The sequence below is a fragment of the Microcebus murinus genome, chromosome 22 (assembly GCF_040939455.1).
Source record: "Microcebus murinus isolate Inina chromosome 22, M.murinus_Inina_mat1.0, whole genome shotgun sequence".
Classification (NCBI taxonomy): domain Eukaryota; kingdom Metazoa; phylum Chordata; class Mammalia; order Primates; family Cheirogaleidae; genus Microcebus; species Microcebus murinus.
This window is the reverse complement of record NC_134125.1, coordinates 29,805-101,042: the sequence shown is the minus strand read 5'-3', so window position 1 is coordinate 101,042 and position 71,238 is coordinate 29,805. Positions and strand designations below refer to the sequence as shown.

Here is a 71,238-nt window from a genome sequence, read left to right as displayed (position 1 = left end):
ATTTTTCTGAGGAAGAATGTTTATTAAGGGAAAGTCTTGGTACTAAGTAGATAATATCATATCATATCATATCATTAATATAATATAATATAATAAAGACAGGTTACTTACATTGTTAGTATTTGGATTGGAAAGTGGGGGTAGAGACCTTCATGTGGGATTTTTCTATTTGATACCTTCACCACTGAATACCCTGATCTCATATGTCATGCTCTGTTCTATGCTTCCCCTCACTCTTCTTGCTCCTTTTAAATACTGTAGAGCCCAATGCATTTACTGTTTACTGCTCCAGCCTTTCTTTTCTCATTCTTTGTCAAGGTTATAAAATCATATTTGAAAGTAATCCACACATGTCTCACATACTTTATCTCTTCATACATCCTACCATTCTCACCTTAATGGTTTTCTTTAGTTATACAAAGTTTCATTTCTTTCAGATTTGGAGACTGCAGTTGAAATTAAATCATCAGTTTCCAGTAAGAGCATGGCTAAAGATAAGCAATCCTATGACATTAAAAAGGAAGGAATGGCAAACAGTGATCTCTGGTATTTGTCATTAGAAGAAGTCTGGAAATGTGAAGACCAGTTGGACAAATATCAGGAAAACCAGGAGAGACATTTGAGGCAAGTGGCATTCACCCAAAAGAAATTACTTTCTCAGGAGAGAGTCTGTGAAAGTGGTAAATATGGGGGAAATTGTCTCCTTCCTGCTCAGCTAGTACTGCGAGAGTATTTCCACAAACGGGATTCACATACTAAAAGTTTAAAACATAATTTAGTTATTAGTGGTCATCAGGAAAGCTGTACAAGCAACAGTAATGAACGTGGTCAAACCTTCTGTCAAAACATTCACCTTATTCAATTTGGAAGAACTCACACAGGAAATAAATCCTACCGATGCCCTGATAATGGTAACTCTCTGGCTCATGGTACATCTTTTGGTATATCAAAGGGCATACATAGAGAGAAACCCTATGAATGTAAGGAATGTGGAAAATTCTTCAGCTGGCGCTCTAATCTTACTAGGCATCAGCTTATTCATACTGGGGAGAAACCCTATGAATGTAAAGAATGTGGAAAATCTTTTAGCCGGAGTTCTCACCTCATTGGACATCAGAAGACTCATACTGGTGAGGAACCCTATGAATGTAAAGAATGTGGAAAATCCTTCAGCTGGTTTTCTCACCTCGTTACCCATCAGAGAACTCATACGGGGGACAAACTGTACACATGCAATCAATGTGGGAAATCTTTTGTTCATAGTTCTAGGCTTATTAGGCACCAGAGAACGCACACTGGAGAGAAGCCCTATGGATGTCCTGAATGTGGGAAATCTTTCAGGCAGAGCACACATCTCATTCTGCATCAGAGAACTCATGTTAGAGTAAGGCCCTATGAATGTAACGAATGTGGGAAGTCTTACAGCCAGAGATCTCATCTTGTTGTGCATCATAGAATTCACACTGGACTGAAACCTTTTGAGTGTAAAGATTGTGGAAAATGCTTTAGTCGAAGCTCTCACCTTTACTCACATCAAAGAACCCACACTGGAGAGAAACCATATGAGTGTCGTGATTGTGGAAAATCCTTCAGTCAGAGTTCTGCCCTCATTGTGCATCAGAGAATACATACTGGAGAGAAACCATATGAATGTTGTCAGTGTGGGAAAGCCTTCATCCGTAAGAATGACCTTATTAAGCATCAGAGAATTCATATTGGAGAAGAGACCTATAAATGTAATCAATGTGGCATTATCTTCAACCAGAACTCTCCATTTATAGTCCATCAAATAGCTCACACTGGAGAGCAGTTCTTCACATGTAATCAGTGTGGGGCAGCACTTGTTAATAGCTCTAACCTTATTAGATACCAAACAAATCATATTAGAGAAAACACTTACTAGTATTAATATAATGAGTATGGAAAATTCATCACAAAGAGCAATACATTTATTTTGCTTTAGAGAACTGGGAATAAGCTGTACAAATGGAGTCTATCTGGAAATGCTTTCAATCATTTTTACTATCATACTGCATGCTAGAGAATTCATCCTGGAGGGGTAAAAAAAAAAAAAAACCCACAAATTTTATTTGAACACACAGATGCAACAGATTGTCTTCTCTCCACAAATTCCTACAAAAGTAATTGGCCTATGAGCATTCTTGACCAATTCTTAAATGCTAGAATCTGAGAAGGAAACATTAACTAGGTGAGTTGTTGAGCGATAACCCAGTTTCATTACTTTCTTTTGAAAGGTAAATGAGTATGCCACTATAGGGAGAGTTGTGGAAAATAATATTCCAGTGCATAAGTATGTCATTGTTTACTTGATTGTGCCTCTCTTCTGGGATACTTAGTAGTGTTTAGTATGTTTTATGTGTCTGGTATAAACAACATTTTGGTTAACAGCAAGGAAAATGTAAAGAAATGAAAGAACAATACACTTAGACTACTATTAATACCTATTTTAAAATATATTTGCATGTGGGCAACAATTGAAAGTATTTATAGATAAATGAACAGGATTTATTTGTTAGATAATGGAATTATGAATGAGTTTTATAGTTTATTTAGTGTAGCTGTAATATTTATTTTAAGACATTTCTAGGCCAGGCGCAGTGGCTCACGCCTGTAATCCTCGCACTCTGGGAGGCTGAGGCGGGCAGATTGCTCAAGGTCAGGAGTTCGAAACCAGCCTGAGCAAGAGTGAGACCCGTCTCTACTATAAATAGAAAGAAATCAATTGACCAACTAAAAAAATATATATACAAAAAATTAGCCGAGTATGGTGGTACATGCCTGTAGTCCCAGCTACTCGGGAGGCTGAGGCAGTAGGATTGCTTGAGCCCAGGAGTTTGAGATTGCTGTGAGCTAGGCTGATGCCACAGCACTCACTCTAGCCTGGACAACAAAGTGAGACTCTGTCTCAAAAAAAAAAAAAAAAGGACATTTCTAAATACTAAAAAAGAGTATCTAGTTTTTCTCTTCTACCATCAAGGAAGGTTCAGAACCACTTGCTAGGAAACTTTTCTATTGTTTCTAAGTTGTTTTGAGTCACTGAGTTTCACTTTTTAAGATATGCTGGTAAAGGCTCCTGAGAATTTAAAAAGTAATTCTCTGGATGTTGGGACCTAGGGAAACATTGGGCATTGGACACATTGGCAGGTGGGGGTGGGGCTTTCTATTTTAGTGGGAACAGGTATCCAGGGAATATTTAGACCAAGTGTCCTCATGAGACAAACAGCACTGCTCAAAGATACCCTCTTTCTCAAGGTAGTCTTTTATCTTTATAAAGAAAACTTAGTGGTTAAGAGCATAGACTTGAGCTGGACTACCAGATTGAGATCCTACCAGCTAAGTGATCTTAGGCATGCCACTTAGCTTCTCTGTGCTTCACTTATAGTCTCCTCTGTAAATTAGAAATAATAGTACCTCATAGGATTGTGGTGAGTATTAACTGAGTAAACATAAACAGCTTAGGATAGTGCCTGACATATATTAACTCGTCTGTAATTATTAGCTGTGATCGTTAATGTTATTGCCCACCTAGTGTCTATTATTTAATTTAAATCTGCTCATGTGCATATAAGAACTCATTGAGTTCTCACTTCTCCATTCATACATGTTTTTAACTTTTGCCTAAGTCAGAACTTATCAGCCTGGGAAAATCACTGACAAATAGTGGATATGTGGTTTCATTTCTGAGGGTCAATAAACAACTTTTAATATTGTATGCAAATTTGTTTTGTTTGTACAAAGGTTTTACTTTCTAGGGAGAGGATCCCAATCTTCAGATTCTCTGGTAAGTCCATAACCCTAAAAAGATTCAGGAAGAGAATCTGTTTTAATTTTATGTTTTATTCTATAAGTTGATATCTTGTGTGTACAGACTGAGAATGATTTGCCATTTTCTATCATATACGTTAGATGCTCAATGATTGATAGTTGAATGATAAATGAATATTGTTGACACCAAGCATACAGAGAGATCTTGATATCTCTCTGAGGAAAAGTCTAGAAATGATGATTAGAATCATGAGACTTGAGAACTACAAGGAACATGAGAGCATCTTACTTGTACTCATCCTAGTATAGCTGAGATGAAGTGAGTTGGCTTAGGTGTCATGTTTTCTGTGAAGTCAGACCTATAATGTGGTCCTGGGTTTTTCATTTCCTGTGCTCCTCTTGGTGCTTATACACCATACAAACATCTGAGACACCTACAGAAATGGTTTTCATTATAGTACTGGTTCTTTATGGGAGAATAGTCCTTAATTGGGCCTCTCAAAAATTTCAGATAACCTGTGGCTCAACTTCCTCAATTTTATAATGATGATACTATTAGTTTCTACCTCAGAGGATGGTTGTATGGATCAAGTGACATAATATGTATGAAGTATACACACGTAGTATGTGCTATATATGTGAGTTATTAATAATGTTACTCTTAACACCCTAAGGACCTAACCTGTAATGTTTGGAGACATTTATATCTATGGGTAATCACTGAAACATTGCTTATAATAGTGTGCAATTTGCAAAATACAAAAACACAATAGTATAATAGTTATTTATGGCATAACCCTGTAATGGAATATTATACAGACATTAAAATTAACTGCACAGGCCTGGCACGGTGGCTCACACCTGTCATCTTAGCACTCTGGGAGGCCAAGGTGGGTGGATCGCTCTAGGTCAGGAGTTCGAGATCAGCAAGAGCAAGACCTCATCTGTACTAGAAATAGAAAGAAATTAATTGGCCAACTAAAAATATATCGGAAAAAAACAGCCAGGCATGGTGGCGCGTGCCTTTAGTCCCAGCTACTTGGGAGGCTGAGGCAGGAGGATTGCTCGAGCCCAGGAGTTTGAGGTTGCTGTGAGCTAGGCTGATGCCAGGGCATGGTAGCCCGGGCAACACAGTGAGACTCTGTCTCAAAAAAAAAAAAAAAATTAAGTACACAGAAAGTTTGATAACATAGGAAAAATGTTGATGCTGTTATGTCTTATACAAAAATATAAATATCTATATGAAGCAATCTCAAATATATAGAAATAATTGCATTGTAAAAAGAAGTGAATATTGCTTAAAATTGTAAGGAAATTTGTCAAAGGATTACTAGCAGTTAACCTACATATTGGGAAAATTGGAGTTTGCTTTTCTAGTGTTTTGTACTTAACAATTCTTGACAAAGTCTCATCAAAGAGTATATATTACTTTTAGAATCAGGAAAACAATGTCTTCAGTGGTAGAATTTTTTTTCTACTGAAAAGCTCATATCTACAAAGAATCTACTAGAACCTTAATAAGGGAATTTAGCAAGGTCACAGGATATAAAATTAATATACAAAAATCAATTTCATTTCTATGTACTAGCAGTGAATGATTAGGAACTGAATCTAGAAATACAATTACATTTACAATACTAAATGTACTAAAATTTGAAATACTTAGATAAATTTAATAATGTGCAAAATCTGTACCATGAAAATTGTAGAGCATTGCTGGAAGAAATTAACACATAGGAATACACAATAACCACATAATAAATGGAGAACTGTGCCATGGTCAAGGATGGGAAAACGCACTATTGTTAAGATGGCAGTTCTCCCCAAAGTGATTCTTAGATTCAGAGGCATTTGTGTGGAAATTGACATACTAATCAAAAATTAATACGAATTTTTTGTTTGTTTGTTTTTTGAGACAGAGTCTCGCTTTGTTGCCCGGGCTAGAGTGTTGTGGCATCAGCCTAGCTCACAGCAACCTCAAACTCCTGGGCTCAAGCAATCCTCCTGCCTCAGCCTCCCGGGTAGCTGGGACTACAGGCATGCGCCACCATGCCCGGCTAATTTTTTCTATATATTTTTAGTTGTCCAGGTAAGTTATTTCTATTTTTTTAGTAGACATGGGGTCTCACTCTTGCTCAGGCTGGGTAAAATTTATATGAAACTTGAAAGGACCTAGAATGACTACAGCAAAATGTTTTAAATAACATAGTTGAAGGCCTTATATTACCTAATTTCAACACTTTCTAAATAACTGCACTAATAAAGACTTTGGTATTGGAATGACGATAGATATATATGTAGATACAACATGATAGAGTCCAACAATTGTCTTACACATATGTTATCAATTAAATTTGACAAAAGAGGCCAGGCATGGTGGCTCATGCCTGTAATCCTAGCACTCTGGGAGGCCGAACTGGGAGCATTGCTCAAGGTCAGGAGTTTGAGACTGCCTGAGCAAGAGTGAGACCCTGTCTCTACTAGAAATAGAAAGAAATTAATTGGCCAACTAAAAATATATAGAAAAAATTAGCCAGGCATGGTGGTGCATGCCTGTAGTCCCAGCTACTTGGGAGGATGAGGCAGGAGGATTGCTTGACCCCAGGAGATTGAGGTTGCTGTGAGCTAAGCTGATGCCACGGCACTCTAGCCTGGGCAACAGAAATGAGACTCTTCTCAAAAAAAAAAAAAAAAATTACATTGAATGTGGAAACTGGGTGAAAAAAAAAATTACAAAGTGCTCAAATAATTCAATGTGCAAAAGGTGTTTTCATTGAATGTTGCTGTAGCAGCTAGGTATTTATATGGGGATAAAAGAACTTCCCTTCATGTTACAAACAAAAAGTAACAGAAAATGCATTATAGACCTAAATGCAAAATCTAAAACTTTAAAATATCTAAAAGAAAACAGTAGAAAATGCTTATGACCCTGGGGTAGGAAAATATTTCTTATAGCATAAAAAGCATACGTTATAAAATAAAACTGATAAATTGGACTTCACCAAAATTCAAAACTTGAGCTTAAAAAAAAACACCATTATGAACCACATACTGGGAGCATATAATCATAATACATGTAGCTGACTAGTACTTGTATCCAGAACATAAAGAACCCTTGTAACTTAAGAGTAAGGAGACATCCTAATAAAAATGTGCAAAAGATATTTAGAAGAATTTTTACAGGTGCTTCACAGAAGAATGGGCATTAAACACATGAAAAGATAGTGAAGATCATTAGTCATTAGAGAAATGCAAATCAAAACCATAAGGAAATAGCACTTCATAGTAATGGCTAAGAAAAATAAGACATAACGGGTGTTAGTGAGGATTGGAGAAAATAGAACTTATACATTGCTGGTGGGGTTATAAAATGGTGCAGCCACTTTCAGAAATAGTTTTAATAAGCCCTCAAAATGTTAAACAGAGTTACTAATGACGCATCAGTTCCACTCTTAGGTACGAACTGAAGAGAATTAAACACTTATTTCCATGTAAAAACATATATATGAATGTTCAGCATTATTCTTAGTAACCCAAAGCTGGAACAAACACATATATAATAAACACAATAGATTTGTGAATTGATTAGCAAATTTGTAGTATATTCATATAATGGAATGCTGAGCAATACAATATAACAAATTAATGATATAACCAACAGCATGGATAAATCTCAAAAACAGTCTAAGCAAAAGTCAGACGCAAAAGAATATACCCTATGTGACACCATTTATACAATTCCAGAAAATGTAATCTATAATGACAGGGAGCAGATAAATCAGTAGTTGGCTGGGGGATGTGAGTGTAATTAACTGTAAAGGGACCATCAGGGAACCATTTGGGATGATCTATATCTTGATTGTGGTGTTGGTTCTACAACTACAGTCATTTGTCAAGCTCATCAAACTGTATACTTTTAATGGATCCTATTTGTTGTGTGTAAACTTTTACTTCAATAAAGTTGACTTTTTAAAAGTGTTCAGGTCTAGGTGCAAGTGGCTCACACCTGTAATCCCAGCACTTTGGGAGGCCAAACTAGGAGGATCACTTGAGGCCAGGAGTTGAAGTCTAGCCTGGACAATAGTGAGATCCTGTCTCTATAAAACAAACAAAAAAAATTGGTGGGGCGTGGTGGCATGCACCTGTAGTTCCAGCCACTCAGGAGGCTGAGATGGGAGGATCACTTGAGCTGAGGATTTTGAGGCTGCAGTGAATAATGATGCTACTGTACTATAGCCCTTGCAGCAGAGTGAGATCTTGTGTCAAACAAAAAATCTGTAGAAAACCAGGAATTGCCGGGAAAGAAGAGAAAAATCTACAGCTTCAACTGAATGCTGGTAGTGGTAGTAGTGGTAATTGGTGATTTTCATAACTCATCTCCATAGCCAATGTGCTAAGCCCTTTATTTAGGTAGTTTCATAATTTTATCAACCCTATGAGGAAATTAACATCACCCATTCTATAGTTAAGGGAATTGGGGTTTGGAAATTTTTAAGTTACTTGCCTAAATTCACATAGCTTGTAAGCGGTGCTGCCTCATTGTAAAATAACTAGCAAGTCTGTGGTAGACATCAAAAAAGATAATGCCCAAAGAACTGGTACCTGTCCTGCAGAAATTCCATAACATCGTGAAGGAAGAAATCCTCCCCAACATGTTTTATGAAACCAACATCGTCTTGATACTGAAGCTAGGCAAGGACTCGACAAAAAAAGAAAACTACAGTCCAATATCCCTTATGAATATAGATGAAAAAAAATTAGCTGGGTGTCGTGGTGCATACCTGTAGTCCCAGCTACTCAGGAAACTGAGGCAGAAGGATCACTTGAGCCCAGGCGTTGCTGTGAGCTAGGCTGACGCCACGACACTCTAGCCTGGGCAACAGAGCAAGACTTTGCCTGAAAAAAAAAAGTCCCCAAACAACAAATGTTGGCATGGATGGGGAGACATAGGAACATGCATACACTGCTGGTGGGACTGCAAACTAGTACAACCTCTATGGAAGGTAGTATGGAAATACCTCAAAGAACTAAAAGTAGAACTACCATTTGATTCAGCAATCCCACAACTTGGTATTTACCTAAAGGAAAAATCGACATTCTCTTAAAAAAAGACACCTGCACTCGAATGTTTATAGCAGCACGAATCAGAATTGAAGATGGAAATAACCCACGTGTTTCCACAATGTGGAAACAACTCAAGTGCCTATCAATACATGAGTGGATTAGTAAAATGTGGTGTGTATATATCGTGGAATACTACTCATCCATAAAAAATGGTGAACTAATACTCTTGTATTAAACTGGATGGAACTGGAGACCATTCTTCTAAGTAAAGTATCACAAGAATGGAATAACAAACACCACGTGTACTCACCATTAAATTGGAACTAATCAACGCTTATGTGTACATATGGAAATAACATTCATTGGAAATCAAGCAGGTGGGAGGCGGGAGGAGGGGATGGATTCATACCTAACGAGTACAGTGCACACTATCTGGGGGATGGGCACACTTATAACTTTGATTCAAATGCTACAAACCAATTTATGTAATCTAAATATTTGTACCCCTGTAATATTCTGAAATTAAAAAAAAACTAAAAGCTAAAAATTTTATAAGAAGAAAAAAAAAACCCAAACAAGATACTGCCTGGCACTTAGTGGGCGGTTGGGGGAGGGATGTCTTATAAAATTAGCTATTCTAATATAACTTATGTTTATTATTATCCCAAAATACACATTCACACATTCACTCAGATTTCTCTCAAACAGTGTCCTTAGTCTCCCCACATATGTTGCCATTGTGGTGATTATCTGTCTTTAAAATGACACAGCTCAAGTGGAAATTAAAATCAAAAGTGAAGAAAGTACACTATGGTAAATAAATCACATGTGACATGTGAATTACATGTATAATCTCATTTAAATTTCACAACCTGATTAAGCATATATTGCTTCCTTCAGTTTTATTAGTTCAAAGCGACTTATATAATAAGAAGTGGAGGAGCTGGGATTCAAACCCAGATTACTTTGCTTTCTATGTCTGCACTTTTTCAGCGACTTCTTCCCTCCATATCTAGCTAAAGATCTTGGCATTATCCTGAGAATAATGAGAAAGCATTGAGGAACTTTAGGCCATGGAATCATCAATTACCAATGCTATAGGCACATGCGGAATCAGAAAGTATTTTCTTAACGTTCATCCATGTTCTATGTGCACGTTGATTATCTGCTGAGTATGTGTCTAGCCCTGCTTGGGCATAAGATTACTGTCTCAATGATTTATATATTTGACTTTTATTTTCTGAATACTCTAACATATTTGTTTCTAGAACTCTAGGAATTTAGTTGCTAACTCACTTTGTGTGGGTATTTGCAGATGTTCCTTGTCTATACTCTTGACTCTACTCTCACTGTCAAAGGAATGTTCTGACTTTTATAATCTGATACCTAAATTTATGTGACATAGAATCAGAAAAAAACAAGGACAGACATTGGAGAATAAAGACAAGAGGAAGTTCAAGCCAAGATGGTGAGTGTACTTAATACCACTGAACTGTACACTTAAAATGGTAAGTTCTATTACATGTATTTTATCACAATTAAAAATAACCTAAGGAGACAAATCAAAATCCTGTTTCACTTGCTAGGATGTAATGAAAAGAACTCATTGTTTCATCCCATGGAACCCATGTCTGAAGTTGCCCCGGAAGTAAAGGCAATGGCATTCCCGAGTTGGGGCTGGTAGGGATTCCAAAGAAAGAAGTACTAAACACCAGGGTGATCAGTCCAAAGCATGTATTAGGGAAATTGATGTATAGAGTGCTGCAGCATGTCTTTGTGACAGACAGTGAAAGAAAAAGGGTGTTCTACCTAGGTATGTCTATGATGAGTGTGCCAGAGTATGAAGGGTTTAAGGAATTTGGTTCAGGGCCAGGGCAAGTTTCTTTCAGTGTTTTGGGAAACAATCTAGATAGCTTTGTTAGTGGGTGGAAATGTTCAAGGTCCCGGTTTGTGTTCAAGCCTGCTGGGGAAAACATGCAGCTGGCTGGGTCACAGAGTGGCCAAGGCACTCTGTGGTTTTCAGCCAGAACCCAGAAAGCAGGGGGAACTAGGAAACTCTACATCAATGTAGTTTCTATGACATTCTTGCCAAATGTGCATAGCCTGGATTTAATTGTGAGTAAATGTCAAACAAAAATTGAGGGTATTTCTGCAAATAACTGGCCTGTAATTTTCAAAACTGTCAGTGTGATGAGAGTCAAGAAAAGGCTGAGAAATTCTTCCAATTTGAAGGAGACTATAAAAAACATTACAATTCAATAAAATGGATGCTATTGTTTAACCCCTCCAAATCTCATGTTGAAATTTAATCCCCAATGTTGGTGGTCGGGCTTAACAGGAGGTGTTTTGGTCATGGAACTGGATCCCTCATGGATAGATTAATGCCCTCCCTGGGGAGGGCAGATGAGTGAGTTCTCTATTACTTCTTGTGAGAACTGATTGTTAAAGAGAGTCTGGTACCTCCCCACCCCCTTGTTTCCTTTCACACTGTATGATCTCTGCACACACTGGCCCTCCTTTTCCTTCTGCCATGAGTGGAAGCATCCTGAAGCCCTTACCAGGAAGTGGATGTCTATTCCATGCTCTTTATACAGCCTGTAGAACCATGAGGCAACCAAACCTTTTTTCTTTATAAATTATCCAGCCTCAGGTACTCCTTTATAGCAATAGAAATGGACTAAGACAATGAATCATTCTGGGCTGGGTCCTTTACTATAAAGGACATTATTTGGGGGAACCTTGAATGAAGTTAAAGACTAGATGCTAATAGTGTTTCCATGTTAATTTCTTGATTTGTGACAATACAAGAGTGACCTTGTTTAAAGGGTACATTAAAGTTTGAAAGGGTCTCATCATTGCACTTGAATGCTTCTTAAAAAAAATTCTTTGTATTGTATGTGCAACTGCTCTGGAGGTTTAAGCTTGTTTAAATATGTTTTTGTAAAAGAAATTTTATCTATTTTTCACAAATAAAAATTCAATTTCTGGGGCTGACAAAAAATTGTACTGGTCATATGAAAGGCTATGAATGGTTTAAATCTTGACAAAAATTGCCAATTTGCGCCCCCCCAATAGTACCAATTTACATCATGACTGTAAATTTTATGAGAGTATCTGTTTCAACCCATTTACTAATAGTTAAACATCAGTCCACATTCAAAAATGAATCTGATCTCCGAATCAAAATATGAACACACCCACACCGACACACAATTAGTTCACAAATGATGGTCTTCCTTTACCTTTTATGATTAATGTTGTGAAACTAACCACATGTCCAGTCTAGTATTTGAAATTTATCTTCATATTTAACTTCATATTTATCTTCATATATCAAATATAGAAATCATGTCTCACATCAAAGTGATGAAATGATTTTTAAAATTCTAATGAATTTTGTAATATATTGATTCAATAAGCCAAGGAGGGAGACCTTAGAAGAAACCAACTGTGCTGACATCTTGATCTTGGACTTCTATACTCCAGAACTGTGAGAAAACAAATTTCTGTTGTTTATCACATTAACTCCCGTGTGCATTGTATTTAATGCACGCTCGTGTTGAGCCTGGGGCCTTGTGAAGCATATGTAATTCACATGTCTTCACCTTGAGAGCCGTGAGAACTATTTTTCAAGTTGCATATAACACACACAGGAAACAATAAAAAGTAACAAATTTTTCATTAAATTAGAAAGGATCATTTTGTTTTTGAAATTTTTATTTATTTTCATAATAAAATACTGTGGCCCCAAGGAAAAAAATTTCTTTTTCTAGTGTGGCAGTCAGCATGTTAAGTCACCCAGTCTGTGGTACTTCATTACAGCAGCTCTAGCAAACCAATATGCTGGCTTCTTATGGAAAAATTTTGTTGACCCCATTGTAGACAAATATCATTTGAACAAAACAAAGAGATTAGATTAGGCTGGGTGTGGTGGCTCACACCTATAATCCTAGCACTCTGGGAGGCTTAAGTGAGAGGATCACTTGGGCAGAGCCAGACCCATCTCTACTAAAAATAGAGAAAATAAGCCAGGTACAGTGGTGCAGGGTTATAGTCCCAGCTCCTAGGGAGGCTGAGGCAGGAGGATGACTTTTTTTTTTTTTTTTTTTTTTTTGAGACAGAGTCTCACTTTGTTGCCCAGGCTAGAGTGAGTGCCGTGGCGTCAGCCTAGCTCACAGCAACCTCAAACTCCTGGCTCAAGCAATCCTCCTGCCTCAGCCTCCCGAGTAGCTGGGACTATAGGCATTCACCACCATGCCCGGCTAATTTTTTGTATGTATATTAGTTGGCCAATTAATTTCTTTCTATTTATAGTAGAGACGGGGTCTCGCTCTTGCTCAGGCTGGTTTCGAACTCCTGACCTCGAGCAATCCACCCGCCTCGGCCTCCCAGAGAGCTAGGATTACAGGCGTGAGCCACCGCGCCCGGCCAGGAGGATGACTTGAGTCCTGGAGTTTCATGTTGCTGTGAGATATGATGATGCCACTGCATTCTAGCTGGGGGACAGAGACTCTGTCTCAAAACTAAAATAAAAAATAAAGAGACTAGAAACAAATACACATATACATATGGTAGGCAGAATAATGGATCCTGAAAGATGTTCACATCCTAATCCCTGTAACATGTGGATATATTATCTTACATGGCAAAAGGAAATTAAGTTTTCTAGTCAGCAATACATTTTTCTAAAATAGAAAGACTGTCCTAGATCATCCAAATAAGCCCAATGTAATCACAAATTTCCTTAAAAGTGGAAGAAGTATTTAACTTGATTACCTCTGTAAAAAGAAAAAAAAGTGTAAAATAAAAAAGGCAGAAGAGGAGGCAAGAGTGATACAATTTGAGAAGGACTAAACTCTCTGTTGCTGGTTTTAAAGATGGAGGAAGGGGGCTCTGAGCTAAGAAATGCAGATGACCTCTAGAAGCTGGAAAATGTAAGAAAAAGGCAGGGGCTTCCAGAAAAGAATGCAGCCCTGCCAACACCTTGATTTTAGGCCAGTAAGACCCATGTTGAACTTCTGATATCCAAAACTGTGAGATAATAAATTTGTGTTATTTTAAGCTACTGAATTTGTGGTTATTTGTTATAGCAGCATAGAAAACTAACAAAATGGGAACTTAGAATATAACAGAGATTGTTTAACAAATCAGTAGGAAAAGGATGCTAAGTATATTTTTCAGTCTAAAACTTTTAAAGCCTTCCTTGCCACATTTAGTACTTAATCTACCTGGGACTTATTCTAAATATATTATGATACAGAAATCTTTTTTATATTATTGTATAGCCACATCGTTGTTACTGTGCAATTTATTGAAAACATTATCTTTTCAGCAATGACTTTTCTCGTAACATTTTATTATAAACAATTCAAATTTACAGACGTGTTGAAAGAATTTTACAGTGAAGACTGATATTCCTAATTTAATATGTTATTTGCTGTGTTGATATTTGCACTGCTGATCCAAAAACAATGGTAGGTAAAACTGTTGGCACTTCCGTGTGCTTCAGGGTAATGGAACCCAGCTGTACTTGTTAGTAGCCATTGCTTGTATTCTTCATCACTACATATTTGTAGTTTTTATTTTTTTAAATGAAGCCAATCTACCTTTAGAATGTCTTTGATAAAGCAGCAAAAAATAATTTTATTAAATCTTGACTCTTGAGGACATATCTTTTTAATATGTGTGCAATGAATATTCTATGCTGTATACCGAAGGTCCATAGTTGTCTCAAGAAAAAGTACTTCTGTGATTATTTGAAATAGGAGCTGAACTTTGCATTAAAGAAGGACTGAGAGACTTTGGCAGACAATTTCTCAAAAACCAACCAAATGAGCTTGTCATTTCTAGGGAAAAAAAATGACAGTTATTATTATTATTTTTTGCCAATATAAAAGTAGAATTTTCAAGTGAAAAACAGAACTTTGGAAAACTTGTATCTCCCACTGTGAACTTCACAGCTTCCCAATGATGATATTAATGAATATGATTTTTTGCGTAATGTGTCAACATTTGGAAGATATGCGAAACTCAGTGAACCAATATTTTCCAAATGGCCAATGCATGATGATATGAAATCATGCATGATAAAAGAATCCATTCAACGTGCAAGGTAGACCAGTGGATTGTAATGTAATAGAGAAAGTTCATCTACAGGGATTGTTCCCTGAAAAAAAAACCTACCACTTGGTCAGCTTGCACCATCTTTAAATACTTCCACAAAAACAACATATGGAGGAGATTGAATACGGAAGCAAATATGAGAATCCAGCTATTTCTATTAAACCGGACATTAAAAAGATTTTCATAAACACGTAAGACTCAATAAACTCGCTAAACCTTTATGGTCTCCAGGTGCTGCGCGCGCAGTCCTGGGGGCGTCGGCAGAAGCCCGCTGGGCGCAGGAGAACTCCGCGCAGAGCCTTCTGGGAGTTGTAGTTTTCCGCCCTTGGGCCGCGAAGACGCAATCCCTTCGCGTCGGTAACGGCTGCCATCGCTCGGCGCCAGTGGGCCGAGACTTATTTGGGCGGCGGCGCAGTTCATTACGTTTCGCCATCCCCTGTCACCGAGTCTGCCCCCGTCTGGCCCAAGGGCCGTTGCAAAGCACCTGGGCCGGGCACTGCGTGGTGAGGGCGAGGACGGAGCCGGCCTGGCGCGAGCCCTGCTGGCTGCAGATCGGCAGGTGGAGGCGTCGGGGTCCCCCGCTGCCCGTCAGGGGCTGGAGGAGCCCGAGGCGGCGGGACGGGACCGAACTAGTGTGGCTGCACTCTTTCCTGCTGCAGACCCGGGCGGCCGCCTGACTCGACCCTGTGTGTTGGCGGGGGCCGGAGACGGGACGGTGCGGCCGTGCCAGGGGGTCTCGGCTCCGGGACGGGCAGGCCTCCCGGCCGGCGCGGGCCTCCCTCCGGGGTGGGAGCTGCGGGGAGACCGCGTCCTTCACGGCGCCTTCCCTTCCAGCGTCCCTCGCGTTGCCTCCTCCGGCGAGGCTCGCAGCACTGCCCGCGGGGATGGCCGCCAGGGTGCGGACAGCCTCCGTCTGGGTGAGTAGCTTCCTTTCGTTCCTGAAAAGCCCCCTGAACGCGACGTGTGCGCACGCCGTCCCCTCCGGTGTCTAAGCTTGAGTTCCTCGCCCCGCCGCTCTTCCGAGCGGCTGGACCTCTTGAGAGGGCGCTAGCCTTTCCAGAGACGCTTCCTGTCTCAGCCTCTTCGCTTCCTCCTTGCTTCAGTCTCTTTCCTGCGAACTTTATACCGTGAATTTTGAGTTGACAAGGGTAATCACCTTTCAGTTTCTTTAACCCGTATTTCGTGAGTGTCTTCTATGTCTCACATCTTTTGAGTTTCATTTTGGAAATTACGCTCTTATTTATTCACTTATTCAACAGTTTTGTTTATTGTTTTTTGTTTGCTGGACCCCGGGACAGGTTCTGAGAGTGCAAAGATGGGTTGTTCATTAACCCTTCATTGGAAGAGCAGTGGTCTGACGGGAATGGTGGGTAAGAAAAGCACAGTGGCCAGGTAATAGGTACTCTGGGAGCGGGCCGTGGAAGGACTTGGGAGACAGAGAGTAAGTAGAGCGTGTCCGTTTTAGAAGTCAGGACACCCCAAGGAGTGCTTCAGAGATTTGGAGATTTTTAAACTGAGGTTTGAAAGATGAATGAGGTGAACAAGGGGTTGAAAATCAACCTAGGAAAAAGAAGCAACATGTGCAAATTTGAGAGGCTTGAAATGACCTAGTATGGTGAACTTTGAGTGCTGTAGAGTTGCTAGACTGTAGACTTTTGGAGTTTAATGATGATGGTAGAGGTGTATATTAAGAAATGAGGCCAGAGCCGTAGGCAGATCATCATAGAGGACTTTGAGATTGCCATTAAAAACTTGAATTTTTAATGGGGAGGGAAAATTATTGAAGTGTTTTCACAAAGGATTTTTGGATTGGACAGTCTGCAGCAGACAAGAGAAGATAAGAGTTTAAGTAAGCTGGTGGTTTTCAGAAACTAGAGGTAAAAAGGCAGAAGCAGCCAGATTTGGTAACTAGTTGGGTGCTGGTGGTAAGGAGAGTTGGAAGAGCCAGGGATGAGCGCTGGAGTTCTGCTCTGTGGGCCTGAGTTGAGTGTGACATCATTCCCTGAGCAAGGGAAGACGATCAGAATAGTGATGGGGTGAGGGGTGGGGGATTTCAGTTTCATATGGATTGGACCCTCCAGGTGGAGGTTGCTGGCGGACAGGTGGGTAGGCATGTGTCTCAAGAGAAAGGTCTGGATGGGGTTACACTGATTTAGTGTGGCCAAACGAGAAGAGAACTGAGTATACTGCTCAGGGAAATGACAACAAGGGAAGGCAGGGGAAGAGATGTTGGAAACTGAGATGGAGCCCAAGAGAAATGATAGAAAATAAGGAGAGACTTGTGTTTCAGAGTTAAGGAAACTTAAAAAAATGGTTGTCATGTAAGATATATCAGGGAAATCAATTAATATTAGGTCACTATCTTAGTCCTTTGTGCTGGTATAACAAAATATCACAAATTGGGTCATTTATCAAGAAAAGAAATTTATGTTCCCACCATTCTGGAGGCTGGGGAGTCCAAGATCAAGGTTCTGGCAGATTTGGTGTCTGATGAGAGCTGCTCTCTGCTTCCAAGATAGTGCCTTCTTACTCATCCTCACCTGGCTGAAGGGGACTAAAAGGGAAGAAGGCTGTGTCCTCACATGGCAGAGGAGATGGAAGACCCAGGTAGCTCTCTGAAGCCTCTTTTATAAAGGCATTAATCCTGTTCACAAATGAGAGCCCTCATGACTTAATCACTTCCCCCAAAGCCCCATCTTCTATAGCACCACAGTGGGGATTAAGTTTCAACATAAATTTTGGAGGGAAGCACACATTCAAACCATAGATGTCATAAAAGTCTAAATTGGGTTTAGTGGTGATGGTAGTGGTGGGTGTTGCTGGAAATATTTCCAGAGCAGAGTGTGAGTGTGTACATGTGGTAGATAGTGGGAACAACAATTGGCAACAGAAATGGGAATGAGGCAGTAGAGACAGTGGTCTAGACTTAATCAGGGTGCTCTGTCATGATGGAAAGAGATTGGTAGCTGGAGGAGAATCTATTAAGGTACCCTAGTAGAAAATCAGTCTAAAAATCAATAGGTTTTCTATTTATAAATAGTATCTATCTAGAAAATATAATGAAGGAAATTACTCTGTTTATAATGACAGAATAAAAGATAAAATTACAACCAACCTGAAAAATGTAGATGACTAATACAAAGAGAGCTTTAAAACTTGAATAATACTAGTCAACATTTAGGTGGTGTTTACTGTGTTCCAGCTACAGGTCTAAGCACTTTATGGGTACTAACTGTAATCCTCACAGCAGCCTCATGAGGGAGGTACTAATGTTAGCCCCATTTACAGATGAGGAAATCATGACAAAGAGAGGTAAAGTGATTTCCCAGTATCACACAGCACATAAGTAGCGGAAGACAGAATTAAAACCAAGGCAGTCAGGCTCCAAACTCAGTTCTTTTTTTTTTTTTTTTTGAGACAGAGTCTCACTTTGTTGCCCAGGCTAGAGTGAGTGCCGTGGCGTCAGCCTGGCTCACAGCAACCTCAATCTCCAGGGCTCAGCGATCCTACTGCCTCAGCCTCCCGAGTAGCTGGGACTACAGGCATGCGCCACCATGCCCGGCTAATTTTTTGTATATATATATTTTTAGTTGGTCAATTAATTTATTTCTATTTTTGGTAGAGACGGGGTCTCGCTCAGGCTGGTTTCGAACTCCTGACCTTGAGCAATCCACCCGCCTCGGCCTCCCAAAGTGCTAGGATTACAGGCGTGAGCCACCACGCCCGGCCCCAAACTCAGTTCTTAATACTACAGTATATACCCCTCTCAAGATAAAGAGCGCCCTAATAGATACAAAATGTACCCCTTGGCTTTTGAAATGTCTGTTAAATGTTTATTGAGCACCTACTATGTGTCAGACCTTGCAGGTCCCAGGCTTGTGATGATGAGCAAGACTGATGGAATCCATGCTCTTGGGAGGGAGACAGATAGCAATAAAGACACTGGACAAAGTGGAGAGATGTTTGAAGGTAGAGTCCTCTTTTCTAAGACCTAGCTTATTCTTTTCATCTTGTTGATTGTCATTTTTTAGAAGGTTTGTTTTCTTTACATATTCCTGTTTTTTGCCATTTCAACCAAATATTATGCTCAGTGTCTACTATGTGTGAGGTTCTATACACCTTAAAACCTCACAGTAGCCCCAGGTGGTGACACTATTATTCTCCTTTGATGAGTGAGGATACTGAGACCCAGAGGGGAGTCAGAAGCCCAGTGGCACCCCTGGTCAGTGCAGAGCCAGGACTTGAACCCAGGTGGTCTGACCCTACACCCAGTTCCCTGGCCAGTGCACTCTTATTGCCTCTGCACGTAGTTTGAGAATTTCTCAAGAGACAGAGACTCTAGGATTCTGGGCCCTGATAATAATTACCATTTACCCAAAAAGAGTCTTGTCCTTGGATCCAGGACCAGATGAAAGTGACAAAAGCAGGTCCAGTAAAATACCTCACTGTGCCCGAGGCAAAGTGGGTAGACCTTACCTAGTGTAAACGGAAAAGGCTCCGAGAGGTCAACAGTTGTTTTCCAGGGAATAATCTGAATGTCCATTAACTGGTGAAAGTGTAAACAAAGTGGAATCCTACTCAGCAATAAAAGGAACAAACTATTGATACATGCTGTTAGCAAGAATAACCCCTAGAAGCATTATGCTAAGTGAAAGAAGCCAGACACAAAAGACTAGATATTATATGATCCCATTTCCATGGCAGACACATACATATACACATACAGGTACTTTCCCCTTCTGTTTTTACACAGACACTAGCTTTCTGTATAGACTATTCCTAACCCTGCCATTATATCACCAAGAGTGTATATTGATCATTCAGTATCCGTACATAGAGATTGTTCTCTCTCTCTCTTTCTTTTGTTGGCTGTATGATCTTTCAGTGTGTGGATGGACAGTATTTATTCAACCATTTTTCTAGTCATAGATATTTGGGATGTAAAAAATGCCTCTGTAAACAGCCTTTTCATAAGTAATTTCATTGATTGTTTCTCTTTCTCTCAGATTCTTTCTTTCTTATTATATTTAGGCTTTCTTCACTTTTCACCCATGCTATCCTCTAGGTCCTGTGGTGTTTTTTTTATGTTCCTTCTAATTTAGTTTTCATTTCTAGATTTTTTTTCTAATTCATTTCTTAGTTCTAATATTTCTCACTTCATATTTTCCAGTTTTCTACTCATCTACTTTCTAGGCTGTTTTATTTTTGGTTTATTTGTCCTTTCAAAGTTTTTTTTCCTGATTTCTTTTAGTTCATTTTGAAATATTAGGTTATAGTTTGTGTGTGTGTGTGTGTGTGTGTGTGTGTGTGTGTGTGTGTGTGTATGCGCGTGTGTGGCACCAGATATTTGGGATATGTTTTCATTGTCTGTCAGAGCCTCATTTGGTTCCCTTTCCCTCACAATACTAATGTGGTTTTTTTTGTTTTTGTTTTTATTTGGGGAGGGGATTTCCAGTTTAAGTAAGATAGGTTTCCTGGCTTATGAAGAAGCCATTCTGTTTGGGGCAAGAAGTACTTGTTTGAGGGCTGTGATGAACCAGGATATCTTTCTCTTGCTTTACTCTTTGAGATTCCTACCTCTGTGGTCATGAAGGGCCTAAAACATGACTTGACTCTCGGTACTAAGTCTTGTCAGGAAGCCTTTTTTTCTGCCTCTAATCTAGTGATTCCTGGGGTTCAACATACCTTTTTTTTTTTTTTTTTTTTGAGACAGAGTCTCGCTTTGTTGTCCAGGCTAGAGTGAGTGCCGTGGCGTCAGCCTAGCTCACAGCAACCTCAAACTCCTGGGCTTGAGTGATCCTTCTGCCTCAGCCTCCCGAGTAGCTGGGACTACAGGCATGTGCCACCATGCCCGGCTAATTTTTTCTATATATCAGTTGGCCAATTAATTTCTTTCTATTTATAGTAGAGATGGGGTCTCGCTCTTGCTCAGGCTGGTTTTGAACTCCTGACCTTGAGCAATCCGCCCGCCTCGGCCTCCCAAGAGCTAGGATTACAGGCGTGAGCCACAGCGCCCGGCCAACATACCTTATTTTTAATGTGTTTCTCTAACATTTACATGTTTTATTTTGTTGTTAAATAATTTCTGGAATAAGCTTCCTCTGGATTCTTCCCACTTAATATCTAAACCTTCTCTCTCCCCTCCCTCTTACTAATAGTCTTTCTCTCCTTCCTTCTATCTGGTCCTCTCTTCTGTCCTCCTCACTGTGAGCAGCCCCCCCCCACACACACACACACTGCCTGAGTATTTTTTATCTTTTCTTGTGTTGATCAATATGGTGCATTTTTCTAGCAGCTTTCCCTGAAAGTGAGGGTCTGTATTTCTGGAAGGGACTATTTGCCCATTATTTCTCATATTTTCATGGCTTTAGATGGCCATAGTACTGTTAGGTCGCTTAGTGACTTTAGGAATTTGTATTTATGGTCACCTGCAGCTCTGAACCTGAGAGGAATTCAGTGTTATGTGTTGTAAGACTTGCTTGCTCAGATCCCACCGGGGAGGGTGCTCTTCTGTTGGGGATAGACATTTATCAGTGACTTGGGAGATCCTGCAACAACGTGGCTTGTCAGAATCTGCCCTCATTTCCCACCACTTCCTCTGCTGGCACTGCCCTGTGCCATACCTGCTGCTCTTGTAGTTAGTTGAATCACACCTGCTATATGCTCTGACCCTGTCACTTAGTTTTTGTTTTTGTTTATATAGATATCATGGTTTTGTCTTTTACTGTTCTGGTAGGTCTCTTTTGTTTTCATCAGGAGTTTTGGGGAGATTAAAAAACAATCCTGGCCGGGCGCTGTGGCTCACGCCTGTAATCCTAGCTCTTGGGAGGCCGAGGCGGGCGGATTGCTCAAGGTCAGGAGTTCAAAACCAGCCTGAGCAAGAGCGAGACCCCGTCTCTACTATAAATAGAAAGAAATTAATTGGCCAACTAATATATATAGAAAAAATTAGCCGGGCATGGTGGCGCATGCCTGTAGTCCCAGCTACTCGGGAGGCTGAGGCAGAAGGATCACTCAAGCCCAGGAGTTTGAGGTTGCTGTGAGCTAGGCTGACGCCACGGCACTCACTCTAGCCTGGACAACAAAAGCGAGACTCTGTCTCAAAAAAAAAAAAAAAAAAAAAAAAACAATCCTGCAACTCTTACCTCATCCTGCTCTTCTCAGTATTTTAACAACAACAAGAAAGACTCAGAGAGGTGAAGTGAATTGTTCACAGACATCTAAATGGCAAGAGGAGAAGAAATGCTGTTTCATTCAGACTGATGTATACCTACTTAAAACTATGAGTTGTTAACTCCTTAGCATTTAGCATCAGGTTCTCATTTAAGTAGCTGCCCAGAAATTGCTTTAAAATAGAATGAATCTCAGGTATGGTCATTGCACTTTCAGGGGTCCAGGGGGCCCGTGCAAAATCTGTGGATGGAACTGTCATCATTGTGCAAGGTTCCTTACGGACATTTCTTCTCACAGCAGCAGCCCTGAGCACACTTTACAGAACACCCAGCCCAGCCTCCATTTAAGTGTGATTCACCAGCCTAAGAGGTTGAGGCCCAGAGGAAACATGCTCACTAAAGTGAGTTGGCTCTTGAGTTCACAGGTCCCACCTCTCCAGGAAGAAGACAGCTCATGTGATAGGATAAGAAAGTTCCAAGTTCAGGAATCCATCCTTGGCCAAGGGACCCCTGACCATAGACCTCTCCCTGGAACGTCCCAGCAGAGTCACTGGACAGAGCAAATCCTAGAGTGGCTGTTTATTTCCCAGGAGCAGCTGAAAAGCACCAAGTCCAGGGTGAGTTTCTTATTTGTTTATTTCCACTTTTCTTTATTACCTTTTTTTTTTTTTTTTTTTTGGTGGAGAGAGGAATAGGGATCCTTAGGTCAAAGGGCTCAGTTTATGGCCTTTTTATCATTGGCTCATATAAGTTCCCTGTCTACAGTTGTTCATATATTCCCTAATTCATACTCAATTTTCATCTCTTTCCTCAACTCCCAAAAATTATGTTGTGTTTTATGTGTGTTATGTATATTTTTTAATGTGTATTTACAAAATATATATTGTCCTAGAAACTTGTTAGAAAAGCAGAATATCAGACTTCATCCCAGTCCTGTTAATATCAGAGTCTTCATTTTAAAAAGATTCAGTGATTCATGCACAGTAAATTTCAAAACAAATTTGATAGGAAATCCATTTTCAAATTTTTACCTGGGGTGCTTCTTTTTTTTTTTTTTTTTTGAGACAGAGTCTCACTTTGTTGTCCAGGCTAGAGTGAGTGCCGTGGCGTCAGCCTAGCTCACAGCAACCTCAAACTCCTGGGCTCGAGTGATCCTTCTGCCTCAGCCTCCCGAGTAGCTGGGACTACAGGCATGTGCCACTATGCCCGGCTAATTTTTTATATATATATATCAGTTGGCCAATTAATTTCTTTCTATTTATAGTAGAGACGGGGTCTCGCTCTTGCTCAGGGTGGTTTCGAACTCCTGACCTTGAGCAATCCGCCCTCCTCGGCCTCCCAGAGTGCTAGGATTACAGGCGTGAGCCACCGCGCCCGGCCTCAATATGGTTTTAATTGCATTTCCCTAATGGTTAGTGTTATTGAGCATCTTCTCATGTGTGTTTGCTCTTTGTATATCTTTGGTGAAATGTCTGTTCAGATCTTTTGCCCGTGTTTTATTTTTTTTTTTTTTTATTTTTCTTTTTAGCCATCACTTCTTCTAGGAATGCCCGTGTTTTAATTGGGTCGTTTTCTTGTCATTGAGTTTTAAGAATTCTTTACATATTCTGGATTGAAGTCCTTTGTTAAAAAAAATTATTTGTAAATATTTTTTTCCTGTCTCTGGCTTGTCTTTTTCTTCTCATAGTCCCATCTTTCATAGAATAAAATATTTTAATTTTGATTAAGTCCATTTTCCCAATTTTAACTTCTAAAAATGGATTGTGCTTTTGATATCATACTTAAAATATCATAGCCCAAACCAAAGTACACAAGTTTTGTCCTGGTTTCTCTAGAACTTTCATAGCTTTAGTTTTCACACTTAAGTCTATGATTCATTTTGAATTAATTTTTATATATAATATGGGGTATATGTCAGATTTCTCTTTTTTGTGTTTATAGATTTACAAGTATTTCAGTACCATTTGTTGACAAACTGTCCTTTCTCCATTGACTTTTCCTTTGTAAACACTTAGGAGACAACATGTGGTTCTTTTTCTAGGTTATCTGTTCTGTCTCATCCATCTATGTGTCTAATCTTTCTCCAGTACCACACTATCTTGATTTTATATTATTGGCTATGAGATTTCCCCACCTTTGTTTTTTTTCAGAGTTGTTTTGGCTATTCTATTAAATAATTTCTTTTCCTTTTCATATGAATTATAGAAACATTATAGATAGCTACCAAAAAGCTTGCTGTGATTTTGATTAGAATTGCATTGAATCTGTATATCAAATCAAGGAGAATTTATATCTGAACAATATGGAGTTTTCCATATTCCATATGGAATTCTGGAATATGGAGTTACCACAGGGTAACTCCCCATTATTTAGATTGTCTTTGATTTTTAGAAATCATTGTTTATAGTTTTGTGTATACAGATCCTACACATTTGTTTTTAGATTTATACTTCTTTTTTTTTTTTTTTTTTTTTTTTGAGACAGAGTCTCACTTTGTTGCCCAGGCTAGAATGAGTGCCGTGGCATCAGCCTAGCTCACAGCAACCTCAAACTCCTGGGCTCAAGCAATCCTCCTTCCTCAGCCTCTGAAGTAGCTGGGACTACAGGCATGTGCCACCATGCCCAGCTAATTTTTTTCTATATATATACTAGTTGGCCAATTAATTTCTTTCTAGTTGTAGTAGAGACAGGGTCTCGCTCTTGCTCAAGCTGGTTTCGAACTCCTGACCTCAAGCAATCCGCCCGCTTTGGCCTCCCAGAATGCTAGGATTACAGGCGTGAGCCACCGCGCCTGGCCAGATTTATACTTCTTTATTCTTTGTTTTTGTTATTATAAACAAAATTGGTTTCTTAATTTCAAATTTTAATTATTATTGGTGCTATTTAGGCATACAACCAATTTTTGTGTATTGACCTTATAATCCTGTGACTTTGCTATACTCACTTGTTAGTTCTGGGAACCTTTTTTTAGAATCTTGGGGATTTTCTTCATAAGCAATCATATCATCTCAAAAAGAAGTTTTATTTTTTTTCTTTCAAGATGTATGCCTTTAACTATAAATTCTATATTTCTTTTTTTTTTTTTTTTTTTTGAGACAGAGTCTCGCTTTGTTGCCCAGGCTAGAGTGAGTGCCGTGGCGTCAGCCTAGCTCACAGCAACCTCAAACTCCTGGGCTGGAGTGATCCTTCTGCCTCAGCCTCCCGGGTAGCTGGGACTACAGGCATGTGCCACCATGCCCGGCTAATTTTTTATATATATATCAGTTGGCCAATTAATTTGTTTCTATTTATAGTAGAGACGGGGTCTCGCTCTTGCTCAGGCTGGTTTTGAACTCCTGACCTTGAGCAATCCGCCCGCCTCGGCCTCCCAAGAGCTAGGATTACAGGCGTGAGCCACAGCGCCCGGCCTCTATATTTCTTTAATAGATACAGAGTTATCTGTTAAGATAATCTATTATTGAATGAGTTTGGTAATTTGTGTCTTTCAAGGAGCATATCCATTTCATCTAAGTTATCGAATTTATGTACTTAGAGTTGTTAGCCTTTTCATGTCTGTGGGATCAATAGTGATATCCTGTCTTTCATTTCTGTTATTTGTATTTCTGTTTTTGCCTGGACATAAGTTTTCATTTCATTTATGTAAATACCTAGTAGCATAATTGCTGGATTGTATGGTAAGATTATGTTTAGCTTTGTAAGAAACTGCCAACTCTTTCCAAAGTGACTGTGACTATACCACTTTACATTCCCACCAGCAACAAATGAGAGTTCCTGTTGCCCCACGTCCTTCCCCACATTTGGTGGTGTCAGGTTTTTGGATTTTAGCCATGAGGATAGGTGTGTAGTGGTGTCTCATTGTCTTAATTTGCGATTCCCTAATGACACATGATGTTGAACATGCTTCATATGTTCATTTGCCATTTGTATATCTTCATGTTCAGGTCTTTAGTCCCACAGAGTGGCTGCTACCTACAGCAGTTGCCTTTTTAGTCCACCAAGTTTTAACTTGTCTTCTCTTCTCTTGTGTTGGTCACTTCTGTAGTTCCCTTTTACACACTCCACATGACACTGTGAAATAGCATTGCTTACTTCTTCCTTTGTGCCTGTGTACTTTGTATTCCTTTATCCTAGCTTCTATGACTTCCAATTTCATTTGCACGTTTAACTTTTCTTCCCTCTGCAATGCTGAATGCTTTTGGAGGTCAGCACTGTATTTCATTCATTTTTATGCCATTTGCATGTAGTTTAATACCTGGAACCTAGAGGTCAGTAACTGCTGCAGATGTAATGTGACCAGCTGAACCTGTTTGCCTGTGACAGTCTTGCCTTTAGCACTGAAGGGCCCATGTCTGGGGAGCCCTGTATAAGATGGTTCCTAGGATAGCTTGAAAGTTTAAAGAGAGGCTATCTCATGCTAGGCACAGTGGCTCATGCCTGTAATCCCAGCTATTCAGGAGGCTGAAGCAGGAGGATTACTTGAGGCCAGGAGTTTGAGACTAGCCTGGGCAACATACCAAGACTCTGTCTCTAAAAAAATTAGCCAGGCAGGAAAATCACTTGAGCCCAGGAGTTTAAGGCTACACTGAGCTATGGTCCCACCACTGCAATCCAGCATGGGTAACAGAGCAAGATCCTGTCTCTTAAAAAAATTAAATTAAATTAAAAAGAAAAATAGAGAGTATCCCAGTTCTCATATCTTGAATGAGAGAATGACTGAGTTAATGCACATCAATGGATGTGTTCAATATGATTTTTGTTTTTCTCACAAAGTTGAATGTAAATAAAGGATGCCCTAAGTAGTCTGTTGTTTTCCACAAACCTAGTAAAATAACTTGAGATTGGATGGGGTATTCTATTTCAGGGACCATTGTCATTCATGGATGTGTTTGTGGATTTTACCCTGGAGGAGTGGCGGCTGCTGGACCCAGCTCAGAAGCACCTGTACAGGAGTGTGATGCTGGAGAACTACAGCAACCTGGTGTCCCTGGGTAAGTGCTGCCCCCTGAGGAGCAGTGTGCCCAATCTCCAGACTTCCCGTCGTTGGTTGCTGAAACCTGGGGGACTTCTGAAAATAGTTAATGATTTGGGGCTTATGTTTAAGGGCCAGATTTTCTTAGACACCAGTTGATATCAGAGTATGCCAATTGAGTGGCCTTTACTTTGCCAACGTGTAAAAGGGCAGCTTTTCATGCCACCTCTAATCCAGATCTTCTCCATTCTTCAGAATCCATGAATCCCAAGCAGTTTTGTTCCAGGTTCTCTGTGATTTTCTGTTGACAGGGTATCAACACACCAAACCCAATATTATCTTCAAGTTGGAACGAGGAGAAGAGCTGTGGATGGTGCATGCTCAAATCCCAAGTCAGGGCCATCCAGGTAAATGATGCAGATATTTAGATACTTTCCTCCTTATTTAGAATTGGTATGAATTCTGATATGATAAGCTCCTCTTGTCTCAATTATAACCATGCACTCTTAGTTAATCTCCTTGTTGGCATCCTCATTTTCCTTCTTACTGTTTCTTGGTAAGAGACTCATTTCATTATGCATTTAACCAAGCTTTTCTGCTTTCCCCTCACTTGATGTAACTTTTATGCCTCTTCTAGTTCTGTTCTATTTGTTTTAAATTATATTTTTAGGCCGGGCGCGGTGGCTCACACCTGTAATCCTAGCACTGTGGGAGGCCGAGGCTGACAGATCGCTCAAGGTCAGGAGTTCAAAACCAGCCTGAGCAAGGGCGAGACCCTGTCTCTACTACAAATAGAAAGAAATTAATTGGCCAACTATTATATATAGAAAAAATTAGCCAGGCATGGTGGCGCATCCCTGTAGTCTCAGCTACTCGGGAGGCTGAGGCAGTAGTATCGCTTGAGCCCAGGAGTTGGAGGTTGCTGTGAGCTAGGCTGATGCCACGGCACTCGCTCTAGCCTGAGCAACAAAGTGAGACTCTGTCTCAAAAAAAATAAATAAAAAAAAATAAATTTGGGGGAATGGGCATTTATTGAAACCTTGAAATCTGTACCCCCATAATATGCTGAAATAAAAAAATAAAAAAATAAAATAAATAAATAAATAAATTATATTTTTTAATTATACGTACTTAAATTCAATAACCACAGCCCCAGCCCAGCTGTTGGTAGATTCTGCCCCTTCCTTGTTTCCCCACGTCAAATAAAGCTTCACTATCATCACTCTGTCCCTTAGGAGCACTTTCCTTAATATTCAATAATGTTTGTGATCCTGCCTGATGCCTTCACCCCAACGCTTGACTTTAGTCACTCCTGCTGAGCCAGTTCTGACGCTGTAGGACTAAACACTTGTTCCTCTCACTTTCTCCTGGGCTTCTTTTGCTCTTCTGAGTCCAAAGGAGACTTTTTTATTTTCTTCATTTTCCTCATATTCTAACTGTAAAGGACTTCTGTTTTATGTCATTTGTGCTACTATAACAAAATACCACAGACTGGGAAATATGTAAAGAACACAAATTTGTTTCTCACAGTTCTGGAGGCTGGGAAGTCCAAGACTGAGATGCTGACAGGTTTGCTGTCTGGTTGGGTCTGCTTTCTGAGTCATAGATTGTGTCTTGTTGCTGCATCCTCCTGAGGGTAGAATGCTGTGGGACAGAAAAAGGGCCACAAAGGGCCTAAGATAGTTCCCTCCAGCCCTTTTAGAAGGCACTAGTCCATAAGGGCCTGAGTTAATCACTTTCTAAAAGGCCCACCTCTTAAAATCACCGCAATGGAGATTAAGTTTCAGTATGCATTTTGGAGGGGATACATTCAAACAGCAGCAACTTCCATTCTGAAGATTTAAATTCTTTTGTTCCTCGACTCATAATCAATAGCCACATTGGTCTCTCATCTGCCATTTGGTCCAGGTTTTGTTTTGTTTTTTAGGGATGGGATCATGTCATGTTGGTCAGGCTAGTCTCAAACTCCTGGACTCATGCAGTCCTCCTACCTTGGCCTCCCAAAGTAGTGGGATTACAGGTGTGAGCCACCGCATCTGCCCTAGTCCTGGTTTTGATTGATCCACTGGCATCTTCCGTGTGCCACTTTGTGGCATCATTTTCAGAAACCAGAATCGTATCTTCCACTGCTCCATAGTCACATACCTTTCTTCTCACCTTTCTTTTCATAGTTTTTTTGTTCTGCTGTTTCTGGTTCTTTTTCCTGGCACTAGGGAGTAAGCTGGAATCTTCCTTCTATGCAGTTTCCTCTTTCTAGTCTTGGTAGAGTCTGTCAGTGTTTTGGTCCTTTAAAAAGAGGTCTTTTAAAGCCTTCATCTTCTCAGTTCCCAGCCCAAATGAGGCAAACATTATTTCATGTGTGTTTCTACTGATTAGCCAGATTTCTTTGTTTTACTCTTTATTCTAATTCATCTTGGATATTACTGTCAGATGTTTCCCTGAGCACCTTAGACAGTCCTTTTGTTACTAGGATTATTTTAGTTGCAATTTTTTTTTTTTTTTGAGACAGAGTCTCGCTTTGTTGCCCAGGCTAGAGTGAGTGCCGTGGCGTCAGCCTAGCTCACAGCAACCTCAAACTCCTGGGCTCAAGTGATCCTCCTGCCTCAGCCTCCCAAGTAGCTGGGACTACAGGCATGCACCACCATGCCCGGCTAATTTTTTGTATATATATTAGTTGGCCAATTAATTTCTTTCTATTTATAGTAGAGACGGGGTCTCGCTCTTGCTCAGGCTAGTTTCGAACTCCTGACCTCGAGCAATCCGCCCGCCTCGGCCTCCCAGAGAGCTAGGATTACAGGCGTGAGCCACCGCGCCCGGCCGTGTTGCAATTTTTGATCAGTTCTAAAGCGGGGCAGCTGTAGGGTCAACTAAGTGATTGGCCCACTAAGTCATCAAGGGCCCATCTAGGTGTGTCAGCATTTTCCTCAGGTTACCTCCCCTAATGGTTACCAGGTGACTGTCGCAGTTCTAGCTGACACATGCAGACATACCAGTGGCTGATGGAATAATAAGAAGGGCTGTTTTTCCCATATGACTCTATCAAGCAGTAAGACCTATTACAGGATGCCCCCAGCAGATTTATCACGTCTGACCAGCTAGATTGTTATCACATGCCCCTTGTCTAAAGATGTCTCTGGCAAGGGAAGTAGGACTATCACTGCCAGCTCTGATAAATTGTGCTTGACCTTCTGGGAGTGGGGACAGGGATAGGGATGGGTCCTCACTTCCCTGACTGAAGCATATCACCTTAAGGATGGGGGTGGAAAAAAATTAGGTTTCTGCTAGCCAAGAAAAGAGCAGAAGAACCTTTGGGTGGGCAGCACTGTCTGCCTGCACCTCCTTGGTTGTCCAGGCAGCAGCCATCACACCCTTCTTCCCAGGCAAATATATACTGTAACCTGTAGTTTTGTTCTTGTACTACATTAATGAAAGTTTAGGATCCTGTTCCTATTCAGACCTGGTAGTAGTTATTTATATTCTGGAGAGCTATAATTAATCTATCTGTATATAGCAATCCAAATATAGAAGGATAGAGAGAAGTACACGGTCCCCTTGTCCCAGAGGACCACAGGAGTGAACACCACATAGATGACACTGTTTTACACTATATTGAAACCCTGGTCAGATAGACTTTGCCAGGACATCTTTCCATGGCAGCGAAGTAAGCTTCCTGGTGAGTGTGTGTTTCTGCTCTCTGAGCATAATTTCCTTCTTTGTCATCTTTTGTGGTTAAACTAGACAGGGTTATTTGGGAAAATGCTTTTCTGTAGCTTCAGAATCTCAATTCACTTGGTGCACATTGGGTTTCCCAGCGATTACTTTTGGACGCCAGCCAGTAATTATGTTTATTATAGTCTTAAATCATGTTTAAGTAATCTTTAAGCTTAAGAATTCCTGTATTCTGGTTACTGGGTTTAGTATCTTTTCCTCATTTCCTGAATTGTTAGTTACCAACCATAATCTTACTTTTGCTATTGTTACTATAATACAAACAGCCTGCTCAACAGAAGATGTATTAGATGTCCTGGGAAATCAAATGATGATTTGATGTGGGATCCAAGCAAAGATAAGAATGGGTGTGGTACCAGCAATAGAAGAATCAGAAGGATAAAATATAGGATTTGATGTTTAGAACAGCTTCAGTGTCCATGAACTCTGAAAGTCTATGAGGGTAATACTGACAGCCAAACATAGGAGCAAATCTGATTCTAGGGCAAAGAGACTCACTGGCCTATTTTATTTTTGATAGAGACATTTTTGACTATAGGACCATTTTATAACTAGTAATACTCCTTCCCAAGCTATTGTGATAGCCAAAATGCCAATTTTCATTTCTCAGTGTATCCCGAGGAAGATTCTATACCAGTTAGGAATTGATGTCTGGGGAGATATAATTTGGTGGTTGTGTACAAAATGAATGAGACAGATCAGATTTGATAGGTAGGAAAACAACTTGCCTATTTTTTCACAGGAAACTTTGAATGAGGTGTTAAGATTAGGGAATCTTAACAGGTGTTAAGATTAATCTTATTAACCTTATTAATCTTAAGGAGGTGTTAAGATTAGGGTCTACTATCTCCAAACCTGACTTGCTCCTTTGTTATCTTAATGTCCTTTTCTGTTCATTACCCTGATGAACATGTTACTTTGGGGCACCTAAATTGACTATACTAGTTCTCTATTCAGCCTCCAGATATTTGCTGTTGTGTCTAAGGACTTGATCCTCTGTCTTATTTCCTATCTACTTTGCATCTTTGACTTTTGTTTTTATGTTAAAACAATGGTCTGCTTATCCTGTGCCCTGTTTTCCATTCTTGCCAGAGACAACTACTTTCATCTCTTTTAACTCTTTCCTATAGTGTTTGCCTCCATATTTCTAAACAACCGGATTATTCTCCTGCACCTTGGCTTTTCCTCCTAATATCAGTCAGTATAGAAGGGTGATTTAATTCTTTCTCACCCTGCTCCCTCCATACCTTCCCACCATATATGTACTGTCTCTCTCCATGCCTCCATCATGCTAATACAGTAATTTCATATTTGTGGTTAGATGAGTCTTCAGTTTTTACATTATTATGATTATGTAATTTCTGTTTCCAGGTAAATCATGCAGGTACACAATGATTAATTTTTGCTTATAGATTTTTATTTTTCTGTGGTTGTTTTATTTGCCTGTTTAATTTTTTCTGTTATCATTAATGTGTTTATCTTTAATTTAAGCTCAGACTCCATTTGATGTCTAAGTATTCTTGGTTGGTACATTCAACCAAATCATTAATTCTATGCATTTCATTTTCCCAACTCTTTGGGAACCCACTCCCAACTCTTTCTGACTTGCTGCAGTGGCACCTAGTTTTTCTCAATGCCTTCTGTACAATTTTTATCCTGGGATCTCCTCTTTTGTTTTCTTTTTTGTGTCCTCTTTCATGTTTTTTCTTGATTGGTTTTGTTGGAGCACTTTCCCCAGGAGTTTCCTGTGAAAGGCTGCATGTGATATAAATGTGGAGACTTGTGCATCTGAAATTGTTTTTACTTCACTTGTCATTGCTCTATTTTATATCCTTTAGTGTTTCTAATGATAAGTCTGCTGCCATTCTAATTTTTGGCCCATTATAAGAAACTTTTGAGGTTTTTTTTTTCCTCTGGAAGCTTTTAGGAGCTACTTCTTGTCCCAAGTGTTCTGAAACTTTATGATGATGTTCCCTGTGAGTCTATTTTGATCCATTTGTTCAGGTATTCAATGAAATGTTATTCTCAAGAAGACTGGGAATTAATCTACAGTGTTCTATCTCTTTTTTCTATAGGTTAGCAAAGAGTTTGGCACATAAATAGGGGTTTGATAATTATTTGACAAATGACTCTAATGTTCAGAGATCTCCTATAACCTCTTTATATTGTACTTATTGTTCTATGTGCCTGTTTTGCCTTCTTTATCCATTATGTAAAACTTTTAAACTTAAACAATCTCAGTTTACTATGCTTCTTTTCTTTTTCTTTTTTTTTTTTTTTTTGAGACAGAGTCTCACTTTGTTACCCAGGCTAGAGTGAGTGCCATGGTGTCAGCCTAGCTCACAGCAACCTTAAACTCCTGGGCTCAAGCGATTCTGCTGCCTCAGCCTCCCGAGTAGCTGGGACTACAGGCATGCGCCGCCATGCCCGGCTAATTTTTTCTATATATATTAGTTGGCCAATTAATTTCTTTCTGTTTATAGTAGAGACGGGGTCTTGCTCTTGCTCAGGCTGGTTTCCAACTCCTGACCTTGAGCAATCCGCCCGCCTCAGCCTCCCAGAGAGCTAGGATTACAGGCGTGAGCCACCGCACCCGGCCTTCTTTTCTTTTTTTTTTTTTTTTGAGACAGAGTCTCGTTTTATTGCCCAGGCTAGAGTGAGTGCCGTGGTGTCAGCCTAGCTCACAGCAACCTCAAACTCCTGGGCTCAAGCAATCCTCCTCCCTCAGCCTCCTGAGTAGCTGGGACTACAGGCATGTGCCACCATGCTCTGCTAATTTTTTCTATATATATTAGTTGGCCAATTAATTTATTTCTATTTAGAGTGGAGATGGGGTCTCACTCTTGCTCAGGCTGGTTTCAAACTCCAGCCTGACCTTGAGCAATCTGCCCGCCTCAGCTTCCCAGAGTGCTTACGCTTATTTTCAATTTTAGTTTTTCTTTGTTTTCTACAGTGCCCAATAGTTTGGGCATGTTTATACTTGAAGTTTTATTTTTATTGAGGTATTTATTTTATTTTATTTTATTTATTTTTATATTTATTTTATTTTATATTTATTTTATTATATTTTATATTTATTTTATTGAGGTATTTATTTTATTGAGGTATTGTTTTATCTGATATATGAAACTAAAAGAGAAATCTCATGATATGGCATTTTAAGGCACTTTTATGCTATAGCAAGATCATGTTTTTATCTACTTATTTACTAGATGCAGGGTCTCTGTTGCCCAGGCTGGAGTGCAGTGGCCCAATCATAGCTTGCTGTAACTTCAAATTCCTAACCTCAAGTGATCCTCTCACCTCAGCCTCCTGAGTAGCTGGCACCACAGGTGTGTGCGACCATGCCTGGCAAATTTTTAAATTTTCTTTCTAGAGGTTTGGTCTTGCTATGTTGCTCAGGCTGGTTTTGAACTCCTCGCTCAAGCAGTCCCTACACTTTGGCCTTCCAAAGTGCTGGATTATAGGCATGACCACTGTACCTGACCTCATGTAATTATTTATAACATATGACTTATTATTTTCATTTCTAGATAAAGTCTGGGAAATTGATGATCACATCAAATGGCATGCAGAAAACCAAGGCAATCTGGGAAGTATAGCAAAAAGCTGTGAATGCATTGCATTTGGAAAACTATGTTTTCTTGGTACAAATTATGTTTCCTCAAAGCAGAAACCTCATACATGTGGCATACATGGAAAGAGTTTGAAATATGATACAGATTTTACTAGTAATTATGCTGGAAAGAATCCTAATACATTTCATGTACATCGGGAATCATTCCTCCATTCCAAACATGAGCAAACTGTTATTGGAATAAAATACTGTGAAAGTAATGAATCTGAAAAAGCTGTCAATAAGAAGTCACAACTTACGTGCCAAAAAACATATATGGGAGAAAAACCTTTTGAATGTAGCTACTGTGAGAAAGCCTTCAACAGTGAGTCACATCTTACAGTGCATCAGCAAACTCATGCAGAAAAGAAACCCTATCGATGCAATGAATGTGGGAAAGACTTCAGCAGTAAATCTTACCTCATGGTACATCAGAGAATTCATACAGGAGAGAAACTTCATGAATGCAGTGAATGTGGGAAAACATTCAGTTTCAATTCACAACTCGTTATACATCAGAGAATTCACACAGGTAAAAATCCCTATCAGTGCTGTGAATGTGGGAAATTCTTCAGTAGGAAAGACCAGCTTGTTTCACACCGGAGAATTCATTCAGGACATAAACCCTATGGTTGTAATGAATGTGGCAAAACTTTTGGTTTGAAATCGCAGCTCATTATACATGAAAGAATTCATACAGGAGAGAAACCATATGAATGCAGTGAATGTCAGAAAGCCTTTAATACAAAGTCAAACCTTATGGTACACCAGAGAACCCATACGGGGGAAAAACCCTATGGTTGCAGTGAATGTGGCAAAGCATTCACGTTCAAATCACAACTTATTGTACATCAGGGCACTCACACAGGAGTAAAGCCCTATGGGTGCATTCAGTGTGGGAAGGCATTCAGTTTGAATTCACAGCTCATTGTACATCAGAGAAGTCACACAGGAATGAAACCTTATGTATGCAACGAATGTGACAAAGCCTTCCGAAGCAAGTCATACCTCATTATACATATGAGGACACACACCGGAGAGAAACTCCATGAATGCAATGATTGTGGGAAAGCCTTCAGTTTTAAATCACAACTGATTATACATCAGAGGATTCACACAGGAGAGAGCCCATATAAATGCCATGAATGTGGGAAAACTTTCAGTCGGAAATATCAGCTCATTTCACACCAGAGAACTCATGCAGGAGAGAAGCCCTATGAGTGCAGTGACTGTGGAAAAGGTTTTGGTTTAAAGTCACAGCTTATTACACACCAGAGAACTCATACAGGAGAGAAACCCTTTGAATGTAGTGACTGTCAGAAAGCCTTTAATACAAAATCAAACCTTATTGTACATCAGCGAACTCATACAGGAGAGAAACCATATGGTTGTAGTGAATGTGGAAAAGCCTTTACATTCAAGTCACAGCTCATTGTACATCAGGGCGTTCACACTGGAGTAAAACCTTATGGATGCAATCAGTGTGAAAAAGCCTTTAGTTTGAAGTCACAGCTGATTGTCCACCAGAGAAGTCATACAGGAGTAAAACCATATGGGTGCAGTGAGTGTGGGAAGGCCTTCAGGAGCAAATCATACCTTATTATACATATAAGAACTCATACAGGAGAGAAACCACATGAATGCAGTGAATGTGGAAAATCCTTTAGTTTCAATTCACAACTCATTGTACATCAGAGAATTCACACAGGTGAAAATCCCTATGAGTGCAGTGAGTGTGGGAAAGCTTTTAACAGGAAAGACCAGCTTATTTCACATCAGCGAACTCATGCTGGGGAAAAGCCTTACAGGTGCAGTGAATGTGGGAAAGCCTTTAGCAGCAAGTCATACCTCATAATACACATGAGAACCCATTCAGGAGAAAAACCATATGAATGTAATGAATGTGGGAAAACCTTCATTTGGAAGTCACTACTCATTGTACATGAGCGAACTCATGCAGGGGAAAATCTTTATAAATGTGGTCAGTGTGAGAAATCCTTCAGTGGGAAATTACGGCTCGTTGTACACCAGAGAATGCATACAAGGGACAAACCCTATGAATGCAGTGAATGTGGAAAAGCCTTCATTAGGAAATCTCAGCTCATTGTACACCAGAGAACTCATTCAGGAGAGAAACCCTATGGATGTAATGAATGTGGAAAAACCTTCTCTCAGAAATCAATTCTCAGTGCACATCAGAGGACACATACAGGAGAGAAACCTTGTAAATGTCCAGATTGTGGGAAAGCCTTTTGTTGGAAGTCACAGCTCATTATGCATCAGAGAACTCATGTAGATGATGAGCATGTTGAGTTAAATGTGTGAAACTTTTCTCTCAAAAGTCAATTCTCAGAAGTTACCAACAAAATCATATGGAAGAGAAACTCTGTCAATGGAAATGTCTTATCCTCTAGAAAACTCATACCAAACAGAAACATTGTGAATACACAGCAAAGGTAAAGGCATCCAGAGAAAGCTGTTCTTTACATGCAAAAAGATACAAAATGTACATGGGAATCCTGTGAATTTAGCAAACCCTTTGAAAAATTTTAGCAGCAACTCATACACTTTTAAACAGTTTATACAGGTGAAGAACTATAGAAATGAAATAGATGTTGGAAAGTCATTAATATATGGTAACATTCACAAAGGAAACTTCATGGAACAAATGGAAATAGAATAGACTCCTTTAAAATTCATAGTTTGTTAAACAGCATTTTAAAGAGAAAAATTACAGAACCAGCGAATGGCAGAATTATCAAAACTACAGACATTTTAGGTATCAGAAGTTCATATCTCTTAGGAATCATGCTATAAGGGAAGTTTTCATCTAAAAATGACAAACCCTAGCAGAGAAATAGTAATGTAGGAAGGAAGATCTATTATGTGTCAAGTATGGTTAAGCCTCAGCAGGAATATTTATCTCATTATATATCAGGGTTCATTTTAAAAACACCTATTATTTTAATTTGGAGAAATGTCTTACAGAAATAATTTCAGGAAATTATGTTGCAGGTGTTCCAAGTTTATGAATATATTGGAGAAAATGCCCAACTATAAATGTTTATAGAAGGTAAAGATTATTTTAGTATGTAGATAAATTTAATAATTAGGTTAACAAAAAGAAATTCATCCTAAGACCTACAAGGGTGTTTAGATATCTTATATATACACCACATAGTATGTATTTTGCATATTTTGACATTTTATTTGTGAATGCCATATGTGAGACAAATTAGTAGATACAATGCCAGTGATTTCTACTATGAATACCAACATTGTTTCTTCTTACCAAATGCAACTTGTTACTAGAATAATATAGCTTGTTATTAAGAATACATTTCAACACTACAAACATTTTCTCCTATTATTTTCTACCCTGTGTAAACAGTCCTTACAGCTACCTTTTTAGTTATAGGAACCAATATGGTGTACATTTCATTTGTTTGCATAGCCTGGAATCTGTTCTATCTTCACTGGTTAGAATCTCTTGATTTCCTTTCGGAGAAATATACCCTCACAGTCTATGAAGCCACAATAGAACCATCATTCAAGATGCCCTGCCAAGGACTTGGCATGGTCACTAAGTATGGCTGAGACATGTGAAATTTTACAATTTTAGTGGATTTCCAAAGTACAAAAAACAAACTGAGCTTTTATTCTATGGTTGTATCTTGATGTGATTATTAACTAGTTATTTTTATAGAGATATTCCAGAATAGCTTTAGTTACTGTCATTTTCTTAACCTACTTCTCTTGTCTTTTAATTTGAGCTACTTGTTATCTTTTTAATACATTGTGTGTTTGATGTGTTTCTATTGTTTACAGCTTAGTAACTCAGACTGCTTCAGAAATGGGTATTAGAGTGGGAGGTGTAGTCAGAAGCTTACAAGGTTATATGGATATTTGGAAATGGTTGTTTCCCAAGACAAGATTGAAACCTTTGAAGTCTCCATTCATATTCCATGGCAGAAACTAGTCTCATGATAAGAACTAGTGAAACTAATTGTTGTCATATCCTCACTGAGGTTCTGTGAAAATGGAGCAGTCGCTATTGAAAAATTTCAAACATAGTAAGAATTCTGGATTGTGTTGAAGTGAGGAATGCTTCTGATGGCCCTGGATAGCATGGAAAATAATGAGCTCAAAATCTCAATTAAAGGAAGGGTATAAAGTCAGTGGACTTTAAGTGATACTGCTGAAATATTTACATGTAGCTATAATATTAGAGTGGTGAAAAGTCATTCTCCCAGTTGGTTACTCACAAAGTATGTTTTCTTCACAACTTCATCAAATTTCTCATGTAAATGGGCATTAATCTTGAAAGAGTAGGACCCTGACAATTAGATTTGGGCTTCTTAGAGGAATACGAGAATTCAGCACAACAAATATTTCTGAAACAATCTCCACTTTGTACTCTATTAGAGAACCCTATATCTTACCCAAAGAAACTGTTTCTTCCTTGATTGGGAAAAATTTGGTAATTTCTGAATGCTTTATTTATATTGTGTTCCACTCATTATACAGAATCCAATCTGAAGATACCTGGGGTGAAGAATGGTGATTCAAAGAAGGGAAGAAAAAGCTTGTATAATCAAAGAATTGCAGATATTTGCTAAAGTATATTCCCTAAATCTGGGAAATATTGTTAAAGTGTACTTTTTCATGAATGTATTGAGGAAGACCAAATAAACTCACAAGAGTTTCAGTTTACTACTACCAGGGTTAGTTAGAGTTTAGTTTGTTTTGTTTGATGAAAATCTACATGCAACCATGCTCATGAGAAGCCAGAAATGTTGACATAATACTGACAATAGCACTCAAATACTGTAGGAAAGAATAATGCTGGATTAGGCCTTAATATTCTTAAGTGAAAATTTTACCACTTAAATGAAACTTAGAAATTAGTTGCTCTACAGGGAATAAACAAAATAGATGAACAGAAAGTGAATCACTGGCTAATCACAAGGTAATATATATATATTACCTCATCCCTCTGATCCTATCCCAGTCTCAGAAAAGAAAGATTCCTGAGACTTTTCAGGAATAGTCTTAGTTGTAAGGAAAGATAACCCCAACATTTTACAACTTTCCCATTAAATAGACATTTGTGAGAAAAAAATAACTTTCAAATCATATTTGTGAACATAGATTTTTTAATTTTAAATGGAATTATAGCAAACTGTAGCTGACAACAAAAAGACATGATATAATTAGGTTAAGCAGACTAGTGGTGATCCCAATGTCCTTTGTCCATCACCAACAGAATCACTGTATTATTTATAATGGTAATGCGCCCACTCAAAAAGCTACATTTATCCCCTGTCTTTGTAGCAAATTGTGACCATGCTAATAATTTCTGACTAATGGAAATGGATGTTGTTGAGAAAGTCTAATGGGAAGGTCCCTTAAAAAGGAAGCAGATAACTGTGGAAAGCCCCATTATGCCTATTAACCTTTCCTCTTTTTCATCTACATCAAACATGATGTTTGGAGATTCAGCAGTTATCTTAGACCCTAAATTCATCTTGAGGATTTAGCCCATCTGCTAAAATTGAGCAGAGTGAATTGCGTCTCTGAAAACTATGGATCTGCTATACCAGCCTTAGACTACCTACATCTGTATGTTTTACACAAAAGAGAAATGAACTATCTTGTTTAAGCCATCTTTCCTTTTTTGGGTGGGAAGAAAGTTGGTTCTGTTAAATGTGGCTGAAACTGCTAATTGAAATAGTAGTGTGTTTGGAAGATTTAATATTAGGAAATCTCTTAATGTAACCACACTACATTAGATCTGGGCTTCTTAGAAGAATACGAGAAAAGCCATATTAGTATCTCAATATGTGCAGATAAATCACTTGATGGAATTTAATACCCAGAGATGACTGTTAAGAATAGAAATTAATTCCATTATCTTGGTTTGGAATATATTTATCTTTACCTACTCCCTTTATTTAAGAGACAGGTTCTCACTCTGACATCCAGGCCAGAGTGCAGTGGCATGATCTTAGCACATTGCAGCCTTAAACTCTTGGGCTCAAGTGATCCTCCTGCCTTGGCCTCCTGAGTAGCTGGAACTACAGATGCAGCCACCATGCCTGGCTTCTTTATCCATTTTAAATTTAGTTGTCTTCTTGTTGAGTCTTAGTTTCTTTGTGTATTTTGCATGCAAGTTATTTTTCAGATGTGTTTATCAAATATTTTCTCTCAACCTGTGGCTTATGTTTTGTTTTCTCAACAGGATTTTTCACAGAGTAGACATTTCAGTTGTCTGCATTATCCATTTTTTTCTTTCATAGGATGGTTTTTGGTATTGTATCTAAAAATTCATCACCAAATCCAAGGTCAGCTCCAGAGACTTTAGTCCATTTTCAAAATGGACAGGATGCAGCTGACTCAGTCAGCCTTCTAGAAATTTCAGGTCTGGGCCCATTGCCTGCCAAGGCCAGGAGGGAGCACAATGCACTGGGGGTCTTCATGCAGACTGTACTTCTGTGACCAGCTGTCGCCCAGGCTCCTCCTTGTTGGGTCTCTGGGTCCTGCTGGTCACAGGAAAGGGCACAGGCCAAGGCTGGGATGGGCCCAGGGCTTTGTGAGTTTCCTGGGAGGGCCAAGGGGTGGCATCCCTTGCCGTAGCCCAGGGCACAGTAGTCACTGCTGCTGCCCTCTGAGTCTGGGGAAGCTGGCCTGGTGGTGGTTGTGGGGGCCCTAGAGCTGCTGTGCCAGGTAGGCTGGTGGCTATCCCCTACACTCTGCACACCCTACTAGCAGCATGTCTTCGGAGATAGAGCCCCAGGAAGCTGGTCCCAGTGCCCTCCTTCTCCTCATGGCCCTCGGATTTTCAGGGACACACCAGGCCACAGGTGAGCAGTGTGATGGCCTACAGATGCAGGACTGTGAGGCTGTGCCATTGCTTCCCCTGCCGCCAACCCTGGGTCCCCCAGCCGTAGGCTGAGCCTACAGGAAGGAAAGTCTCTGTGCCTGTGTCTCACAGGCCAGCTTCACAACTCCTGAGGGAAGGGCCAGGGTCTGGTTCCTCTGGGTCAAGGGCTGCTGACCCCAGCCCAGCACACACATGGCCCTGTTCTGAGATGGGCAGGCAAACACAGGGCCATTCACAGACACCCCCGAATCCACAGTCCACCCCTGGGCCCACAACTGACCAAGAAATTCAGCTTCCAGGACTTTATCCTAAGGAGACAGCCAGGTAAGGAGTGGAGGGAAGAGGACAGGGATGCCCACCCGACTGCTGCTTATGAAACACACATTAGAAACAGTCCCAAGGTCCAACGACAGAGTGCTGATGCGTGAATTAATGCATCACCCATCACGAAATGCTACCCAAGGCTGTCATTAACCTCTATACTTTGACACGGACAGTTAAGTGAGTAAAGGAGGGGAGTCCAAAATATTAAACTTTTATTGAAAACATTTGTTTCCCAAACACAATGAATTACAACCTGTGGGAAAAGCCACCCTGTTCCCCCTGCCTGGGCCGTCCCCAACCAGGCTTGCTTCCCAGCACTCCAGGGAGAAGCCTGGCTGACAGAAATGTCGGGACACTTCCCGAGACCCCCTCCCAGAGTTAACCAGGTAGAGAAGTCTGGCCTTGTGCGTGGGCAGGCGGGAGGGCAGCCAGCAGTGGAACACCCTCTTCTCTGTAGAAAGGCCTCTGCTGCTCAAACTTGCCCAGGAGCTGGACTCTCACCTGCCGCTGCTGGACAGACCCACCTCCGGCTTCCAATCTCACGAACAATTCTCAAATGCCCTTTCCGTTACAAGGAGCTGCCACCAAAACTACAAGTGGCAGGGGGCTAGGAATCTCTCAATGCTTCTCAGCAGAACCCCTCGGGGGACTCTGGGGACCTCCGTGTTTTGTTCAGGATAAAGCTCTGTGTTGAAGGCCAGATAAGCCATATCTGCTTCTCTGGGCTGCTGGCCTGACCCCCGAGGGACAGCTCAGCCCAGGCTGCCCCCTGAGAACTCAAGGAGCATCCTGGCTCCCCAGAAGGCATCGCAGGAGTCCTGGCCGTCAGGCCACTGCACCTGGAAGACCAACAGTGTCACACACACAGGCAGCCTCTATCCGGCTCCTTCCCACCTGGGCTCCTCCTGACCCTGTACAAACCCTCTCACTTTGGACCCTGGATGGAATGCTGCCCACGGCACCCCCACCCCAGGTCCCGGTCCACTAATGCTGAGCCACAAGTCATCCCTGTCCCTGTTCAGCTCTGCTGTTTATTCAATCAAGGGCACTAGCTGAGCCCTCCTCCATGCCATGAGCTGTGGGTCCAGGGGTTAAGAAGGAAACACGGTGCCTGTAGGAAGGCCTCACCTGGCTGGTGGGCAGAGGCTGGCTCAGCTCCATGGCAGACACAGGGCCAGTGAAGGTAGATGGGGCCGTGGCCAGCTCTGGAGGGCTAGAAAAGGGATGATGTCAGGAAAGGTCTGTCGGGGACACTGGGTGACAAGACCTACCTGGTTGTCTTCCTACCCATCAGAAGCCATTCTTGGTGCTTGGTACTGCTCATGAACAGACTTTCCCTGCAGGCCCTCACACACAGAGTGTTTGAGGAATTTGTTACACATTGAGTGGGGTCACTTGGGGGTCACAGAGGGCAACCCTAGTGAGGGCGTCAGGCAGGCTCATGGAGGACCTGGTGAGCAGAAATGTGAAAGAAGATATCGTGAAGAAGGAACAGGCCTGGGGTGAGAAGACGTGAGACCATTAGGACCAAATCAGGGACAGCAGGAGGGAGAGCATGGCATGGGCAGGCACGGTCATTCAGGATAGCAGTGGCAATTCCTAAACAAGGCTGACACCTGCCTACCGTGGGATGCACTGTGAGAAACCAGGGCAAGTGTGCTAGGATGTTCACAGCAGCTTTTTAGTTGACCCAAACCAGGAACACCCAAATGCCCATCCCCAGGAGAACAGGTAAACAAACTGGCACAGCCACACCTTGGAATACGGCCCAGCAGTACAAACAACTGAACTATCGATATCTCATCAATAGGGTTACTCTCCAAGTAGGAATGAAACATTGATACCCCAACAACGGGGAAGTAGTTACACTGAGCGAAAGAAGCTAGACCAGGACCAAAAAAAAGCCCAAAGGCCGGGCGCGGTGGCTCACGCCTGTAATCCTAGCTCTCTGGGAGGCCGAGGCGGGCGGATTGCTCAAGGTCAGGAGTTCGAAACCAGCCTGAGCAAGAGCGAGACCCCGTCTCTACTCTAAATAGAAATAAATTAATTGGCCAACTAATATATATACAAAAAATTAGCCGGGCATGGTGGCGAATGCCTGTAGTCCCAGCTACTTGGGAGGCTGAGGCAGGAGGATTGCTTGAGCCCAGGAGTTTGAGGTTGCTGTGAGCTAGGCTGACGCCACGGCACTCACTCTAGCCTGGGCAACAAAGCGAGACTCTGTCTCAAAAAAAAAAAAAAAAAAAAAAGCCCAGAGTACATACTGTATGACTGCATTCACATCCAGTCCTATGAAATGCAGCTAATCTTTTGATACAGAAGCAGATCTGTGGTCCCAGGGGTGGCCAGGTAGCAGCAAGTAAGGGAGAGAGGAGGGCAGGTTCACGGCCTTCGTCACAGCCATGGGCTCAGGGTGGATGCAAAAGTCATGCTGAGAAAACTACTGGCCGTTCTGTCTGAACACGTGTAGTCTGCTGTGTGCCAGCCACACCCTGATGAAACTGTCTTTATAGAAGGAATCAAGGTCCTCGGTTGGAGGATTGAGAGGAAGGGCTGAGACGGCCACGTGGAGAGCCCACGTGAGCCACAGGGACACTGGTGTGGCAGCACCTGCCTGATCTCAGCTCCAGGCCACGAATGAGTAAGTGAGTCCATCTGTGTGGTGTGGAATTTTTTTCACAATCTGGCTGTTTCAGAGCATGTGATTTGGGGGCTATTTCCCCTTTTTCTGGCATGCCCCCCCATAATTTTGCCCTTGCTGGGCACCTGCCTTGAGTCAAACTGGTGTCAGCTCTCAGATGAGGGAGACAGTGTACCCTGGGGACCTGCTCTGCTCCTGGCAGCCCTAATGTAGGTAGGATGGGGTGTCCACTGGAAGGGGATTGGGGGTGGTGACCCCCTCTCCACCAGGGAACTGCAGACCACCCTGTTCACTCCTCCGTCCCTGTCTCTGCAGCCCTGCCTGCTGCTCCGCCCCGAGGCCCTCGTCACCTTCTCTCTGTCCTGACAGCCTACAGCATCAACGCTCATCCAGGCTGTTCAAGAACCTCCCAAGTGCTTCTAAAACATCAGTCTGGAATATAAAATCAGGATCTTGATGCTGCTCAGAAACTGAAAGCTTTTGTCTGGGGAAAATAAAATGCCAGAAAGAGGCTGCCAGGGCCCAGGACAATCTCAGGGAAGAAGAGGTGAGTCCTGAGCACATCCAGAGAACAGTATTCCTACATCTGCTCTGATGTTTTGGGGTCCCCTTTGGTTTGAGGGAACAACTACCCTCTTTTTGTCAGATGCAGGCTGGTGGGAGGGGGGGATTGTTACAGTTTTCAGAAACCCATAAGGAAAGAACTCAACCTGCACAGTGTGAGATAGCAAGTCTAAACTGGGCATCACCCCATCTCACAGCATGCAGAAAGCACTGCCTGGTCCGTGGCCCTTTGGCTTACCTCTGGGTGAGGATGAATCCCGGAGCCTGCAGCGGGGACTGTGTCACCAGGAAGCTGCCAGCCTGAGGCTCTGCCTGTCCCCTGCTTGTGCCTGGACTCTCCTCCAGGTGCGTGCTCTGGGGAATGCTGCTGGGCCGGTCAGCAAATCCTGCATGTGATGAAATTACACCACCACTGGCGGGAGGGGGCACAGCCCACGTGTGGCACAACCAAGACCTCAAAGCAGGGAGGTGCATGCAGCATCCAGAACCCTGTGAACAAACTTGTGGCTCTGGGCCTCAGCCTCCCTGTCTGAGGAAGAAACCATCGCAAACCTCAATCTTAACGGCCATTCCAGGCTTCCAGAGACCAAAACAAAGTTGAATTCCACTGACGTCAAAGTCTGCTTTGTCATTCTGGGCCCCGCGTGCCCCCAGCACCAGAGACGGGGAGTGCGTCTGCAGCGAGCTGCCCCCGCAGGTGGGAGGACGAGCCAGGCAGCCTCCGTCTTCTCCTGTGGCTGGTTCGTGGCAGGGTCAGCCCTTGGCAGTTGCCATTCCTACCTCTCACCTCAGATTCCACCAAGATGTCACTGAAGTGTAGGCTGTCACTACCTTCCCTTGCCCTTTGACTTTTTCTCTGCTCAAAGTGTTCCATGGAGTATCTCAAAGTACCTTTCACATTAAAGGCAAGTCGCTGTAGATGTGGTCAGCTGACACACATTCAGGAGGGAAGTGACCGGAAAGGCAAGTTCTTTTCTGCTATGAGTCGACAAAGCTGTAAAACTAGCATTAAGATGGCCCTGACCTCAGACAGAAATGACAGGCCTGGGGCCAGGCTCACAGTGCCCTCCCTCTAGACCACCAGAGGACCACTTGACCCGGTGGCCAGCCCAGAACCTTCCTGGGTGAAAGGGGCCTTCTTGACTGTTTGGTGTATGACTCAATCTCTGATTTCCATCTCCTCTTTGGTGCAGAATCATAAGGACACTCTGAGGCAGAGGAAATAAAGTTTGAGTGCTAATTTGGACATTCTGGTTCAAACACAAGACAGCATGGGTTGTATCTTCTCTCTACAAGAGAAAGAGAAGTGAAAGCCACAAGCACGATGTGCACAGTTGTGCAGAGCCAGGGTATAAGTGCAGCTCCATGGCAATGGGGCCTCTGACAGGGAGCTGGGTGCAGGGCAGGGGCTGAGGTCCCCAAGGAACTGAAAGAGAAGGACAGCTTCCTGGTGCCCAGGCAGCAGCAGGGAACTCAAAGGCAGGGGTTTCTGCAGACAGAACAAAGAAGGAAGCTTGCTGAGTCCCAGAGAATATCGCCCCTGACATGTGCTGGCCCCCAGGCTTGATGACTGGCTCCCTGGTCCCAGTGTGAAGTCAGCCGGTGACTGTCCCCACTCTAGTCTCATTGGCAATGACAGACAGGCAAATGTGAACCTCCAACAGAAAAAAATGGACAGCAATAAATAAAAGACCAACATGATCAAACTGACAAGTCACCTCCAGAGAAAAGCACCAGGTACTGTCCTCTTTCTGGCCCCACGTCCTTGTCAATTCCAGGAAGGTCCACAATCCACAGTCCCCATAACCCACCCTTCAGAAAACGAAGCATATTTTTTAAAAGTTCTATTAGGATCATCAGAGAAGTATAAGATATTGTATCCATAGAAAGTAACCATCTATTAAGAAAGGAAAATTCAGAGATCAGTAAAGAAGGCTTGAAATTCTGTTAAAATGTACAACTGTCAAAATAAAAACCTCGAAGACAGAATTTAAGAAATATCCCAAAAGTACATACAGTAAAAAGGAAAATATAAGATAAAAGGCAAGTTCTTTAGAAGACTGGTCCCCGAGTTCCAACATCCAAACAACATTTGTGCTCTAAAGAGAGAACTGAAAAAAATAAGGGAGGAACTTACCAAGGAAGTTATTAACGACATTATCAAAGGATATTACAAGAAATGCCCAGAGTTTAAAGGAAACTTTGTTTTTTAAAGTGGAAGGCTTAACATCAAGATGAATTAAAAGACCCATACCTAGGACCATAAGTGTGAAATTTCAGAACACCAAGATAGGGGGAAAAAAAACAAAAAAACTAAAAGCCCCAAAAAGTAAAAATAGGTTATCTGCAAAGGAATAAGTATCAGAATGACATCTGACTTAATAATACTGAATGCTGAAAAAAAATGATATAATGTCTTCAAATTTCTGAGGTAAAAACTATTTTCAACTCAGAATTTTTGTCCCTGCCAAACTGTTAATCAAATGTGAGGGCAGATACAAGACATTTTTAGGACATGCAAGGACTTAGAAAATTTATCTTGTAGGCAGCCTTTATTGCAAAGTTAATTGAAGAAATTTGCTAACAAAACAAAGGAGTCAAAGACAGAAAGAACAAAACTTGCAATTCAGGAAGCACTACAGCAAACGCAGGAAGTAGTTATGGGAGCTCTGGGGATCACGGCTGCACCCCAAGCCTAGAGAGACATCACTTGGATGGAACGGGAAAAGGAGGGGCCCTAGCAGCGGGTTTTGAGGAGGAATGCTTGAAATGCTGAAGATGTAACACAACGGTCCCCAACCTTTTTGGCACCAGGGACCGGTTTCATGGACGATGATTTTACATGGATCGGGGGTGGAGGTGGAGCTCAGGTGGAGATGCTAGTGATGGGAGGCAGCTGTAAATATGTCACCACAGAGGAAGCTTCACTCGCCTGCCCACTGCTCACCTCCTGCTGTGGCCTGGTTCCTAACAGGCCACGGAGCAGAACCGAGCCGTGGCCCTCGGGATGGGGTGCCACAGATGTAGAGGATGTGATAAAAGCAATGTTAAAAAAAGAAAGGCAATTAGAAACTCCAAGAAAACAAAAAGCTGAAGAAAAAAGATTATATATATATATATATATATATATATATCTCCATATAGATGTGTATCTCCATATATATACACATCTCTCTCTATATGTCCATAGAGCAGTAAGAAATATAGGTAAATTCATAGCGTCAATCTCCTCCTTACAAGGTGAGAAGTCACAAGATTCTGTTGTATTAGATGGACAAAACATATGTCCAAATACATTTTCCTTAAAGGTACTTATAGCTACAATGATAACTAAGAAAGAAACTAAAATAATAATATTTCCACCGTGGGCTAAGGGGAGAGCACTGGGGAGTCGTAGAAGCTCAGCCCTTCTCTGCTGCACGAGGTGCTAACAATGAGTTAGGTGCTCTGGTGCGGGGTTGCAGGGTGGCAGCAGCTTCCTTTCTATTTAACTCTTTCCTCACTGTCATATTTTCCAGTCATGTGCATATATATATATATTTTTTTTTTCGAAATAAAATAAATGAGAAATAATCTGGGATGTTTTTAGGAAGAGTCTCATTTTTGGCTGCAATGGCTCCAGGTCTAATCAAACACCATGGATTCAAGCAGAAAGACCTAGCCATACTCACACTTCCACCCCCTCAGAAAAGACCCGAGTAGTCAAAGCATGTGGTGCAGAAACTCACGGACTATCCAAAGCGGACCCACCTGTAGGGCTGGGATTGCCAAGGGTGGCAATGGACACAGTCATAGCGGTGTCTGCAGGGCACATCATGAAGTCCAGTCCATGACCGTGGACCAGCTGTTCAGTCTGGAAGGAAACTTCCTTGGAGGATGCCAGTGCAAGGGACATCAGCCACGATTCGGGGGCAGCCAGAGAGGGGTCCAGCATGTCGCTGCCAGCAGCCAGAGGGCAGAAGCCAGGCCCACGGCAGATAGAGGGGAGGGTTGCAGGACTGTGGCTGATCCCCTCCTGGTACATCTCTCCGCCCTGCAGAGACCTGGGGGACACGGTGAACACCATGCCTTGGTGGGAAGAGGCTCCCTCAGGCTGGGGCGTTGGCACCTGGGAGGGGACTCTAGTCAAGTTCGAGAGAGAAGGTGGGTCCTCGTCTCAACTCAGCACTGGGGCTGTGGGGCCCGTTACACTACTAATCGCACGGCCTTGGCAGTTCCCCCTGGGGCTGCAAGGACTGGGCTGAGCTCTGATAGGCCTGGCTCCTGGTGACACTTAATAAAGACTATTACTGGAAACCTAAAATACATTAGCAGCTTATTTACGGTGACCTTCAATGATGTATTGTTCTTCAGTACTGAACCCTAAAAATGATTAGCAAGGGCCTAATAGTTGAATGAATAATTCACAGTTGATCCTAAAGGAGTATTAGGTAGCAGTGGACAATAATTTAAAGAGTTAATATTCCACAAATGCTCACCATGTCCCAAATGGTATTCCTAGGATTTTGTTAACCGTCTCCCCTTAACCTTCTCAACAACCTGTGTTGGGTCCTATCACCATCTCCATTTCACAGCTGAGAGTGTACCTGCCTAGGGTCACACACCTGGGTTGTGCTGATCCTGGATATGGGCCAGGCACAGGGATGTCCTAACAGTACATGGCAACGGAGGCAGGGAAGTGCTCGTGGAGCGACGGTCGGACGAGCTGTGGGCTGGCTGGCCCTGCGTGGACCCAGCGCCGTGGCCAGCCAGCACGCACTCTCCTTACCCTGACATCAGCCTGTGCCTCATCACAGGAGCACAGGTGCAGGGAGAATGCTCCAGCAGCACGGGTATGCAGTGGGAACTCGAGAGGTGCTGGCTATTAGTAACTCAGTGAAATGCAAAATACTGCATTTCAAAATTCTGGAAACAAACCACAATGACAGCTGGGTCTGTCTTTATGTGGCAGGTCTGCATGTTTTTCCCTCTAAGTCTTCTACCCCCATCCTCCAAAACAGACATGAATTCAGTTGTTGAGTCAGGCTGTAGGGAGCCAGTGAGGTCAGAGGAAGCTGCTCCCTGATACCCACCCCAACTCCAGTCCTCAATGTGGGCTCCTTACTGGTGGTTTCCCCTGCCCTGGGGTCTACCAATGCCCAGAGTCTGGGCCCTGGATCCCCATGCCCACTCTACACCCTGGTCTCCACCTGAGGAGGGAGGGGAACAGCACAGGTGAGATGGTCCCATGACCCATGGGGATGACAGTACCTGGGAGCCAGTGGCTTCGAGATTGTCTCATCTCCAGAAAAGTCCGGGGCCAAGGCCAGCGGCTCCCACGGCCCTTGGGTACTCTCTGGAGACTGTGGGGGCCCATTTTCCTCATGTCCCTCTGAAAGCAGATCAGATGGGACGGGAGACTTAGTGATGCTCTGAGTCCCAGCCTCCTTCCCAGCAGGTAAGAGCAGCCCTGCTGGCTGGAAAAGTGTCACCACTGGGTTATCCCAGTATTGTTTGTTTGTCCCTCAGCTTGTCTTTGGTCTGAACAAATGCTCCATAATTACCAACCCGGGACTCCCCAAATCCTTGTGCTTGGTTCACTTCTCGAATCTACTCACCCACCCTCTTCCTGCAGCCACATGATGGCCTGGTCTCCAGCCCAACCCCTAAGCCTGGCCACGCAGTAGCCTGGACGTGCACAGGGCAGCCATAGCCCCTCCTGGGCCTCAGCCTCAGTGACCTCACTCCCCTCTGACTAGCGGATAGGGAGCAGCTGTCCCTGTAACAAACGTGACCTTACTTTGGCCTGGCCCTTGTCAGAAATCAGCCCCACAACCACAAGCAGGCTGGGGCCCTCAGGCCACTCACCTGACCACTGAGGCCTGTCCGCAAACCCAGAGTCAACATGGGGGTCTCCTGAGGGCTGCAGGGCGTCAGGACGCCTCTCTCTTACACTGGGGTCTTCTGCTGTGGCCTTCTGAGCTGGCTCCGTGTGCTGAGTGAGGGCCCTCTGACGCCGCCGGTAATTGGCAAACCAGTTGTACACCTGCTCAGTGGTCAAGCTCGTCTCCAAAGCCAGGTTCTCCTGCCCCAAAACACCAAACTTCTAGCCGTGTTTCCATTCACTGAGCACAGGGGTGCATGGAGGTGGCTATGACCGCATTTCCACCGAGAAAGGGTGTGGGAGCCCAGCCTAACTGACCGCAGTGATGGTGCTTGGGGCATTAGACAGACAAACATCTCCTGAGCTCAGGAGGCCGAGAGTGGTCAGCGTGAGTGACATGCAGGCCCTGACTTCCTGGGATGAGCTTCCCAGGCCAGCTTGGGCCCTGGCCAGGCTGTCTGCTCAGCCGTGTGCACGTCCTCCTGGGTGAGTCCACCGGACAACAGGCCTAACCCCGAGTGCTCGGAGGGCAGGGCCTGTGAAGCTAAACCCCGTGCCTGGCATGGACCCTCTGGGAGAGTGTGCCAGCCTGCAGATGCCCACAACCCGTCGTCCTGGGGCCTGGCACCCAGCGGGTACCGAGTGAGCACCTGCGGGGCCACTCACACGGACAATGTCATGATCTCGCATGAGAGGACTAAACCCTCACACGGCATGCAGGACAGGCAGGAGGGGCTGCCTACCAGTGAGCTCCGTGTCTGGAGGAGTGTGGGGGAGGCTGAGACCACAAGCACCCTGGGGGCATGTCCCCGGGGCCCCTGGCTGCCGTCCATTCTTACCCTCTCAGCCTTGGAGGGGTTGGTGCTAACCCTGGAAGCGAAGTTGTGCAGCTTTTGTCGAACCTCTCTGGGGAAGTTCCGGCTCTTCAGCCCCTCTGGGCAGAGCGAGGGGGGTGGGGGGTTCCTAGATGAGGAAAGTGAGGAGGCAGTAACAGAACAGGACCCCTCCCAACTCATGTTCCCTGCTTAGGGCCTCTGAGGAATGTGACACTGGTGTCCCCTCTGTCCCCTGGGCCTCTTCCTAGGGGATGCCTCGATTTGTGAAAATGACAATCTCTCCCCACAGAAATGCACACCCAACACACGCTGTTCACACGACTGCACGGGGCTCCTTGCACGTCTGCAGGCCGTGGAGAGGAGCCCTCTCTGTGGCCCTCGCGGTGCTCCTGGGTGCTTCTCAGGCCACCTGGGCCCTGATGCCCCTGCTGGACACGCTCCTGCATAGGCCTCTCAGGACCTGGCTCCCCACCCTGGGTCTGCTTTTCCATGCAGTGTCTTCCTTAAGATCTGCAGCCCCCACCTGAGCCATTAGAGAGCCTTCGAGAGGAAGAATAAAGGTTCTGAGGTCTGGGCTGGAGTCCTGGCTTCAAATCTCTCTTGTGTGAAACTGAAACCTCTCTGTGCCTCAGTTTACTCATCCATAAGTGGTGATGACGTTAATAATAATTGCTAGTAGTGACATTTATTTAGTGCTGATAATTATTAACACTTATGTAGAGCCTATCACTCCTCTGAGCACTTGACGCACAGCTCATTCTAACACTTGCAACACTCTCACCCGTATCTGTCTAAAAGGTCCTGAAGCCCCTGAGTGGCCGTCTGAGCCCAGGTGTAGGGACAGCATGACCTGGGGCACAGGTGCTGAGTGGCTCCCAACTGCCCTGCACATCCACTGTCCTGGCCCCCGGGCCCCCTTGTGCAGCCAGGCCCTGGGGAATTGGGAGACAGTCAGGACGCCCACCTGCCGGCCTCAGCGTCAGCCACCTGGAGCATGGCCACCACCTGACAGATGTGGCAGACGGAGAGTGCGGCTCAGTAGGGAGCACAGCACAGGCACGACAAACCCTGAAGTCACAATAAGCTGATTTTGCAGTGACTAGGACCGCTTCATTTGCTGTTTCCCGCCTGAATCTCCTAGGGTCCCCTTTACCTCAGCCCCTTTGCGGTCTGGCGAGTGCGCCCAGTCCTCAGGAACCCCAGAGTAAGCACAGATAAGTGCCGGTGGGTACCTCTTCCTGCAGCGGAACTTCTGCACCGGCGTCAGCACAGCCACGCCCAGCCTCTTCATGGCCAGGCGGTAGTGGATGTCGTTCCATAGCTGCACCAGCTCCTGGCTGCCTCCTGGCACCCGGCACCCCTGCCAAGAAGAGCTTGCTGAGCTCTGGCTGGCTGCGTCCCCCCTGGCATGCCGTGGGGACCTGTGTCTGCCGTCCCAGAGCAACCCAACCTCCAGAAAGGCAGTGATGTCTGCAGGAAGAGCAGGGGTCTGGGTTCAAATCCACGGATTTGCAAAGTGCCAGCGTGGCCAAGCAGCACAGAGGTGAGTCTGATGGCCAGTGCTTCGATCCCCAGCAAGCTCAGCAGTGTGACCCTGGGCCAGACGGGTCACCTCACAGGCCATGGGTGGACACGCTCACACCAGCCGTGAATGGGCCTCTGCTTTTAAAGCCTTCAACCCTCCCAAGGAACACAGAGAAGTATGTTGGGAGCTTGAGGAATGGCAAGGAGGCTGGCACAGCTACTTCAGAGGCAGCTGGGCAGAGCCTGAGAGGAGGCTGCAGGGCGGCAGAGTCAGACCTGGGTTTTGGAAGCCACTGGCCAGGCTCCACCTACCGCTTTAAACTCCCTCTGACAGCTGTGTGAACAGATTGAAGGGCAGGAGGACACCGTACTAGCTCTGGGTTGTGAGGCATGGGAGTGGAGATAGAAAGAAATGGAAGGAAGAGTATTTTGAGGGTAAACTCACAACAAATTATGGATGGACTCTAGGGCAAAAGAGAGGAAAAACCAGGCCTCTAAATCCCTTATTAGAAACCCTTTGAGCAATATGTATTTTGGAATTCAGAATTTTTTAGATTCCAGCAAGTAACACAGGCACCCATTTTATGACTTGCACCACCCCACCATAACCTGGGACAGCACACTATGATCAAAGTTACCATTATTAAGGCAGCAAAAGGTGCAATGGTCACATTAGGTGGATAAATAATGGCCATAAATAGCTTTATGTTAACATAGGTCACATTTTGATGCCAATACATTGATGTTCAAGGTGCCACCAGATGAGTAACAAAGATACTTGTGGTTTTCAGAGTTCCTCATTTCGAACCTGCCAGTAAGGACTGAGATTAGGGGCCAGTTTGAACACCTTGCTGGCTAAGATGCCAGCTCTCCAAAGCCAGGGCCATGTTTTACGCAGTCATTGTGTTCACTAGTTGGCACAATGGTTGGCACAGAGTCACTACTCAATACGGATTCGAATCACAGGCAATTTCAACTCAGATTACCAAGCTCGTGAGAATTTAGTAAAGTGAGAGTGGACCACCCTGACTAAGCTTACTTAAGAAAACCCCTGCTGGCTTTGCCAAGGCGCTGGTGTGGGGGCCTCAGGCAGCGGGTTCTTGCGGACCCCCAGGCACTTCTGCGGTGCTGGGCATGGTGCCGGCCACTGAGGAGGCATCGCCGCCCCTCCCCCGCAGCCCAGTCCTACCTCCAGAAGCCGGCAGGCTGCCTGCTGCTGCTCCTGCTGCTCCAGGACGCGCGCGCACACCAGGGCCACGTCTGCATTGTCCAGGAGGTACAGGCGGAGCTGGCTGTCCAGAACGGCCGCCACCAAAGGCTGCGCCCGCGCCAGGTCATCCTGGAGGTCCCGGCACAGCCTGCCTACGAGGGTCACCAGCTCCGCGGGGGGCGGGCAGGTGCCCTCATGCTTCCTCAGCAGAGTCAGGAAGCTCTGCATCCTGGTCAGGTGGGAGCCCCTCTGCGGACACAGAGAACAGGATGACAACGGCCAACATCCATCATGCGCTTTCAGTTGATCAATCCTCGAATCAACTCCGCAAAGCAAGTAAGTGATACCATGACCCTCATGCCAAGGACACTTGTAGGGTAGGAATAATGAGAGCTTACCTGAGAAAAGGCAGGGTGGCATCACACATCCCACAGAACTTCCTTCTGATTTCCAAAGATAGTTTCGTCCTTAATGGACCTGACTGTGTACCAAGCACCGAGCTGGGTGCTGTCTGTCTGGGTGCCTGCTGTCTGGCCCCCTGCTGCCCTGTCCACAGGCCCCCACCCTGTTCCTCTCATCTCTCCCCAGGCTCCCTCTCCTCCGCTCTCCGACGGAGTTGTGACTGTGCTTCCTCTCGCTCCCCCTGTGGGCTGTGGGTTCCGAGGCCGCCGCGCAACTGCGCGCTCACGCCTCACAGCAGAGCAGCCGCGCACCCGATACCTAGCCGGACACAGGCGCGTTCCGCAGCCCTGTGCTCGGTCCTGCGGAGCATCCCATGGGACGGGGGACCAAGAGGGGTTTAAACAGGTCCCCGCCGAAGGGTGTCTGGGCAGCATGCTAGCGGCTGCTTTTGCAAACAAGATACCTTCGTTCATGAACTCATTTCCTTAGAATGCACTTCTAGAGGCGAGGGCTAGTTAAGGGCAGCGCGACACGGACATCTGCGTTCTTAGACGTTTGCAAACTGCTTTCCAAGAGGGCTGTGCGAATCTGCGGGAGCGCAGAGCGCGGCCCGTCTGCGCGCTCCCTGGCGGCGGGGACGGCCTCCCTTCTGGTTCTTTCTGCTCAGTGTCCCAGGCGCCCGCCAGGGGGACGCCATCTCGTCTACACCACCGCCTCCGGGGTTCTAGCGCCATCGCACCGGGTCCTGACTCGACCTGGGGCTCTGCATTGCTAACTGCCACGCCGCAGGAGGCCCTGGAGCCCCGCGGCTCCCACGGGGGAAGCGGGGTCCGCTCGGGGCTGGGCTCCCTCCAGCGCCGCCTGCCTGCTCCGGGAGGGCGGGAAGAAGGCGGGCCGGTCCACGCCGGCTCAGCAAGGAAAAGGCTCCGCGGGGACCCCGCCCGCCCGGCCGTGCACGGGGAGTCGGCCGGGCTGGGTGGAGGGGACGGGCGGCCAGCAGCCCTACCTTCCAGCGCGCTCCTCGAGGCTCGGCTCCGGCGCCCGCGGTGCCCGCCACTTCCGCGCTCGGCGCACGTGCCCGGCCCGGCGGCGCCGCGGGCGGCGAGGCTGCTACAAAGTATCCGGCCGCCCAATCCCCGGGGGCCCCGCCCGGAGACCGGCCTGGGGCCTGCGCCCCTCTCCCCGGGGCGCCCCCCACGCGGGGAGGTCAGAGGGCTCCGGGCCCTGGGGACCTGGGCGTGTCTGAGGGCCCGGGAGGGAGCGCGGCGGTGCGGCGTGCAGGACCGCGCTGTGACCCGAGACTGACCCCGCCGCCCCGCGGAGACCCAGCCGGGTGGGGGCACAGCTGCGGGGCGGACACCCCGTCCCTGCCCCGGGCTTCCGCTACGCGGCCAGGCGACGCGCCGGCTCCAGAGTCCGGAGTCCGGAGCGGGAAGGGCCGCCGGGTCTGCAGGCGGCGCCGGGACCGCGCGGCAGCCCAGGGCGTGGCCGGGGCTGTACATCGGGGCGCGGGGCGCGACAGCCCGGGGCGCGGGGCGTGGCCGGGGCTGTACATCGGGGCGCGGGGCGTGGCTGGGGCTCTACATCTGGGCGCGGGGCGCGACAGCCCGGGGCGCAGGGCGTGGCCGGGGCTGTACATCTGGGCGCGGGGCGTGGCCCGGGCTGTACATCTGGGCGCGGGGCGCGACAGCCCGGGGCGCGGGGCGTGGCCGGGGCTGTACATCGGGGCGCGGGGCGCGACAGCCCGGGGCGCGGGGCGTGGCCGGGGCTGTACATCGGGGCGCGGGGCGTGGCTGGGGCTCTACATCTGGGCGCGGGGCGCGACAGCCCGGGGCGCAGGGCGTGGCCGGGGCTGTACATCTGGGCGCGGGGCGCGACAGCCCGGGGCGCAGGGCGTGGCCGGGGCTGTACATCTGGGCGCGGGGCGTGGCCGGGGCTGTACATCGGGGCGCGGGGCGTGGCTGGGGCTCTACATCTGGGCGCGGGGCGCGACAGCCTGGGGCGCGGGGTGTGGCCGGGGCTGTACATCTGGGCGCGGGGCGCGGGTCTCAAGGTGCGACGGCGCGGGACGCAGGGCGTGGCCGGGCCTGTCCATCGGGACACGGGGCGTGGCCGGGACTGTACATCTGGGCGCGGGGTGCGACAGCCCGGCGCCGGCTCCCGCCCCCCGCGGCGCGGCCTCGGCCCCACGCGGCGCCCACGCGGCAGGCGCCCGGGAGCGCCAGGGCGAGAAGGCTGGGGGTGGCGTTCACAGGGCGGCCCAGGGCTCACTGGAAAGAAAACAGTCTGCCGTCGTGGCTTATGCAGGGCTCATGCGGAGGACTTGGGCCGAAAGGTAAACGTTTCCGCGTTTGTTCCAGTAAAACCGACAGGACCCAAGTGTCCGGCGGGGGGTCTGCCGCGTGGACCGGATTCGGACGGGGACGGGCTCCTGGGAGGCCGGGCGTGTCGCGCCGAGGCAGCGTCTTCCTGGCCGGCCCGTGGTGATGACGCGTCGCGCGGCGAAACGGCCGTCTGTGGGGACCGGCCTGGGCGCTCCGCTGCTGGCCCGTCCGGAAACTGTCTTCCGTTACCCCGGGAAGCGGCGGGAGGCGAGCGTGTTTGCGGCCGCCCCCATCGCTCGCATCACCGCTTGAGCCCTGCCTAGCCCCACCCGGCCGTGGAAAAACTTCCGTGAAACCGGCCCCCGTGCCAAAAAGGTTGGAGGTCGCTGTGTTGTAGTGATGCAGTCCATTTGGAAGTGGAGATAAATTGATGTATGCAACATTGTCGAACCCTGGTTGCCCCTGTGGGTGATGGAATCTTTATTTAGTTTTAGTACGTTTATAGACACTTTAATTTTCATGTTTTGGTTTATCTACATTTTGTAATTTTTATAAAATATAAATTTCCGGTTTTCTATTTTAAACTTCCTTTCAAGGAGTGGAAAGGGAAAACAGGACAGCAGGATTGGGGGAAGCAGTCCTGACTGCCCAAGTGTGCTGAGGCCTCAGCCACCCTGACCTGACCTGGGTGGAGAGCAGACCGGAAGTTAGAGGTCACCTGCAGCAAACTCTTGACGCAGTCACAGGCTGTTTCTCTGGGATACACTAGATGGTGTGTCCTAGACATAGAAGAGAAGAGAGCAATACTCCTGATCGCTCTTCACCCAGTAAGCACCAATGAATTTAAAAACTCAATGGAATCTAAACTGTCAAAGTCCCTACATTAATGAATTTAAATGAATTCAACATTTTTTTTTATTTTATGTAGTTTTATTTTTTAGAGACGGGGTTCTTGCTGTATTGCCCACAGAGGCCTTGAACTCCTGGGTTCAAGCGATCTTTCTGCAACAGCCTTCTAAGCAGCTGGAACTACAGGCATGTGCCACTTAGTTTGACTGAATTCAACAAATTTTGTGATCATAATTGATTGTTATAAAATCAGTTACTTTTTTTTTTCGCTGCTATTTGGTGAACACTCAATATGTCCCAAGCAAGAGGTTATTGATTACCAACATTGTTTTATTTGAGCCTTCCAATCAGCCTCTGAGCAAATTTTCAAACACTTTCCAGAGTGGCCTACCTTAACCATTAGACTTGAAAGTCTAATTTTTTAAAATATAGAATGCTTTATTGGCCAATTAATTTCTTTCTATTTTTGGTAGAGACGGGGTCTTGCTCAGGCTGGTTTCGAACTCCTGACCTTGAGCAATCCGCCCGTCTCGGCCTCCCAAAGTGCTTGGATTACAGGCGTGAGCCACCGCGCCCGGCCTATAAGCTCCACTTTTAATGGCTAGATCTTTTAAGGCTAGATCTTTCCAACAGAAGGCAGTGCCAAAATGTAACAATCAATGCCTGTTGGATATATAGTTGTCTCTCCTTTCCACACTCTGTGATGGGATGTTAGATGCTGCTCTAAGGCATCCTTAATCACTATTTCTAGATGTTCTATTCTCTTCTGGACTAGGCTACATGGGATGAGCTCCCAGTTCAATTACTTGATTCATAGCAAATGTGACCTTGGGTAAGTTACAAACTGACCATCCCTATTGCTTCTCTCCTCTTTGGTAAAATGGAAATGATAACAGGACCTCTTTCTTCATGCAATTGGAATAATTAGAGTCAATATTCAGTAAGTGCTATCTTAAGTCATCATGATTTTGTTTAATATCTATACTATTTATTTTTAACACACTCAAAATCTGGCAAGTTCTCCCTCATTACTTTTACTTTTCAGAAATTTCCTGGCAAGCCTTACACTTTTCCCCATAGTAATTAACTGAACACATCTTTTTTAAAGTCTATTTTGACTTGTCTGTTTTGACTATTTTGAGTGAATTTTTTGTGGAAGTCGTAAAGTTTATGTATACACTTATTTCGTTACATATGTTTTCCGCTTAATTCTTCCATTCAGCGCCATTTTTCTAAAAGACAGGGTGGCAAGCCCCATCTCACTTTGAATGCAGATCCTGGCACTGAATTTAACTGGTTCCACAGCATGGCCAGGAGAGGGCGCTCGCCACCGCGCTGTGAGCGCCAAAGGCTGCAGTGCCCCGGAGGCGAGCAGGCGGAGGAGCGCCCGTCCTGCCCTCTGACGTCAAGCCCTGCGTGAGAGGAGGCGGGGCCGCCGCGCCCGTGGTGCAGCCGCGCTGGCGCCGCCTGGCTCGGACCTTCCGGTCCCCAGAGCTGTGGCCCCAAGGGCCAGTGAGGCCTTCCCGGCCCCGGAGCTGAGTTCCTGAGGGCGAGTGAGGCTGTTTCCTCCCCGCAGCTGAGGCGCCGAAGGCCTGCCGGGCCCCAGTCTCGCGGCACCAGGAGCCAGCGAGGCCTTCCTGCCGCCAGGCCTCAGGCCCTCAGGGCGAGTAAGGCCTTGTCCACCACAGACCTGAGGGCTGTAGAAGACTTGCTGTGTAAGTTTAATGGTACTCATTTAGTAATGAGACTGTGCTCAAAAGTACTACGCGATACACGTAACATAAAATATATTTGCGATTAAGTATTATATTCCTATGAATACGTTTATTCTTTAAATGGGGAAGAACTCCACCGTTCATAGTAACGTCAAATTGAAGCCATTTTTATAGGTCAAAGAAATTGAATATTGGCATTTTTGTACGATTCAACCTCATAGCATTGGTCTTCAGATTCTCGGAGTCTGATTTTGGAAAAACAAAAGCGAGGCCAGGCATGATGGCCCACACCTGTTATGCCAGCACTTTTCGAGGCCGAGGTGGGAGCTTTGCTTGAGTCCAGGAGTTCAAGACCATAGCAAGACCTTGTCTTTACAGGAGCCGAACAGAAATCAATAGTTTTGATATACATTTAGGAGGCAGAACTAACAGATCTTCTTGTTGGATAAAATTGGGGAGATGAGGGAAAATGAATAAAAAAGGTATAGTTCCTGAATTTTTGGACTGAGTACTGGGAGGATAGTGTTGCCGATTGGAGATGGAGAATATTTGGGGAGGAACAAAATCAAGAATTCTATTTATGATGTTAACTTTGAGTTATGCCCAAAACATGCAAGGAGGAGTACTAGATAAGTAGGTGGGTAGGTGTCAGGAGCTTGAGAGAAAGGTGTGGACTGGGGTCATGCATTTGACAGTAGTCAGCACGTAGACGTCAGGATGCAGCTGGATGCCTTCAGAGAGTGTAGACGGGGAGAAGACAGACATCCAAACAAAAGCCCTGTTAGAAACCTAAATATTAATAGAATAGAAGGAGTCTGCAAAGAAGACCAAGAAGTTGGCTTGTGAAGGAGGAAAACTAGTTTTGTGTGGTGTAAAGAAAGTGAAAGAAGAAAATGTCTTGATTGTGGACCATGATCTATCATGCCAAGAGTTGCTGAGAAGCAAATAGAGGAAGGCAATGGGACCTTTGGAGCTCATTGGCGACAGAACAGTCTCACCGTTGGGGTGAGATGAGGCCATGTTGGTGTTAGAATGCTGATTTCTTCCCCTACTTTGGAAAATAAATTTAAGAGAAAAACTTGTATATGTTTGAGAGTCATCCTCGTTGACCAGGAGGCAAGGTTATAGGGAAATGTTTGGTAAAGGGGACTTAGGGCTCTATCTGCTACTTCTGTCCAGTTCTGTTCTATGCTTGTGTCTGTGTCCCTCCATTAGTGTAAACAATGAAAAATGTTACCTCTTTCTGTCGGACAGTGATGGCAGCATATTTATTAAGTGCCATATATTCTTTCCCCACAAGGGCTCTATGTATAATATTTAGATATTAGCACTTATATAAAACGTGTATTTTTATATTCATAAATTTATTTAAAAATTTAGGAACAAAAGCTGGGCTTTATTTTTTAAAGTCCTGAGGATTATCAAGCATAGAGAAGAATCACAGAGGTAGTGAGAATGCCAATGTGTTTAGGCAGACTTTGAAAATACAATATCTGAGTTTAATTTCACTCACTAATCTGGATGATTGTTATTCAAATTCAATTCAGTACCCACCATGCCCCTGTGTTGCGTGTACTGGGGTAATGCACACCCCTGCAGGACATACATGATGTATGTATGTACATGACGTATACTAAGTACCAAGTAAACAGTAGCTATTAGGATTATTGGGCAACTAGTGAGCACTTAATAAAGATTTATTCATTTGAAAAGATAATAAATAGACAAAATGGGATTTTATTATCAATACTTAAAATTTCAGTTCTCACTAAACTTAATAAGCTCTTTGGCTTATTTAGAAGACAGAAAACAGTGGGAGAGAGGGGATTCCTTGGCATAATATTCCATGTCACTGTGTAATTAAAGCAAAGGCAAAACTTTTTTTTTTTTTTTTTTTTGAGGCAGAGTCTCACTTTGTTGCCCAGGCTAGAGTAGCTCACAGCAACCTCAAACTCCTGGGCTCAAGCAATCCTGTTGCCTCAGCCTCCTGAGTAGCTGGGACTACAGGCATGTGCCACCATGCCCGGCTAATTTTTTCTATATATATTAGTTGGCCAATTAATTTCTTTCTATTTATAGTAGAGACGGGGTCTCACTCTTGCTCAGGCTGATTTCGAACTCCTGACTTTGAGCAATCCATCTGCCTCGGCCTCCCAGAGTGCTAGAATTATAGGCGTGAGCCACCATGCCTGGCAAGCAAAACTTTTTTTTTTTTTTCTTTTTAAAAAAACCATGCTCTTGAAGCAAGCAAAACTTTTAAAGCTAAGTAGAAGGTTAAACGTTAGCATACTTGAAGATTGCATTGTTGTTTTTTTTTTTTTAAGACAGAGTCTCGCTTTGTTGCCCAGGCTAGAGTGCGTGCCTTGGCGTCAGCCTCACTCACAGCAACCTCAAACTCCTGGGCTCAAGCGATCCTGCTGCCTCAGCCTCCCAAGTAGCTGGGACTACAGGCATGTGCCACCATGCCTGGCTAATTTTTTCTATATATATGAGTCGGCCGATTAATTTGTTTCTATTTTTAGTAGAGACAGGGTCTCACTCTTGCTCAGGCTGGTTTCGAACTCCTGACCTCGAGCAATCTGCCTGCCTTGGCCTCCCAGAGTGCTAGGATTACAGGCGTGAGCCACCGCGCCTGGCCGACGCTTGCATTTTTAAATGCCCAAATCCCAAACATGTCAATATGTGCAGAGATGCAATTTTTTATACTGTTTAAATTAATTAAAGTCATAAGTGATTTTTTTTCCATCCCGCTTTTTATTCCTGCATAAAATGGACATTCACCAGGGATTACCAGTTCTTTGTCTTGTTGAAAATAAGGAAACAGTATTATGTATTCAATATTTCTTACCTTAATAAACATCATCTTCAAGGTGCCCTTAATCTCATGTAAAAATGCCACTAAAGTGCTTTATAAGACACAGGGGTCACATTTTGGCTGAATTAAATACATTCTGGGGGTATAATTTTTCAGCACCTCTAACCCTGGTATTTTCCCTTCCGAATTTCTGATCAAAGCTCTTTTTTTTTTTTTTTTTGAGACAGAGTCTTGCTTTGTTGCCCAGGCTAGAGTGAGTGCCATGGCGTCAGCCTAGCTCACAGCAACCTCAAACTAACTCCTGGGCTCAAGCAATCCTCCTGCCTCAGCCTCCCAAGTAGCTGGGACTACAGGCATGTGCCACCATGTCCGGCTAATTTTTTCTATATATATTAGTTGGCCAATTAATTTGTTTCTGTTTATAGTAGAGACGGGGTCTCGCTCTTGCTCAGGGTGGTTTCGAACTCCTGACCTTGAGCAATCCGCCCGCCTCGGCCTCCCAGAGTGCTAGGATTATAGGCGTGAGCCACCGCGCCCGGCCTTCTGATCAAAGCTCTTAATACAACTGGTAAAGTCCTCTTAGGTCTCAGTGAAAACTAAAATATAAATAAAATGAATATGCCTGGTAACATAAGTGCACAGAAATTTTTGTCTACTGCTTTAGTGGCTCTAAACTCACAGACAGTGCATTAATCCAAATTATATGGTAGAACCACATCAGTATTAAAGGTCTATTTCAGTGTGTTAAATTGGCCTAAATGATAACAGAGGTTCTCAGGAAATGTGTCAGTGTGGAGAGTGAGGCTGACTATTTGCTCTTCGTGCCAGCGTCAGCAGAAGGGCTGGGAATGTGCCCACCCTCGTGCTTCAGCCAGCGGCAGTGATGCTTGATGAAGGAGTTTTCTACTGTCTCGTTAATTGTAGTACTGGTCTCAGAGAATTTATTCAGAACTCAATGCTATATTTAAGTTGAATTAAATATAACAAAAGAAGCTTAAAAATATTTCATTTCATCATTGAATCTATTAAGTTTAAAAAGGATTTCTTCTCAACTTTCAGGGTTCACCTTTATTTGGAATTACATTTTTCCTTCTTTGCAATGGCATTCCAAATCAGTAACATTATCATCTTTGAAAGGCTGACATCATGGAATTTCTTCATCTCCAGACATGGCCACAGAAAGAAAAAAACACAGTATGTGTTTTTAATTTATTCTTTTAAATTTATTCCTTTTCAGTGGTTCAAGTAAATTCTTAAAGTAGCAAAACTACTTGTTTGCTAATTTTTTATTTTTTATTTTTTCTGGAGTTTTTACTGAATGGTCTTCTATTTGTGGCCTTTAGGATAGCAATGTCAGTGGTTCAGGACAATGTAGCTATTGAACAGCCAGGGCAATAGCTTAAGATGATGGAGGGAGTGGAAAAAGTGATTTTTGGTGGACACTAACTGTAACTTTAAGCAGGTTTATTTTATGAATAAAAGTGCTTGGTATAATAGGAACAAGACTCTATACAATAGTTTGCCTTTTTAATTCTTAACTGCATATTATTTTTTACTTCTTTATTAGCAGATTTCACCACTGCATGTGTTAGCCTACGAAGTCTGCTGTGATCCTGGGGAGAGACTGATATGAAAGCAGACAGCCTTTCTAGAATTTAGGTTAACATAGTTAGATTCTAGAAGTTTACCAAGGTATTACAATTTCTAGAAGATAAATGATTAGAGTGTGTGTCACTAATTTATAATTTTGTAAAAACATGACTGAAGTTTAATAGGTGGTTTACTTTTTCTCTCATTTTCTCTCCAGCTATTTCCCTGCAGCACAAAGATGTGGGCTGCCAAGCAGGGGTTTTGCGAGGGGCTTGTCCAAGTGGGGAGGGCATGAGAGGGTCCAAGCTGCTGGCGTCCGTGCAGGCAGGGGACCAGAGCCCACCTCTGGGTGCCACCCCCAGGAAGGCCTGCTCAGAGGGCCCTCCTTACTCACACGTTTCCTATAAAAGCCTAAATAGGAAAATTAATACATTTACATACAATAGAATTCCATGTTGCATCCTTCATGCAAAACAAGAGCAAGGAGAAAAATATTTTTTCTCCAGATTGTCTTCCCCGTTTTGTGTTTTCTTTGCTATAGCAGAGACACTGCTCATACGTATAATTCCACTTCTGTAAGGTGTTGCAGCTTGTTAAAGACTCAGCATTACGCTACAGGTGTGAAAACCTGACAGAATCTGACCAAGAGCGGATGAACTTCTGGCTGCACGATCACTGTCTTTTCTCTGGCTGCCCTTCTTTCTGTCCCTCCCTTCAGACCTCGATTCCTAGTGTCAGTCACACTGATCACCACGTCATCGTGGACAAGGGCAGCCCACTGCGAGCCACCTGGCCACGGCCAGCTCCTGGCAAGGGAGTGAAGTCGGCCACCTTCTTACCTTTTGGACTTGAAAAATCCATTTTCAGAGTTGAAGTGAGTGTCTGTTGTATCTTTCTCTTGTAGAGAGAAGATACAACATAAAAGAATTAGCATAAAATATTATAAAAATTATGCATAATTCTCTATATATTTTAAAATAAAATAACACTTTTTGTATAAAATGATAATTCTATAACTGAACATAGAAACAGGGTTGCAATAGCATGCCTGATGAAGTAGAAAAAGTAATCAAAGGCTTATGCAGTATATTTTGTTATTGCAGGAAGATAAAGCAGTTTTCCCCATATGCATGCACATAGTCCTGTTTCTGACAAGAAACATCATTTCACTTGGGCCATTTCTATAGAGGAAGGTGCTATAAACCCCACTGGTTATGGAATAGATAAATATCTTTTTTTCCCAGAGAATATATTCTAAAAATGTAACAATGCAATGACATGAAATAGAAATAAATTCTCCTATATGAACTGACTCTATTCTGAAAAAGATTTTTTTTATTTCTTTATCAGCAGAGATAAAGGAAGTTGCTGCCTTTTAAAAGTTATTTATGGTTGTCAGTTGCCTACTACTTCATCATTCTTTCTCATCAGAAGTTTTCTTTCATTGCCTTTGCAAAATTTGTATAGATTGCAGTCTTTTCATCAGAGTGCAGCTTAGATTCCACGCCAGGCCAGTGAGCCCTCTTTTCCAACTGGAGGATCCCGCTCACATACAGGGTTCACCTACGACTCTCGCTCTCGGCAATCATCTCCCACAAGGGTGCAATGTACACAAAGGAGAATCAGAAAGCTTTTCTCGGCCAAGATTTATTCTTGTCAAAAAGTGTTTTGTCATGTATGTTGATATACTTAAGGGTTGAGTCTTTCCTTTGAAAGAAATTGCTATTAAAGGATATTCAGATGTACTTAACCCTGGAAATAGATTCAATAATGGAGTCAACAAAGACGGAGAAATAAAGTCTCTACATATATTGATAAAACATTGGGAGTTTTCTCTCCCAGAAGACACTGTCTCCATGTACTGTAAAGAATTATCTCTTTTGATTCCCTGCGGATCTTGGTACATGGGCTCCAATTGTAACTATTAAACAAACCTCCTTGCATATGCAGCCTGTATTTTTATGCCTGGCCGGAGGGAGTAATAACCCCATAGCCACTGCAGCCTGCTGTGAGGTTGCTGGGAGAGTGGATTAGCTATGCCCGTTTTGATTTTGAATGAGCATACCCCCTGGCAACCTATGTGGCCAAAATAGTTTCTTACGTGGCAAGATTACCACGTTTGTAGAACTGGTGGTTCACCCTTACAAACACCTGTACATCGATGGAGCTAAGCTTTCCTTACCAAAAGATGCACAGATGAAGGAACAGAACTCTTACACTTTTGCCTGCATGGGTTTTTGTATTTCTGTTCCTATTCCCTCTCAACCATCGTTTTCTTGCTTTTATCTTTTAAAAGAAGCAAGGGACATGAAGACATATCAACATGGCTTTGCATTTGTTCTGTTCCTACCACATCTCCAGGAAAATCAGACCAATTAGTTTACACAAATTATTTACATCGGGATGTTAAGAATCCGTGAAACCAACTGACTAGGATTTTGTGTTCAATTTATTACTCATGAGCAAAGTATTTGCCTGAGCCTTTGCCCCACTAGTTACTGACCCTGATTTTCCCAGTAGAAATGAGCATATTGTTTGAATGAATTTGTGGCCAGTTGATGGTTAGGCATACGGGAAGGGAGAATGTGTGGTTTCTGCCCACTTACTAGAGTTGGTGTGTTCCAGTGTCAAAGATCTTGAGAACACTGGGGAGGTGTTGGTTCTGCTCAGGTGGTGGGTTGAGATAACCTAGACTCTGGCGAGTGAATTTCCGACTTACTGTGTAATATATACAGCAGTTAAGGCTTTCCCTTCAAATTGAAGTTTGTGTATCTAGAGATCTGTAAATATGTCCTGGTAGAAACAAATTTGAATTAAATCTCTTTCAAGACAATACACTTTTACCAAATTAGAAAGAGGAGTTAGTTAAAAATTATTGATGAACATTAATAGCAGGAATAATTAAAATCCCTAAAGTGCCAATTCTAGTACAGAATTGCTGTAAGAAGTTTCTCCTGTTGCCAGATGCTGATTTTCAGAGACGTGGAGGTTAGGGTGTGGGCTGTGTTTCCTTTCCTTTATCCAGGAGGGATATGTATATGTACATGTCTACATATACATGTTCAGTATGTGTTGTAATCATTATATCAATTTGATCTAGAAAATTAGTAATACATTTATGTGTAAGGAACTGCTGATTTTCAGAGAGGATTAAAAGGATAAAATCTTCTTTTATTTTTATTAAGAGATAAAGAGTTGGAAATCTAATTTCATCTTTATTTTCCTTTTTCTTTTTCACCAAGAAAATATGGTTTTTATTCTATTTCTTTCTTGTTATATGGACCTGTTTTTTCTTGACTCCTCCCACCCCAGGTTATATGTGGCTGCTTTCTATTTATTCTATTTATTATTTTGTGCTTTCAATTCTTAAAGCCAGTCAGCAACTATGGCTCTGAACCACTTCTTTGCTGTTGAATCTTTTCTAGAAATGAACTGACGCCAGTTAGAGCATGTATCTATAACTATAGACTTCCAGTAAAATCTGCCTTCCCACAATACTTTCATTCACATATTAAAATATAAATGTACACAAACACAAGTACTTAGGGGAATTTTCTATTTAAATAAACTGACTTAAGTGCTTTTTAATCCAAGGAGTACTTTTTTTTTTTCAAGAGACAAGCTCATGCTCTCTCACCCAGAATGGAGTGCAGTGATGCAGTCATAGCTCATTGCAGCCTCAAACTCCTGGGCTCAAGCGATCCTCCTGCCTCAGCCTTTTAGGTAGCTGGAACGACAGGTGAGTACCCACCACTGTCTGGCCAATCTTTTAGATTTTTTATAGAGACAAGATCTCACTATGTTGCCCAGGCTGGTCTCAAACTCCTGACCTAAAGCAATCCTCCTGCCTTGGCCTCCAAAAATGCCGAGATTACAGGCAAGAACCATCATGCCCAGCCAAGAAGTACTTTTATATTGAAAATATATACCCCTGGTTTATTGGGGAGCAGCAGGAAAATAAATGTGATCTTCTGGCCAAATCTAAATCATTTATCACAAAATCATTGAAGATTCTATATCAATTCCTCTAAAATAGCTGGTTTTTCTCTCTGTTCTGGTTGTGTTTTCGTGCAGACACATTCATCTCTTTAGATCCTAAAGGTTTCAACAGAAACATGTTTTTCTCCCTTTCTTTTCCAAAGCTGTTGTGCACAGTAGCTTTTAGAGAATTATTCTTTATCTGCCATACAGAGGTCTTTGAAGACTCATAAATCTTATTGATGTCTTTTGTTAGAAGAGTACTTACATATTTAAGAGACAGCTGAAATATAAAATTAAACTTCTCCTAGTTTGTCAAGGGTATATTTTTTGTTATAACTAGATTCACTATGCCTTCATCCTTTAGGGTTAGTTGTTTAAAACAATTTACTCTGTGTGTAAGTGTGAAGCATCACAACTCACTTGTTCCTGATTGAGCGTAGCCCAGGACAAATAGCACTTCTTTCAAACTCTGAAAGAGAGAAGGCCATCTGTCTGTCTCTTCCCAAACTATGAGATGAAACTGGTGGAAATAAAACATCGCTGTACATTAAGGAAATAAGGTCAGCTCTTCTCCCTCCCTCCCCCAAGCTCCTCACCCGGCTGTTTCCCCTCTTTCGGAGGCTTCTCCTCAGAGCAGCAATGCCCAGGAGAATGCTCTGAGATGCTGGAGTGTTCTGTGTCTGCACCACTAGTCGTGCAGGAGTGTTGAGCATTGCACAAAAAGGCCAGTGCCATCGACAGACTGATTTTATTTCCTTAAATTTAAATTTTAGTGGCCACTGGCTATCATATTTGGTAGTGTAGCCATGTAGTTGGTTAAGGAAATATTCGTTCTTCTCAGATAGAATTTTGGAAGATCATAATTCTTTTTTCCCAACCCCCCCCAGAAAGATTATAATTCTTTTCCCACGACAAAGAATAATCTGAGCAATTATTAGAATGTGACAAATTTTACATTTAATCTTTCTGTAGTGTAATAACTTGATGTAGATTTAAGAACTGTAAAATTTATTCTTATGGCTACATATGATAATAAGAAGTTTTTAGTCAAGGGAGCATATATTCCATAAAATATATTGGAGATAAGAAGTGCTGTAACCATCATTATTATGGTACAATAATAGAGTTGATGAATCTTGATATCGCTGATAGTATTGTAAACAAAAAGTAGTCTAGCTAATGTATTATATATTTATTTATTATGACTTTTAGAAGTTGTCAGCTCTGCAGTTTGGTGAGACATCACATACAATTGTCATTTAATACTCTTCTTCATGTGTTAGTAGGTTTTCTCCTACTGTTTCTCTTAGCTCTTGCATGTGTTTTTTGTTTTTAACCCATTGTTAGGCATTGTCAATCTCACCAATTATATTCAGCCTTTGTCCTATAAAGAAATTATTGCATTGCAAAGAGATAATCATTGAGTTGTGTCATCATTGAGTTGTGTCATCTAATTGAGTTGTGTCATCTCGAAATTTTTAATACATTGATGATGGAACAACATTGTACTGAAACACAAATGACACAGGGCTGTGATGCTTGAAAGAAAACTTCACAATGTCAAAAATTAAGCTTCATTTCATGACTGATGTACAGTTCAAAAAATGTCACCAAGTTAACCTCTCTCACACAAAATCAACTCAGTTGCCAAATCTATGTACAAAGTTAGGGGAGAAGAAACTACCTGGGGAACGCCTGGGGCAGAGGACGGCTGTGAAGGGAAAAAGTCTACTTGCTGTGTCAGCCACTCCTGCCACAAGGAATCTGACCCCGAGTCTGCAAGAGCCTTGTCACTGAAACCCGCATTGCAGTCCCCTGGCGACAGACGCCCCGCTGGTCTGCTGAAGGCAGCACCGGGGCTGGAGCTCCCAGAGGGACGGGACTGTCCATGCTCTGTCCACTTAGGTACCGAGCCCAGCTGTGTTCCAAGATTTTAGAGTCTTTCATTGGAAAAGGTTAGAGAACAACTGCAGAGAACAGCCCTGGCTGGTGTATCAATCTTGGTGCTTCTGTTCCCCCGGAGCTTGGTTTTGTTTCTCCACCCACCCTCCCCTTTGGGGATGGATGAGTTCTATTGTTCATCGCTTTGTGTTTTTTATTTTTCAAGTGAGAAAACCCTGAGAACTGAAGAACTGAGAATTTTTTTCTTCAGAGCTCCTGTGTTATCATGTTAAGTTACATGGTATTCTTTATTTCCTCATTAAGTGCATTAATTTCTTTTTTTTCCTTTTTTTTTTCAAGCTAGGTTCATGCTTTGAGCATTAATTTCTTAGACATATGCTTTGTCTGCATAATAGTCATGGATGTAAGTTTCACGCACACAAAATAAAGAAAACTTGAGAAGCCACGTGAAAGGCTTAATATAGGAGGTTAAAATAAACTAATTTAATTAATATTATATATTGCTATTTTTTAAATTCAGGTAATAATAAAGGGGAAATAAATTAATATCTTCTTGTGCAAAATTCTATTTCTTCCCTGTCCTTGTGTGTGTCAACAGAAAAGAAGCCAAACTCTGTCAAATATTTTTAAAGAGGTTTATTCTGAGCCAAATTTGAGGACCATGGCCTGGAGCCACTCTCAAGAAACCTTGAGCAAGCAGACTCACTATGGCTGGGTCACAGTTTGGTTTTATACATTTCAGGGAGACAGGAATTACACATAAAGTCATAAATCAATACATGGAAGGTATACATTGTTTTGGCCCAAAAAGGTGGGACATTGGGGGGCGGTGGGGCTTACAGGTTATAGAAGAGTTTAAATATTTTTTGATTTGTAATGGGAAATGAAGCTTTGTCTAAAGGCCTGGAATGTTTTAAGTTAAGGTAAGAAAGTCTGTAATAGAGAGCAGCCACTGGACAAATACCCAGACTCAGGTGATCTGTTAGGTAAACTGATGACCTGGAGGTGTGGGTAAGCTTTGTCTTGCATAGCCTCAGGCCTGTTACTGAGTTACAAAGGACACTTTTCCCTGAAAATGGAGGGGGCACATGATAAGGCATGTCTGACCTCCTTGTCATGGCCAGCAACTCAGCTTCAGGGTATTTGTGGGGTCCCCTTGGCCAAGATAGCGTCCATTCAGTCAGCTGGGGGGAAGCTTAAGATTTTATTTTAGTTCACATGTATTTAAGGAAAATAATTATCTCTTCCATATTAACGTGCATCATTCATTTTAGAACTTTTCAAGTGATTATCAGAAGTTTTCTAAGTTATTCTAGGCAAGGTTTATCAAAATAGTGCACGTGAAAAAGATATATT

At 43.3% G+C, this 71,238-nt stretch overlaps 3 protein-coding genes across 8 annotated transcripts in view; 2 read left to right on the top strand and 1 right to left on the bottom strand.

The window, feature by feature from the left end:
• ZNF10 (zinc finger protein 10) overlaps positions 1 to 6,315 on the top strand; it is an 18,524-nt gene extending 12,209 nt beyond the window's left edge. For both annotated transcript variants that reach the window (XM_012747656.3, XM_012747657.2), the window contains exon 5: positions 438 to 6,315. In XM_012747656.3, the coding sequence (XP_012603110.2) occupies positions 438 to 1,903 (1,466 nt within the window). In that variant the 3' untranslated portion in view covers positions 1,904 to 6,315. The remainder of the gene's footprint in view (positions 1 to 437) is intronic.
• Positions 6,316 to 15,281: 8,966 nt separating this feature from the next.
• ZNF268 (zinc finger protein 268) lies at positions 15,282 to 40,121 on the top strand. 5 transcript variants are annotated; one of them, XM_012747638.3, is made up of 5 exons: positions 15,282 to 15,890; positions 22,586 to 22,762; positions 27,007 to 27,133; positions 27,426 to 27,521; positions 34,377 to 40,121. In XM_012747638.3, exons 1-5 carry the CDS (start codon positions 15,858 to 15,860, stop codon positions 36,782 to 36,784), a joined length of 2,841 nt encoding a protein of 946 aa, XP_012603092.2. In that variant the 5' UTR covers positions 15,282 to 15,857; the 3' UTR covers positions 36,785 to 40,121. The 5 variants fall into 5 exon arrangements, 4 of the variants coding, with proteins under 4 accessions (XP_012603092.2, XP_012603091.2, XP_012603089.2 ...); XM_012747637.3 differs by having other exon boundaries at positions 22,571 to 22,762; XM_012747635.2 differs by lacking the exon at positions 15,282 to 15,890 and adding an exon at positions 15,899 to 18,942 and having other exon boundaries at positions 22,571 to 22,762.
• Positions 40,122 to 42,418: 2,297 nt separating this feature from the next.
• On the bottom strand, positions 42,419 to 55,767 carry ANHX (anomalous homeobox). Its single transcript, XM_075996381.1, has 10 exons — positions 55,713 to 55,767; positions 54,284 to 54,553; positions 52,803 to 52,930; positions 51,574 to 51,697; positions 50,719 to 50,935; positions 50,122 to 50,242; positions 48,622 to 48,914; positions 45,110 to 45,257; positions 42,795 to 42,879; positions 42,419 to 42,505 (listed from the first exon to the last, which is right to left on the bottom strand). Exons 2-10 carry the CDS (start codon positions 54,530 to 54,532, stop codon positions 42,419 to 42,421), a joined length of 1,452 nt encoding a protein of 483 aa, XP_075852496.1. The 5' UTR covers positions 54,533 to 54,553; positions 55,713 to 55,767.
• Positions 55,768 to 71,238: the final 15,471 nt, after the last annotated feature.

Bases quoted from the DNA above. Each gene is read 5' to 3' on its own strand.
- ZNF268 (XM_012747632.3), top strand. From the start codon at position 22,331: ATGAATCTCAGGTATGGTCATTGCACTTTCAGGGGTCCAGGGGGCCCG. The intron at 22,763-27,006 runs GTGAGTTTCTTA...ATTCTATTTCAG, and splicing joins TGAAAAGCACCAAGTCCAGG to GGACCATTGTCATTCATGGA. The intron at 27,134-27,425 runs GTAAGTGCTGCC...TTCTGTTGACAG, and splicing joins CAGCAACCTGGTGTCCCTGG to GGTATCAACACACCAAACCC.
- ANHX (XM_075996381.1), bottom strand. From the start codon at position 54,532: ATGCAGAGCTTCCTGACTCTGCTGAGGAAGCATGAGGGCACCTGCCCG. The intron at 52,931-54,283 runs GTAGGACTGGGC...TCTTCTTGGCAG, and splicing joins CAGCCTGCCGGCTTCTGGAG to GGGTGCCGGGTGCCAGGAGG. The intron at 50,243-50,718 runs GTGAGTGGCCTG...ATCTGCTTTCAG, and splicing joins GGACAGGCCTCAGTGGTCAG to AGGGACATGAGGAAAATGGG.